Consider the following 72,089-nt stretch of genomic DNA (forward strand, 5'->3'; position numbering starts at 1 on the left):
CAGGCAGTCAAATGTATATAGGAGGGAGTGGAGGAGAGAGAGTATGGGGTAGGTGAGAAGGAAAGGATAAAAACAACAACAACAACAACAACAACACTACTTAGCTCTTATTAGCACTTTTCATCTTCAGAACTCAATGCATTTTACAAAGGAGGAAAATATCATTACACCCATTTTACAGATGGGGAAACTGAGGCACAGTGAGCTGAAGTGACTTGCCCAAGATCACCCAGCAGGCCAGTGGTCTCTTGAGTTCCAGTCTAGTGCTCTGGCCAGGAGGCCACAGTCTCCCCTATGTGAGACTGAGTGAATGGGTAGCTGAAGGTGGTAGTGGGAGACAATAAATGGATGTGGGGATAGAGAGCCCTTGGTGGAAAGCACAAGACGGAGGAGATAATGGAGAACAAGCCTAACTCCAACAAACCCTGGTTGTTGGCAGCTGGGAAATCAAACCTTGGACTTTGGGAGCTTAATGCATGAGCCTCCTACTTGAGCTAGGAGATGCAGCTCGCTTAGACAAGGCTGTAGCAGACTCATCAAGCTCTAGCTGGTTTAGTTGCCACTAAAGGGTGGCAGAGGGTGACAGAGTGCTACACCAAGCAGGCATGGATTATACAAGCAGACCTGAAAGTGATTAAGGGGAAAATATATTTTATAATAATTAATAATTAATAATAATAATAATGCAGAAAACTCAGGAGAAAGAAAAAAGAGCAAGAAATTAGGTAAGACTTGAAGAGAAACCACAGATGATGAGATGGGTCCCTACAATAGGTGCAGGTGGCCACAACACTATGGGACAACTAAGGTAATAGATGCATCAAGGTTCCCTATTTTGGTCTCTTTTCTTGGGTTCTCTAGGTCCTGTCTGCTGCCTGACCCTACGCTCTGCAACCTTCATGGCGTGTATCACGGGCTAAGTGGGGAGTGTTTTTTATGGGAGCTACTCATAAATATACAAGTAGCACATTAGTGTTAAGCATCTTTCTAAATCAGGTTTTAATCATTATTTTGCAATGGTTAGAAAACACGGGCAAGCTACCAAGAACAGTCCTTGATTGAATACAAGTTGAAAACTTTTTAGTACTTTTCCTTGTGAAATACTCACCATCACTCATTTAAAAACAAGCTCTGCTTCAACCCATGGAAGCCCAAATTGATATTTCAAAATAAGTTCTGAGGACAATAAAGCTGGCAACCTACAGTCTGCCTTACTGATATTCTATTAGGGAATAATAATCAGACTAATAGAAACTGGTCACATATTAGGCGCTTGATATTTTAGCAGGCAAAACACTGGCAACTGTGAACTTTAGGAATAGATGGTTATATTTACAATGGCTGCCTAAAGCAAAATAGGAAAAATACAGTAGCTGTTTTAGTTTACTAAAACAAAAGTTGACATCTGATGGTAAAACTCTGAATAGACACTGATAGACTGAAAATATGGGAAACTCAGGGGCATTTGTGCTATTGCATGTTCAAATCAGGTATTTTCACAAATAGCTGAATACTAAGATACCTGACTGGCTATTTGCATCTGCAAATATCCAAACTTTTATCCTGTAACTGCGCAGGTAATTTAGGCATGTACTTTTTTGTATGTGCAAGTCCCTGGGTTCTTGCTTGAGTCACTCAGAGACAGAAGAAAAGACGCATATAGGAGGCCTAAGTGGCTGCAGCACTGGCCTAGTACTCAGGAGACCTGGGTTCTAGGTCTAGCTCTGCTAGTGGTTTACTGGGGACTTGGGTAAGTCAATTTACCACCCCACACCTCAGTCTCCCCATCTGTAAAATGGGAATAATGATTGTTTTCACCTCCTATTTGTTAATAGTTTTTATTGTTACCCCAGAGTGAGCTGGCTAGGTCAGATAACAGGATGCTATGCCACAGGAGACTGCAGTAGACATGTTTCCTTCCCAGTGCTGGCAGACACACAGCCTCCTATCTCTTCACATGCCCTCTGTGGGTAGAAAGCCACATTAACCTTGGTCTGGCTGGTTCATTCTGGCTGCAGCTAGTTGGCTCGGGTGGCAGGGGCTGTGCTGGAAACCATGGCTGCTAGTTGCAGGTGAATGGTACAGTTGGTAAGTGCTGCTGCTGAGACTCTGCTCTTTGGTCCGGAGCAGCTAAATGGAAGAGTTTACTAGTTCTTAAAGCAAAGCAAGCTCAGTCGAAAGCAGGCACAAATGGGCTTGAGACTTTGCTGAGTAATTAACCACATTTGTGCGCAAATGTAGCTTCAGCACACACTTGGGTGGAAGTGCAAAAACCTTGCACTTCCTGCTGTATACTGCATGAGGACTTGTAGAATTAAGGTCTTCAACTGTAAGGAAGTCTCTGTACTACATGTTTTTTTAAACACACATTTTTTAAAAACATAGGGTCAATTCATTTGGGTTCCACAGCAACTTTGACATTAAGCGTGGCTGACATGGCAAATGGGGTGGTCAAGCCTATTCTCCCCCCCACACACACACACTGAATTGTAGGCTCAGGAATAAACTACGCAGAGCTGGGAGAAAGAGAAAGGAAGGTACCAGAAAGCTGAAGGAAGGAAGGCCTTCTTCCTTCGTTCTTTTATTAGTCTTCATTCATCCATCCTCGCTCAGCTAAGAATGGCTGCTCCCTGTCTTAGCCTGCTGCTCAGGCTGAAAGTACCTGTCAGCCCACTTGACTGCCTTTGCCCTCACTAGACAGGTAAACTCTCCACTCCTATGACTCAGCTACAGCAGATAGAGGTGAAGCAGGCACAAGGACCTTGTGCTCTAATGTCATTGAGGAAGGGAGCTGTTTTTACTGCAGCTTTTTATCTGCCTCCACCTCATTTGAGTCTCCCCCACCTACCCTTTCACTTGGATTTCTCCCTCCCACAACACCACTATCTTCACCCGCAGGGGGTTGCCCTACTTTATCTCCCGTTGGCCTGTCCTCTTGGTGGTGTTCACTGATCACTCAGAGCAAAGGAGTCTGACAACAGTCTGCTTTGTTCAGTGTCTGAGTTCTAACTGAGCAGCATGGCATGACGTGAGCCTTTGCATAACAATCAATTTCAACTAGCTCTCACCAGAGTCTCCTCAAAGGTACAGTTTCCCACACTCCTCACATTGCCACTATACTACTTGTCTGAAAGCAACTTGTTGGGCATGAGGGGGAAATAAAAGGAACATTTGGTAGTGAGGGGACTATAGGAGAAAGGGTGGATACAGAAAATAGAAGGCAAGACACTTTAATTTAAGACAGAGGAAAGTAAAACTGAGCAAGATATAAAAAAAGCATGAAAGAATGAACAGCACCTAAAAGGTGATACATACGGTAATTTTAATTTTTTTTAAATGAAATTGTCCTTCCAAAATGTTGTTTACATAAACAATTACGTATGTGTGTTCTGTTCATACACGCACAGGGTAGGATATGCTGCGTGCCAGTCACAGCTATTTTCCTGATCTCATGTCACATCCTTGTAAATGGACTAGCATTCTGACTTTTAGTAGATGTCACCTCCTTAAGTCACAAAAAGAGGGGTACAGCAGCTATCTAGATTTTCACCTCTTTCCTGATAGGTTGTGTATCGATATACCCATAAGCAGTTGGTTGTATATTTATTTACCTGTGGCTTGAGTATGTATTTTCTATTTCATGGCAGTACATCGGAAGTGTGATATTTGTCAGCCACTACAAGTTGTCAGTCATGTTCGCAGTTGATTGACCAGAAGAACAGCTACAAGAAATGAGAGAGACAAAGAAAAGGAAACTTATGAGATTTCCACTCAGAGATTTAGTTAGACTTTTCTGTAATCCTCATCTGACCACTTCCTTCCATCTGCAGGTTAGCTGGAAGTGACACACTAAAAACCTTTAACGGCTGTGTATAAACAAACAAGGATATTATTTCACACAATAGTTTAACAAAAATCTAATTTTAAGTGCCTGTCAGTTTCATTTTGGTTGTATTAACAGAAATGTTCATGTTGATATACAGATAGGACATACACTTTTAGGAGTAGCTTAAAAAGGCTTTGATTCTCCAGTTACTGCAATGGCATCCTGTGCAGATGCAAGAGTATATCCAGATGCATGTCACTGTAGGATCAGTGTCCATGTAAATCCTAATATGTGCCAGGAATCAGATTCTTCTGTCAAGGCATTTCCAGCTGTTAAGGAGCAAAGTCTATTTGTTTTTTTTAATTCAAAATGCTTAATTATATCACAGAAATATTGGGGCTGTGGTAAAATTTTACAAGGCCTGTGTCCATAACAGAAAAATTGATTTTCAGAAATACAGTATAAGATGGGTCTGCTTAGAACACACTATGATTTAAGACCATTTTTAAGAATAGGAGACCTCCTTCATTAAGAGGTTTTTTACTCAATAGGCTGACCTAGAAATGATCAATGAAGCAGAAACTTGGTTCTGACGAAGAAAAACCCTCTGGAATGACTCTTCATTGAGAAGGGATGGTGACCTCTCAAACCATTGTATGGTGTCAGTGCTTAGTTTGTAATGAAAGAGGTGCTGGGGCTCAAGCAATTTTTTAACTTCCATAACGGATGCAGCAAGCCCAGAGATGCTGGGGCTTGCTCCACCTGAATTGCCAAGCCTAGAGATGCCGGGACTTAGCCCTGGCAAGCCCTGGCACAAATTAAGCACTGTATAGAGTGGATTGTTAAGTTTTTATCTTAAATTACAATGTGGAAACTAATTACCATGTTTAGGTTTTTGGAGTCCTGAGGTGTCCTCTCGGGGACAAGGGCCTTCCCACACAAATCTGATTGTGGTATATGCTATTGCAGTAAAAAAAGCAGGGAAAGGCAACACAGTCTAGCTACCTCAGGAGCAGCTACGCTCATGTTACTTTCACAATATTTTTCATTTTTTCCCCCTTTTGTCTATCTGCCATTCCCCCATGGTACTTATCACACCCCTCTTCAGCCTCACAGCATCCATCCTCTTCCTCCGTCCCTCTCCCATTCTCTCTCCCCCCCCACCCCCGGCTCCATTTTACCCTCCTCTCTACAGTTCTCACCAGCTCCACCTGCTCCTGTCCCCCTCCATTCCAATCTCCCCTCTCTGCTCATCAGCACAAATCCAGATCTTACATCCAACCTTCCTCGCCTGTGGTGACATTTACCTCAACCGAGGCCCTTCTTCCATCCCCACCCTCTCCACCTCCCACACCCATCCCCACCACCACTTCTCCCTCTCTTGCACCTTCATTTATAACCATATGCCCACCCTCCTCCTTCCCCCATCCCAGCTTCCCTTCTGTTAGTGTCTCTGGAATGCCCAATATATCTCTAAAAAGATCATAACCACCTATAACTTCTTCATATCTCAATCTCAGCTCTCTCTCCCCCCCCCCCCTTTGTCTGACCCTGCCTCTACCTACCTGCTAATTACAGCTCCAATCCTATTTGGACAAAGCTTTCATTGCTTTTAAAGCTCCCCAAGCTTGAATACAGATATCAGGATTGATCATAATGTCTCAAGGAACTATTTGGAGACTAAAAGCTTCTACCACCTCTCAGAACAGGAAAGCTTAGAAAGAAAACTATTAACCTAAGATTACTGGAAATAAATAAGTCATTTGAATTTGAGAACAAATTCTGCTCCTAAAAGTTCACTGCATGCATGCGAACAAATGAGTGATGTTCTTTGTGACCAGTCTCATTCTCTTTATATTCAGAGTCATTGGGGAGGGGGAGCATTCCCTAAGCATCAGAAATAAACCAAAGTGAAACTGGTGTTCTATGAAAACGTATTGTTTGTGAACTACATTGCCTTACAAGGGGGAAAAAAAAAAATCAAAGCCTTAATAGAGATAGGCAGCAGTTGGTACCTGTATGCAGACTGGTAGGTAATTAAAGCATGTGCCTAACAACAGCCCTTGCAAAGTTCTTAACGAGACAATGTACATGTTACAAACATGATTAATCCCCTCGATAGTAAGGCAGCTTTAAAACTAGCAATGAAAGAAAAGAGCTTAAGGATAAAGGGAGTGAATTCCTAGTCAAAGCTAGTCTAGATTTCTTGATGGAAGAACTTCTCAGCAGAAGTGATTTCAAATCACAGAATTTGGATCCAGATTTTGAACACACCAAATTTCAAGAGTACCTGGCGTAGAGATTTTGGTTTGTCTCATTATAAAGATAGTGGTTGCTAGCAAAAATTAGATCTGATTGCCAGTTATTATTCAGAACCCCACAAAGTTTGGGGTATCCACAGTCATGGTTTTGGTGCAGGCTCAACTTTACTTCTCAGCTAAGAAATGAAAGATTGCCATGGACGCTAGGATAGCTACTTATCAAAGCTAGGTGCAGTTATTGTTTAAATAATTTCTTTTCTGTTTAAAACCTGCAGTTTTCATGGTTAAGTCACGACATTTTTGTGGTAGAATCTCCGTTACCTCAGCAAACCTATTTTCCTTCTAGCAGGGGAGCTGATTTTTTTTTTCCATATTTGTCCTCTCTCTTTCCTGCTGTACTCCAAGATCAGCTTCCTTCAGATGCTCAGATTGTGTGGGCTGTTGCTTTAGCGGACTCAGAAATTCTCTGACCCTGCACAAGACTCTCAGAATCTTCCATTTAATCTACTATGGTGTATTTACTTGCTTGCTTTCCCCACTCCTTGCTCCTGCACTCCCTTTCTACTTCCACCCATCTTGGACCTTCCAAGCCTCCAAATCTCTAGTTGTATCCCCTCCCCCATTTCCCTCTCTTTGATCATCTCTCCTTCTCCAACTTCATCCTTAGTGGTTTCTTCACTGTCTGCTCAACCTTTATTCTTTAACTTCAGTCTTGATTCTCATATACTCATCAGTCCTCTTATTATTAATTCTTTCTTCTTCTTCCCCACTTCCCTTGTCCTCTGCTAGACTTTGAGAATATAATTCAATCACTTAAGTAAATTATGTCCTTTTTTGATCTCTTCTGTCCTTTCCCTGTCCCTGCGCTGCTGACATGGTAACCAATTCCTCGACCTCTGGGGCAAACTCTCTGAAACAGACCACTGTCCTAAAATATCCCTGTCTGGCCTTGACCCTCATACTATTGCTTTCTCACTAGTCTTTTAAAAAAAAAAAAAAAAAAGGAAAATTAAAGTGGAGGTGGGGGACAGAAGCAGTTTGCTGTCTCCTCAATAATGATTAATCAGCCAGCAATCTCCTTGGTGGTTTTCAGTCTGAGTTGCTGTCTTCCATATGGCTAATCTCTTTCTCACTCAGAATGAAGGTAGAGCTAGGTGAATAACTGAGTAAAGCTGCAAATCTTCTTTCAGGTGAACACAAAATGACAATTTCAGTTTTTCCTCACTGAAATGTGTTGTTTGACTGAAACAAAATGTTTAAATTTCATTTTGGCTTTGGTTGTGTTTTTAATCCCCTTTTTTGTGGTTAAAAAATATAATTTGAAATTAAAAATTGAAATGTTCCATTTAGAAAATATTGAAATAAAGTGCTTTGATTTTTTGTAGACTTTTTCTTCCATTTTTTCCCCAGCCAGAACTATTGGCTGTATTTTCAACCCAAATTTGTGAACAGTTTCAGGCACCCACAGCTGTATTTTTTGATGAACAAACTATTAGCCAAAACCTTTTGCTTAGCTCTAGCTGAAGGGGGAGGGATAGCTCAGCTTTTGAGCATTAGCCTACTTAACTGAGGGTTGTGAGTTCAATCCTTGAGGGGGCAATTTGGAGTTTGGTCCTGCTTTAATCAGGGGGTTAGACTAGATGACCTCCTGAGGTCCCTTCTAACCTTAATAGTCTATGAATATTCCTTATTCCCTATGATTTCAGTGTAACCTTTCACATTAATGAAATATGTTGGCTCAGCTTCTATTAGTCAAAATGTTCTCTCTTCTTCTCTGGTTGTTATTCCTTCTCTGAACTATGAAGCTTCCTCTATGGAGTTCTCATTTCTTGGCCCTCTGTTCTTTATTATCTGCCTTTTCTCTTAGTCATTTTCACCTGGGCTTTTAAGTTTACCTACTACTTTAATACTGCTTATCACAGGATACACTTACCCCTAGGATGGCTCCTCCTGGCTGCTCCGGGGATTAGTTCCTTCCAGGTCTGACACCTGCTTCTGTCACTTGTTTGTGGGCCCTGCTACTTCTCTCTCAGTAGCTCAGCACTCTCTCTTTGTAGCTTGGACCTCTGGTCAGCTCACTGTATGTTTTCCCCTTGCAGGGGTTAATCAAAGTCTTTCCATCCAACATGGCAGTCTTCTCCCTCACTTCCCAGACTGTGCCACTTCCCCAGTGGCTAGTAGCCTCCCCCTACTCTGGGTTCCAGCTAAGGGACCCTCTAATCAGCAGCCGGTCATTTTCCTGAGGCTTTCCCTACTCTACCTCTCTCAGGCTTTTACTCTACCAGCCTTCTGAATAAACCTTTCCTTCAGAACCTGGATCACCTGGGGTTTATATTCTCCCCTGGGTTTCCTTGTCTAACAGCCAGAGCATGTCTACAAGCTCCCTCACTGCTGCCATTTTCTCCTGCCAACTTCCTGGCTTTAAACTAGCACTGCCTGTTCCTTCTCAGCTGTGCTCTATCATCAATCAGGGGGTTACTTAGGCCACCTAATTCCCCTCAGGTGTAGCCTATCTGCTTAATTGGCCACTCTCAGCCTCATTAACCCTTCCTAAGTAGGGTGACCATACATCCTGTTTTGTCAAAAGTGGGCATTTGTCAAAAAAGTGGGGCACGCACTCCTAGCGGGGCACAAATGAGCATGCATGGGAGGGGGACAAGGGGCAGCCAGCCCTGAGAGGGAGGGGGAACAGATTTCAGGGAAGCAACAACAGCCAGCCACGTGGGAGAGAGGCAGGGTTCGGGTGAGCAGTGATGCCAGTCATGCGGGGGAGAGGCTGGACTCGGACAAGAGCCCTGCACGTGGGGGAGGCAGGGCTTGGGCCAGTGACTCAGGTAGGGGGAAGGGGGACTCGGGGGGACTCGGGTGGGCAGGGGACAATTGGCTTGGGCTAGCCCCGCGTGGTGTCCCATTTTCCCTTTGTGAAATACGGTTACTCTATTCCTAGGCGAGTGTGAAGTGAACACCCCATCACACTGCTTTTATACCCTATGCCTGTCCTGACCAAATAAACTTATCTCCTTTGAAAACATATCTTTTTTGTCATGCCCATTCTGTACTGTATCTTTTAAAGTAATAAATAAAAGCTGAGAGGATAGATTTCTGCTCTGTAGCTGTGTCATTTAACTCTGGAAAGCGTTTTGGTCATACAGTTTGTATAACTAAAATGACACAAAGTCATATTGTATTGTTCATCTGTGACACCTTGTAGATTACAAGGTTTCATGCTGTGCCATGGAAAAGGATAAGAGCATTTCAGAAGCTCACATTTTCCACTGACAGCTCATTCTGAATTCAAATGAGCCAATGTAGTGGTGACAATTTTATTTTTAACATTGAATCCAAATTAATTTTTTTTTGTGGTAAAGGCAAAGCTTACACTAGCACTGAAGACCTATTGGTACATCCACTTCCTTCAGTTAGCACCCTGGTCGAACCACATCTACAGCTTCAGCATTTTTGTGGTTTTCTGAATTTGGCATATATCGGCATAGCTACAGCATGCATAGTGACAGCCTCTGTAACTCTGAAGATTTCATTAAAATGTACATAATTTGTTTTACAGACAGGAAACTGAAAATTCTCTGCAAGCAGATATGCTCTCATAAAACTAGATTTGCCAGTTGGGTACCAACTTGATTAGGAAGCAGGGCTGAGCTCCACCTCAGCAATGGCTGCACCTACACCTATGTACATTCCCTCACCATGCATAGAGTCTACAATTCTCCCTGGTTCTTGTGTTTCGCACAAGGAGCAATTCTAAAGCAATCCTCTGTTTCAGGTATGGATACATTGCCTGACTGAGATAAAATAAGAACTGATTGGATTCTTCACCCAGTCCTCAAAATAAGCAGAACTTATATCACTTTCAAAGTTAGTAAAAGTTTAGCTAATGTTCCCTCTCTGCCCTGCCTAAGGTATCTATCTATTCAGGTTCTTGTGTGGCTCCCATCGCCTTAGTATTGGATGTGGCATTGCTAGGGCCCTACCAAATTCACGGGCATGAAAAATGCGTCACACACCCTGAAATCTGGTCTTTTGTGTGCTTTTAACCTATACTATACAGCAGGTATCGGCAACCTTTCAGAAGTGGTGTGCCGAGGCTTCATTTATTTGCTCTAATTTAAGGTTTTGCATGCCAGTAATACATTTTAACGTTTTTAGAAGGTCTCTTTCTATAAGTCTATAATATATATAACTAAACTATTGTTGTATGTAAAGTAAATAATGTTTTAAAATGTTTAAGAAGCTTCATTTAAAATTAAATTAAAATGCAGAGCCCCTTGGACCTTTGGCCAGGACCTGGGCAGTGTGAGTGCCACTGAAAATCAGCTCGCGTGCCGCCTCCGGCATGCGTGCCATAGGTTGCCTATCCCTGCTATACAGATTTCATGGGGGGAGACCAGTGTTTCTCAAATTGGGGGTCCTGACCCAAAAGGGAGTTGCAGGGGGGTCACAAGGTTATTTTAGGGGATCACAGTATTGCCACCCTTACTTCTGTGCTGACTTCAGAGCTGGGCAGCGTACCATATCATGCTACCCTTACTTCTGCACTGCTGCTGGCAGTGGCTCTGTCTTCAGAGCTGGTCTCCCAGCCAGCAGCCACTGCTGTCCGATCACCCAGCTCTGAAGGCAGCGCCACCACCAGCAGCAGTGCAGAAGTAAAGTAGCAATACTGTAATGCCCCCTACAATAACCTTTCAACCCCTCTTCCCACAACTCCTTTTTGGGTCAGGTCCTCTACAATTACAACACCATGAAATTTCAGATTTAAATCACTGAAATCACGAAATTTACCATTTAAAAAATACCATGACTTTGAAATTGACCAATATGGACCGTGAATTTGGTAAGGCCCTAGGCATTGCATAGAATGTGGAGGGAGGGGGAGGAAGAGAGATTACAATATAGTCATAGTTCTGTCCGTACTCACTCCCCATGTTTTCCAGTCATTCTTACTCCTTTCTCCATCTCACCTGCTCTTGTATCCTCTGTGCTGGGCCTTAACTGGCCAGGATATAAAAGAGTGTTCTCTGGTGAGAAAAACAGGAAAGGGATGAGCTGCTAAGAAATATGGAGACAGAAAGATGGAAAATAGAGCGGCTGCTGAATTTGTGTGTTGTGTTTGGTGAATAAATTATTGCAAATTAGTTTGAAGAGAACAATATGATGCTCTTGGCATTCTAATCTCATGCAGGAATTATGCACTATTATTTCTTTTCCTACCTAAATACCTAGATTCATTTTTCTCTAGGGCTGAGTTGTCACATTGCTATCCAGCCTAAGTAAGGAGCAGCACATAGTGACTCAGAGATTCACAATTTGTCCTCAGCTTTCCCCTTATTCCAGGGGCGGAGGAGGGGAAGTAAGCTGCATCAGTCTTCTTTCTAAGGGTACATCTACACTACAGGGGGGAGTCGATTTAAGATACGCAAATTCAGCTACGTGAATAGCGTAGCTGAATTCGACGTATCGCAGCCGACTTACCCCGCTGTGAGGACGGCGGCAAAATCGACTTCTGCGGCTTTCTGTCGGTGGCGCTTACTCCCACCTCCGCTGGTGGAGTAAGAACGCCGATTCGGGGATCGATTGTCGCGTCCCGACGGGACGCGATAAATCGATCCCCGAGAGGTCGATTTCTACCCGCCGATTCAGGCGGGTAGTGTAGACCTAGCCTAATAGAGCTAACTTCCCCTTCCACAATGGTTCAGTTGTACTGGCTGGCACATTGGGGATGGGGCACAGAGCTCCATGTATTTCTTGCCCACCTGTGCTGCTCTCTTCCCTACACACAAAATAGCCATGAGGGTAACCTGTGCAAGGAAGTAACACATTATGGACACCTTTGAATTAGAGAATCATTAAATAGCACTTGCTTACTGCAATGCTATGACAGATTGTTGTCAATGACTTCCCACTATACACAGAGAGGTACATATTTCAAATAACTATGAGCAAGAAGTAGACGACACTGGAGCAGTCTAGACATGAAAGGAGCAGCTGTAGGAATGACCTTTTTTGTGAAAACTCAGGCATAATTGGGTTTTAAAACAGATGTCTGATAGGATCACGTCACCACCAAGATGTAGTGAATGAGTGACACTGATCAGAGTATATAATTTTGGTAGATGTATCATAGTGTGTAATTTTGGTATTTTTACACTTCTATTCATGAATTCTAGACCCCATGACAGATAAATGACAGATAAATGGCTAAAAAGGCTTGCAAGCAAGACATCTTATTGCTCTTTCATTTGGATACAGTGAAATTGTTCCATTAGAACTCCACTAACATACAGCATTTACTTGGCATTAGTAGGGAAAAAAAGTTTTCTTCTTTGCTTAGGTTTCTTTTTGCCCAACCTCAGCGGTTATTTTTGCACAATCATATCTTGATTTTGTCATTCCCAGCTTGAGTCTGTTTTATGAGATATGGACAAATGTTCTTGCCATAAACAGGCCATGTGACACTCTGTATAATTCTTATCTATATCTCTCCAAGAGTCTTAGTGAACTACTTTGAAGCTATCCCCTACGCTGCAGAGCTCCCAAACCTGAAATTAAACAACCAGCTTTCTTTTGGTTTGGAGGTTCTTCTCCACCACTCTACTGTTCCTGTGGGCTCTGTTGGCATGAACAGGCAGAGTGTTTAGCTATATGCCGTCGGAGAGCAGGAGTTGAGTATATTTCACTAGTCTGCTTGCTCACAAGAGCAGAGCAGACATGTTTGTTGAAGTTGTATTATTATTGTGCACTTAATTTTTTTAAGGAGGAATCTGTGCTGATGGGTTAGCCAGCTGAGAAGCTGGGATGCTGACAATACTGTAGCCCTTGTTTTAAAGGATTGGTAGGTTTTTCAGAATTAGGACACTTAAAAATGCACCAAAGCATGAACCTGACAACTTCAGATATTGGCAATATTATACCAAATCCATCATTCCAAAACCTAGTCAAATTGGCTCCTAACTGAAAGTCATGGCTATAAATTAGCCTGCATAAAAAAGATTTGGTGGTCTTAGTCTGTTAGGGGTGCCCACGTCACAAAAACTGTCATCTCAATTAGTATCAACCAGAACAGTTGGATGGTATTGCCAATATGGAGGCGGACCAGAATATCATACAAGAGTATCTGGATGACCTTGAAAACTGGAGTAATAGAAATGGGATGAAATTTAAAAGTGCAAGATTAGGGACTAACAACAATAATTTTTGCTATAAACCTGGCACTTAGTTGGAAGTGACAGAGGAGGAGAAAGACCTGGGTATATTGGTTGATCATAGGATGACTATGAACTGCCAATGTGATGTGGTTGTGAAAAAGATTAATGCACTCCTAGGATGCATTAGGCAAGGTATTTCCAGTAGAGATAGGGAAGTATCAGTACCATTATACAAGGCACTAGTGAGACCTCATCTGGGATACTGCATGAAGTTCTGGTCTCCCATGTTTAAGAAAGATGACTTCAAACTGGAACAGGTGCAGAGAAGAGCTACTAGGATGATCAGAAGAATAGAAACCTAACTTATGAGAGGAAACTCAAAGAGCTTGGCTTGTTTAGCTTAACCAAACAAAAGCTGAGGGGAGATATGATTGCTCTCTAAAAATACATCAGAAGGATAAATAACAAGGAGAGAGAGGAGTTGTTTAAGTTAAGTGCCAATGCTGACATAAGAACAAATGGATATAAACTAGCCATCAACAAATTTAAGCTTGATATTGGATGAAGTTTCTAACCATCAGAGGAGTAAAGTTCTAGAACAGCCTTCCAAGAGGAGCAGTGGGGGTAAAAAAACCTAACTTGATTCATGACTGAGCTTGATGAGTTTTGGGTATGATGAGACTGCCTACAAGGGCATGTAGCCAATCTGTGATTGCTAGTAGCAAATATCCCCAATGGCCAGTGATGGGGCAGTAGATGCAGAGAGCTCTAAGTTACTGCAGAGAATTCAGTCTAGCTGTTGGGTATTGCCAAAATGATCAGGGTCTAACTAATCACCATATTTGGGGTCAGGAAGGACTTTTGCCATGGGTCAGATTGGCAGAGACCCTGAGTGATTTTCACCTTCCTCTCCAGCATGGGGCATGTGTCACTTGCAGATTTAAACTACTGTAAATGGAGGATTCTCTGTAATTTGAAGTCTTTAAATCATGATTTGAGACTTCAATAACTCAGCCAGAGGTTTTGGGTTTATTATAGGAGTGGGTGGGTGAAGTTCTGTGGCCTGCAATGTGTCAGACTAGATGATGGTCCCATCTGGCTTTAAAGTCTATGAGTTGTTAATACAAACTTATCCTCTCAGACTCATCCCATGAGGAATTTTTTCCAGTGATAGGTACAGACCCACTGCTGGGCAAGCTCTCACTACCACTGCCTGTCCTACAGTCCTTACTCAGGCCTAAAACCATAAACGTCAAGGAGAGTTTTGTCTAAATATCAACTTCAGGAATGGGGTCAAATAAGAAATGATGGTGTACAACCACAATTTAATAAAAATGCTCAGCAATGTGACTGTAAAGATGAGGGGGAGAGGCTGTACTGCATTAGAACTGACAACCTAGCTAGAGGACAATGGTGGCTTTAAGTCACACTGTGCCCTCCCAGTTTGGAGCTGTAGATGGAGTTGGTGAATTTCCTGGTGTATTAGAGCATCAGAGGCTGCCCCACAGCTTGGAATAGCACAGAATCTCCATAGTGCTCAGTGTACGGGGGTTCCCTTGACATGCTGTCTCATGCCTCCAGCCTCATCCTAGCATGCCTCCTGCTCCAGGGCCTCAATGCAGGCAGTGTAGAGATGCGTTTGGAAGCCCTAAGCAGGGCCTGCACCAGAGAAGTTCTTTGCCATCTGGCTGCAGTGTTTTTATGGCCCAGGGCAGTGTACAGGGGTCACTCAAAGTAAAGGGGATCTCTCTCTAGATCAGGAGTCGGCAACTTTTCAGAAGTGGTGTGCCGAGTCTTCATTTATTCACTCTAATTTAAGGTTTCGCGTGCCAGTAATACATTTTAACATTTTTAGAAGGTCTCTTTCTATAAGTCTATAATATATAACTAAACTATTGTTGTATGTAAAGTAAATAAGGTTTTTAAAATGTTTAAGAAGCTTCATGTAAAATTAAATTAAAATACAGAGCCCCCCAGACCAGTGGCCAGGACCTAGGCAGTGTGAGTGCCACTGAAAATCAGCTCGCGTGCCGCCTTCGGCACACGTGCCATAGGTTGCCTACCCCTGAACTAGAAACTTAATTCTATAATTCAAATCTATTCTGTATCTTTTTCTTGCCATTGGACAATCACAGCTGAGTATATTCACATATGCACATCAAGCTTTCTGTTGCCAGAAGACATTCATGAATCTGACCCACACTGTGTGTTATGAATATTGAAATAAACATTCTCAAAAAACCAGAAAATACAGAACCAAGAAATGTTTGAAATGCACTTACTTTTTAACCCTTGTCGGAGTTCCTTCTTAAGAAAACATGGAATATACATTATAGAATGAATGTATGCTGTTTCTTTTGACGGATTAGAAACATGCTCTCATTTATTTAAAAATGAATGATGTGGCACTCTTGATTTACCATGAGACACAAAAGAGATATTGAAATGTGATAGTTTTACTAACTCTGCAGTGCTCTGGTGTTTTAGAGGCAAGTAAGAACTCAAGGTCCTTGCCCCACAGACTTTACATTATAAACGCTAGATAGTGACTTGGGGTAAAATTTCCCTCTGGACTATACACCCCTTCTTCCACCCCTTGAATCTAGGTGTGCAATAGTGAATGGGTGAAGCGTGTCCACTTGTCCCTGGAGCAGGTGGGCAGGGAGTTGCAGGGAGTGGCTGGAGGCTTGGCTCTGCCACAATGCACTGGCTAGCACAGCTGTGCCGGAATGGTGGGTGTCATAGGTATAGGCCAGCAGCAAATTACTACTTCCTCATCAGAGCAAGGGGGAAGCGGGAGGAAATTATGAGTGACTCATAGGGGCATATCTGTGGCACAATGCTTCCTAGGGCTACTCTTGGGGCTATTCTTCCTCATTTCCCCTTGCTCATAGCTATGCCTCAAGCCACAATCTCAGCCTTGGAGGAATCCTGTTGATCTAACTCAGGGGTCGGCAACCTTTCAGAAGTGGTGTGCCGAGTCTTCATTTATTCACTCTAATTTAAGGTTTCGCATGCCAGTAATACATCTGAATTTTTTTAGAAGGTCTCTTTCTATAAGTCTATAATATATAACTAAACTATTGTATGTAAAGTAAATAAGGTTTTTAAATGTTTAAGAAGCTTCATTTAAAATTAAATTAAAATACAGAGCCCCCCCAGACCGGTGGCCAGGACCTGGGCAGTGTGAGTGTCACTGAAAATCAGCTCGTGTGCTGCCTTTGGCACGTGTGCCATAGGTTGCCTACCCCGATCTAACTTCTTACCGCACCTGGATGGTTCTTGGAGGTCTCACATCTGTGTAATGACCAGGTCTAAATCTGCTTCACTTACAATATAGCTAAAGGAGACATTGTTGAAAATGCAATCTGCTCATTCGGTTACGATGGAGGGCTCCATCCTCATCTCAGACACTATACCTGTGTGCTCAGCAATATCGAACTGTTCCAGACGTTCACAAAACCGTGGCTAAACATACATACAGTGAGTTATTTCAACCCAAGGAGCCCTTTCTTTCTACCATGCTTCATCTCATCCACACCACTAATCAAAATTAAATTCAGAGAGAAATATTTATTCAGGAAAAGAAATGTGAGGCAGTGATGACGTGCTGCCACCGAGCACCACCACCAATGTGTGTGTGTGGAGGGGGGGAGGAAGGAAATAACTTTCTCTTACTTATGTTGCACAGGACTTGAACCTAGTTGGGAATCTCTGAAGGAGCATGCCGCTAGAGCTACTATTAAACACCTCTTCACGTCAGCAGCAGGATAAAATCCTGTAATATTCCTGAAATGAATGGCATGCCTCCCTAAAGCAGCACCACAAGAAACACTTCGTTAAGTTACAGATCACATGCCCACTGCTGACTTTCCTCAGAACCCATTATTTGCCAGTGTTTGAGCAAAGCTCTGCTTTCAGATCTGCATAGTGGGTCTGGACTCCAGTATTCTTCTCATCTTTCATCTTCTTCACTGACATCAATCTCTGAAGGGAACATAGGGAAAGCAGCATTCCAGAGCTGATGTGGTATTTGTTATGGAGGTCTGAAAGCAGATTTTGCTGCAGAGGCCTGTCCCTGACGCAGCATGCTTCCCATGGTGGTGCAGCTTGCCACGGCGCATACAGGGCCTGGTCAAGACAGCACAAAACACATGGACCTCAATACAGCCAGTAGGAGTTGAGACAGTTGGTCACAGAGCCACCTTCTCAGTAAATTAGTGTAATCAGACATATGATTGCGGAAATTCCCATCAGAGTATGTGAAATGAAAAGGTGTTTTTTCCCCCCATTGAGACAGCATCTGTACATCCACTTGCTCCAGCTATATTACATCTGGTTCATCTGCTGACTGTAGCCCCAAAACCCCAGACTGAGCCTGATGAAGAATTTAAATGGTGGAATCACATACTAATTTTTCTGCTTTGTTTCAAGCACTAAACTCTGCTCTCTGGCACATCTGGTGTAAATCTGGAGTAATTTCCACTGAAATTGGCCGAGATTACCTGGTCCACTAAGGCCATTTCCAGTGGAATTCCAGTGTGAAGGAGAATCGCTGCTGGCATAGAGCTGTGCTGCCTCCCATGCAAGACACCCTTCCCACACCAGCATAAGCGGGAAAAGCAGGAGGGCTGAGGGAAAGGTGTGGGCATGAGCTCTGCATAGGGACCTTACACCAGCAGGCTAAGTTAAAGTAGGACACTTCTTGCTCTTGTGCTCGGGCTGGGAGGACTGCATCTGAGAGCCACAGCTCCCTGTATCCTCCCCTTGTCACTACATTGGCACGCATCTTGGAAAGAGTGGTTATCCAAGGCCATTGACTTCAATAGGGGTAACTCCCAATTTAAACTGGGGGAGCTGAGAACAGAATTTGGCTGGAAGTGAATTCAGTGCACTTGAAAGGTAACCAGACTGAAATCCTAAGGTACTGAATCTTCTCTCAATAGAAGATGTCCAACATTCTCTTATCAATGCCTATTGATGAAATTCTGTATCAAAAGAACATGTGTACTCCTTGATTGCAGATGGCTTCTAGCAAAAAAGCAAGTCAAATTTGTCTCACACTATCCCACTGTTGTGTGTTAACTCTTTCTAAGAAGAACTTCAGTGCGGCAAGAAGCTATTGTAATTTCCACGCTTATTTGATAGTCAGCCTCTCGGCAGGCACAGGTGCTGGAACTAGGGGTGCTGCTGCACCCCCTGGCTTGAAGTGGTTTCCATTATATACAAGGTTTACAGTTTGGTTAAATGGCTCCCAGCACCCTCACTATACAAATTGTTCCTGCACCCCTGCCTGCAGGGAGAGCCAACCAATTCCAGTTCTGTTGGTGTTTTGTGACAATCATCCACTAGGAACTGGAGGAAGAGAAACTCATTTCATACAGGCCTGAACGGTCTTGTGATAGCGTGGCAGAGACTTTCACCCACTGCCAGTCTAAACAAATAAATTAACATCTGCAATTACTAATCCTCTGAGCCCTGAAATTCCCCTTCACCCACTCCTCACTACTTCCCATCCACAAGACTCCTTTTTTTCCATAGTGTTAGGCTGCTTTTGACAGTTGGGCAGTGGTGAGTCTGCAGCTGGCATGTTCAAGAGGGCATGAAGGGAAAGGAAAAGAGAAGTGAACCTGATAAAGTGAACGTTAACAGACTGGAGGATGACTTTGCATAAAAAAGCATTGCTCCCTCAAAGCACAGTACCATGTACTATGATATACTCCTACACAAAGAGAAGTACACTGTGTATTTAAAATAAAATGATGGCTATGTACCAGTCCATTGTCTGATCCGACCACATACTTTATCAAGAGTCAGTCCCTGTTATTTTCTTTTGTCTACCTTTTGATGTGTCTTTGTTGCACTCCACGCCACCTCAACTTTAGTGAAGCCAGTTATATGAGGGCAGTCATGCCAAAGAATTTTGCTGTACACAGATATCGCAAAGTGGAGCAAGGGTGGCATTCTGGCCCCATTGGAGCCAATGGCAAAAGTCTATTGATTTCAATGGGGCCAGGATTTCACCCCATAACAATGTTGTGATTCCCTGACATTATCAATGTGTCCAAAGGACCCACCGATCTTCTTAGCCTGTCAATGGAAGTACCACAATGCATACCACAATGCATACCACAATGCATAGTACTTCTATTGACATCAACTTCTGTTAGAAGGCATTTATAGTGATATCACTGTAAGATGTATAATTGTTTTAGCTTCTTCTCCCCCAAAGGCATTTTAAACTAATATAGAGGAGTGCTTTAATACAGCTATTTTAAATTATTATTTATAATTTCCATAGCATCATAGCTGAGTATAGTGCAATTTTTAAATCATGTGAAATATAATCACAAATGTAAAATCCCCAACATTATTACTTATGTAGTATATATATTTCTTGCACTACCTTCTTGGATACATTTTCATTCCTTAAGTCATATTGGCACCAGCAAAAAGAAGTTTTAAAAACATTTCTTCACTTTTGTTAACAGACATATGTGATTAGTAATATTAGCTAACAGGGCCGGCTCCAGGGTTTTGGCCGCCCCAAGCGGCGGGGAAAAAAAAAAAAAGCCACGATTGCGATCGGCGGCAGCTCCACCATGCAGCTTTCTTCTTCGGCGGCAATTCGGCGGCAGATCCTTCCCTCCGAGAGGGACCAAGGGACCTGCCGCCGAAGAGCCCAACGTGCCGCCCCTTCCCTTTGGCCGCCCCAACCCTTGCTTGCTGAGCTGGTGCCTGGAGCCGGCCCTGTTAGCTAATATGCATGAATAGACATCTGGACCATAGTCAGTACCTGACATAGAATCTTTGGCCCCAAGGCTTTTTTCAGAATGCGGATTTGAACTATACTTATACAGATTATTAGCAAACTACAGCACTGTCTAGTATTTTCTTTCAAATGCAGCATAAAGTATAGTGAGATTTTGATTAGAATAAAAAACAAACATAAATGTGCAGTATTTGTCCATTGACTGTAAGGCGGTAATGAAAATATTCCTTGATATTGCTGAGAAAGGCCTATCATAGATTTCTACTCTGATTCAAAGGTACAGGGAAAGTGCATTGTACTTTTTTGACAGTGCAGCCAAAGCACAGTACACCACTAAATCCATGTTCACTGATGCATATGCTTAATTTATATAGAGTAATCCCATTGCCTTGAATTGGAATATTCTGTGAGCTGCTTCTGCAACGTTCCACCAGCTCTATAGGACAATACAGGGCAATAAAATCTAGTAAAGCACTTAAGCATATGCTTAACTTTCAATTAATCCAAATTAACTATGACATTTCTTTAACAAAATACCCTGAAATCTGCAGACTATGTCTATATCAAGCAAAACAAAATGATAGATTGCTCTTCCAAAATTCAGAGTTTATTATTCTTTTTGTGGAAATGAAAATGTAATTATAATTGCAATTCTTAGTAAGACTGGCGTGAAACAGAATTCTTGTAATGAGCTCATCCTTAACTCAGATCATGTTTACACAAAAGGAAGATTTTAGTTCCCATTCGTTAAGCACATAGGAAAAAAAGTGGCCTACATTTTCAATTACCCGACTGTGTTATCAGTCTTATCCTGATCCACTGAAGTCAATAGTAAAATTCCCTTTGCCCTCAATGGTGCTGAATTAGGTTTCATCTTCTCTTCCCCTCATGCTTTAGATTTTGCATCCTCATAGAATGTCGATTACTGGTTGAAGGCTGATATAACTCAAGTCCATATTATTATTAAGAAGGAAGATATCATGCCTGAACAGATTTGGAAACACGCCAAAACCTATTAGATTTTCTGGGTAGGGTACTTGTAAAAGCACCTGTTACATGAGCACCTCAATCTTTAATGTATTTATCCTCACAACATCCTTGTGAGATAAGGAATTGCTATTATTCCTGTTTTATATAAGGGGAACTGAGGCCTAGAGAGGCTAACTAGCTTGACTATAGGCCACCCAGGAAGTCTGTAGTAGAACAGGGAATTGAATCCAGCTCTCCCAAATGCTGGGTTAGTACCATACCCATTGGGTCATGCTGCCTCACCTTGCCACTTTATTAATATGCCAACTTTACATAGTATACTGAGACTAAAGTATGCGACTACTAAGTGCTGGATTCTGCACTCACATTGCATAGTACTTACTCACATGAGTCGTTCCATTGACATCAGTAAGTAAATAAGTGCTACCCACTCAGAGTAGGGTAGTGGAACAAGGCCCTTAGATTGTACTATGAAATTCAGGAAATGCAAGATTCCCAACCTTAACTGTCACCTTTTTATTGATTATTGCTATTTTTAAGCACAGGGGCTGAATGAGATAAAAGAAAACCACAATTCTACTCTAAAGAGTTTCCAATTTAAAGCTTGCACATTTAGGGGCCTGATTATGCATTTATACTAGTTTTTGCACACGTGAATCTTCATTAGCTCCGGTGGAGAAATTCTTGATTTATACAGGTGTGAGAGGAGAAGCAGACAGGCCCATATATTTGAAAAGGGTTATTCTGTCTAGGATCATACAACCCTGATTGAAATAACACTATTTAGCAAATAACTTCATACCAAGGAAATAAGCTGCATTGTGTTCTTACATTGTGTTTGTAAAACTGTAAACATGGTATACAGGATTGTAGGCTTCCATGTTAAAACTACACATTCTTTTATAACACTCTATGAACAAATACAACATTTTGTGTTATTGCATATATACGTGTTATGATTAGATGATAAAAAACCCTACTGTGCAAAAGTGTCTCTGGAAACCTGGGACCAGATCTTCAGTTGGTGTCAATCAATATGGCTCCAAGGAAGCCAAGGAAGCTGTCAGTTTGCACCAGCTGAGGCTCTGGTCCCTTAACTCTACATTTTCTGATTTTAGTGAGCATAACATTTCAATCTTAACAGTGCATCAGTAACATTTTTGCATTTAATAGAAATACACTGTGCTGAGACTCACTTTTACTTAGGTCATTTATTATAAAACAAGCTATGTACAAAGAATTAAGGGCTAGATTTTCACAGGCTTTTGGACGGATGAATTGGTGGGAGCAGGAGGCATAAATAGTTTTCCCCTCACTTCTTAGGAGCTCCACATAAGGGCCCGGAAAGACCCCAGTCCCTATACTCAGGGAAGCACAAAGACTGCCTGCCTCCGTGACTCCTTCCTGCTGTGCACCCTAAAGGCCACAAATCCTCTAAAGGAAGCAGGCTGGGGCAGGAAGAGGAAGGGCCATGGCATGTTTCTTCTGAATGCTGGAGAGCTGGGAGAGGGATTATGCCTCCCCCAGTTCCTCATATGCTGATGCAGATTTGTGCCTAAATGGTGGAATGTGGCCCATAGATAACTATATTAAAGTAAGGCGAGCTTTTTTCCACAACCAAAAAGTAACAGGCAATGAATAAAGATTTGTAGCAGCCAGCACCAATGAATATCTGCTTATTACTATGACTAGATTCAAGAACACTCCAAAATGTGCCATTTAAAAAGAAGTTTACACTATTGAGAGTGCCAGTGGATCTCTTTGAATTTCAATCCATTTTAATTTCTCTGGTGATTCAGCCATATTAGTTCCTTTTGTGAGATCTTCTTGAATGGCTATTAAGTGAGAGTGCTTTCATTTCTTCTCCCCATCTGAAAATGATACAAAGAAAAACAGGAAACAGTAAAAATTCACATGAATTAAGAATAAAATGGTTAACACACCCCACTGTAGTGTATAATATAGTCAAATAAAAAATAAGGACCATAAACCAGGGTTCAGAAGTGAAGCTGAGTCCCACAGGTCATGGTATTGCATGGTTCTAACGCTGTAGCAAATGGCTTTGATTGAGTCTTGTTTGGAGATTGAGGGTTTTTTTTCAAAATGATACTTTTGGAGTGTGAAACTATATTGGTTGAAACTGAAGAAAATGTTGGCATGGATTCCTGTGAAGCACACAGCTCTAGTATGTAGGCTCACAGAGTGAGAGTAAAGCCGCAAGTAGATTGTATATGCCCAATCATAAAGAGTACTCTCCTAAACCCTCCATTTTAGTGGCCATTTAAAAGAACAGAACAAAACCAAGGATACTCTACCTGAGCTTGGTTCTTTTGTTTCAATGGTATTTAAGGGAATAGTTGCTTCTATTGAGTTCAAGTCAAATGAGCTTTTCTATACAGAAAATAGAAATATGTTAACATCACTGCTGTACACATTCAAGCTGTAGAAACCAAATGGAAATATTATTATAATAAATAATAATAAAAGATCTGTTGGTCTTATTTTTAATCTCTGCAATCTATTTTCCTCATACTGATCAGTTTCAGTCATATCATTGCATGTTAAAATTGTTCACGCTTTAACATTTCAGTAAGCATTAATTTATTTTTTAATATTAAGGTTACAGATAAATGGCTTGAAATATTAATGTGCCAACATATTATTAACTTTCCATGCGTCTTGCCTATAGTCCTCAGTCAATTATAGAGCACAATCGAAACTGGATAGGCTATGTTCACTTAGGGTCAGTGACATTTTCAGATGGACTGTCCTTTGCTGGTGCAGAACCCCCTGGTGACAGAAAAGTATCTCAGAAAGGGATAGCATTGCAAACTGGGGACCAGCATTACTCCAGAAGAGGCTGGCATTGGCCAGGACTGGAGTATAATCAAGGTATCAGGAAAATATGTATATCCTAAAAGGATTAAGGATGTCATCCACTGGCAGACTCTCACAGGGAGATCAAGCAGTGGGTGAAACCCCATTAAACGATCACTGCAAATCTGAGAGATCACTGAAGAAATTAAAAAATAAGAATAATATAATAACAAAACTATAAGAATAATAAATATAAAAAAGTTTACACTTACTCTTGACTTTTTCCACCTACAGCAACAAACAATGATGACAATAATAAGGAGTATCCCAAAGAAAATGCTGAGTCCTATCTCTGAATAAGCAAACACATAGCATCAGTTACTGTGAATCATCAAGAAAGGGAACAAACAAATACATCCTTTGGCAGGATATAATGACACAAGAGAGAACACTTATATAATACAGTGAAATCTCAATCTTCAAAAATGAAAGTGCAAAATTAAAAAAAAAATCTTGATGAGCACAGAAAGTAGCAAATCAGCTTAGGACAACTAACCCCTAATCTCCTCTAAGTGTCTGTTGAACTTCATGAAGGACAGCACTAAGTTTAGAAACATTTTCCCAAACAATAGGTCTATGTTTTATATGAAGACACTCACAGAGCTCCAAACTTTTTGACCTGCCTTGGAAAATGTTTGGAATACAAATGATTTGATTCAAAAACTTGGGTTTTGTTGTTTTTGCCATCTTCTGCAGCATGGGCATGGACCACTTGCAGATTTAAACTAGTGTAAATGATGGAGTCTCTGTAACTTTAAATCTTTAAATCATGATTTGAGGACTTCAATAACTCAGTCAGAGGTTAGGGGTTTATTACAGGAGTGGGTGGATGAGGTTCTGTGGCCTGCAATGTGCAGTGTGTCAGACTAGATGATCATAATGGTCCCTTCTGGCCTTAAAGTCTGTGAGTCTATGATTAATTCCTTGAGCAGTAAGGTATCACAGTGATACGGGAAGCTTGAAAATTTTACCTTTGGATTTGGTTCAGATAAGCAGCCTGTATTCAGGTGTTAGTACTATGATTATCTGAACTTCTTGGGCTGTTAGTCAAATAAGAACAGGCTATTTCAGTATTTATACCTGCTACTGTATTTTCCACTCCATGCATCTGATGAAGTGGGTTCTAGCTCACGAAAGCTTATGTCCAAATAAATATGTTAGTCTATAAGGTGCCACAAGGGCTCCTTGTTGTTTTTGCTAAAACAAAACAGGATTTCTGCCAATCTGACCTAAGGAAAAATTTCTTCCGGACCCCAGATATGCTGGTCAGTTGGACCCTGAGCATTTTGGCAAGACCCAGCGGCCAGACACCTAGGAAAGAATTCTCTGAAGTAACTCAGAGCCCTCCCAATGTAGTGCCTCGTCATCAGGCGTTGGGGCTATTTGCTGCTAGCAGTCACAGATAGGCTACATGCCAGTGTAGGCAGTCTTATCACTGGAACCCTCTACAAATTTATCAAACTCAGTCTTGAAGCCAGTTAGGTTTTTTGCCCCCAGTGCTCCCCTTGGAAGGCTGTTCCAGAACTTCACTCCTCTGATAGTTAGAAACCTTCATCTAATATCAAACCTAAACTTGTTGATGGCCAGTTTATATCCATTTATTTTTGTGTCAACATTGGCCCTTAACTTAAATAACTCCTCTCCCTCCCTGGTATTTATCCCTCTTGTGAAATGCTGGGAGTTGAGGGTGCTTAGTACCACCTCATGTGATCTGACCCCCCAAAATCCATCACAATAGATGTGTCTTTAAAAGCCAAAAATTCAGGTCATGTAATGAAATGGTATAATTTTGACTGAGTGTTTGTCTTTTCAACAAGAAGTCTAGCCAAATCAATAAATTCCTGAATGTAACCATTTACAGAAGGTTTACAATACAAGGCAGAGATTCCCAGCTGTTGGACCACAGGGAGCTGGCTAGTCACATATTGTTGGCTCCTCTTCCTCACTTCAGCCTGATAAGACAACTACAATATGTAAAACCCTTGTTTATTTCTGTATCAGCAACTGCTGTAGTAGCCACAGAGATGTTATGTAATTGTGGGGGGGAGAGGTTCCATGAAACAATTCCTTTGTTAAAAGGTGGTCCACACTATGAAAAAAACTCAAGAACCTTTGCTTAAGGCATCTGAGTACCGTAAAACCTCAGCAAAAAGTTCTCTTTAAGGAGTTAAATGAAAAAACATCATATAGCGGGGGGAAAACACACTAATAACTATTGCTAGTCACAAAACCAAAAAGTACGTTTGTAAAGTAATTGTAAAGTTTTCCTTTGTTTTGTCTCTCCTAGCCACTCACCACACTCTCCCATTCTTAACCCCAGTCTTGGTTTACAAGGAGTAACATTATCATTGGAATTAAGGTACTTAGTGAGAAAAAAAGATATTGAAAAAACAATGAGGAGTCATTGTGGCACCTTAGAGACTAACACATTTATTTCCACTCTGAAAGATATTGAAGTTATTATTAAAATAAAAATAAATCAATAGTACTTCAGTGGATACTAACTACTAATAGCACAATGCATTATTATTAGTCAGATGAATATACAACAATAATATTAAGGTTTGCGCTTAAAAAGTCCTTTAAAATTTCCTTTATAGATGCAGTTCTTTTCAGGCCATTGTGGGCATGCAATATAATATCTGGTCTTCAAAACTAGCAATGGTAAAATAAACCCAGCAATGAGAAAGAAAGGGGTGGCCCATTGGAAAGTGGAGATATACATATTAAAGTTGTTGACATACCTAGTTCAGATGTTTGCTGTTCTTTATCTATGGGAAAAAAAACAAAAAAAAACCAACAAATTTAATTTGGAGGGGGAAATAGGCTTTTTGGAGGCAGGGGCCTAGCCTTCTTTTGCGCTCATACAGCATCTAGCATGATGTGGGCACTACCAGAAACAAATAATAATATGCAACTTCTTATTTGTCACAGTTAGTAATTTTCCTTCCAGCTATTAATTACTGCATGCTTATATTCACTCTGACCATTTTGCTTGTATGCTGCATCCCATTTCCCCCTCCCTACATCTCTCTTTTGTCTAGACTGTAAGCTCTTTGGGGCAGGAACTGTTTCTTCTTACATGTTCATACAGCACTTAGTGCAATGAGGCCCCAATCCTGACAGTAGCCTTAAGCTCCACTGTAATACAAATAACTATTAATAACAATCTGTTACTAATGAGGTAAGGTGGATCCTGACAGTGTGGGTTGAGTTGGAGAGGACCATGAGGGTGCAGCCTGATGTCACTTCTCCTTCCTGACTTTCTTCTGGTTACTCCACTCTCTGGCTCAGGTGTGTGTTGCAGTGAGAAGCACAGAGCAGACAACTGGCATAGGGGAAGGAAATCCAGCAGCCATCTGCAGGGCAAGCAGAATAGCTCTAACAGCTGTTGGAGGAGAATAATACACCATAAAAAAACATCAAACTCTGGCCTTGTGGCCATGCCATGACAAGAGCATAGCTCTCAAGTGTTGTGAAGCTCTGTGATTTTATGTAAATTGTTTTATGTAAAACTTCAATAAAAATTGTGGCATTAGTGCTTGTGAAAGGCATTGGTTTGACACCAGATTCCCCTTACAAGGTTACCCCTAAAGCACAGGGCCGTCTCTAGGCATCAGCGCTCCAAGCATGTGCTTGGGGTGGCACTTTCCAAGGGGCGGCACTCCGGCCCCCTTTTTTTTGTTTGTTTGTTTTTTTGCTTGGGGTGCAAAAAGCCGGGAGCCGGCCCTGAGTGGAGGTGAGCTGCGGCGGTGGGGAGCGCGGGGAGGGCCGCAGGAAGTAACCCAGGGGGGGCAGAGGAACCAACTCCCCCCCCAGCTCACCTCTGCTCCACCTCCTCGCCTGAGCGCGCCGCTGCAAAATCAGCTGTTTTGCGGCAAGCGTGGGAGGGAGGGGGGAGAAGTGGAGCGGCAGCAGCATGCTCAGGGGAGCAGGCGGAGTGGAGGTGAGCTGCGGCGGTAGGGGGTGTGGGGAGGGCCGCAGGAAGTAACCCTGGGGGGAGGCAGTAACCGCTTCCCCCCCCAGCTCACCTCCGCTCCACCTCCACCTCCTCCCTGAGCGCATCACCGCTCCGCTTCTCCCCCCTCCCTCCCAGGCAAGCCTGGGAGGGAGGGGTAGGAGGGGAAATGCAGCACGCCACGGGGAGGAGGCGGGGCCGGGGATTTGGGGAAGGGGTTGGAATGGGGCAGGGAAGGGGCAGAGTTGGGGCGGGGCCGGAGGGTGTGTGAAAATTTTTTTGTTTGGGGCAGCAAAAAACTTGGAGCCGGCCCTGCTAAAGCAGCAGGAACAGGTTTGGGGAGGCAGGACTTTATTTCTTACATCACTCAGAAGATGGGGGAGGACCTCAGAAGCAGCTTTGTGGAGAGCCAAGGATAACCAAGTGATCACAGTTCATGGGCAGGATGGAGTCTGTGGGTTATTGGAGTGAACCTGGCAGCGTAACTGCACAATGACATTAGCCCCATTCCCCCCTATTCTGGTCTCCCACTAGATCATTTCCCACACAGAAACTCCTACTCCTCCCTTAGCTCATGTCCCCTCTTAGCTCACTTCCTATCTCCTGTCCCCAGTGGTTTCTGCTCCCCATCATTCCTGCTCCCTCTCCACAGCTCCTGCTTTCTCTCCTTAGTTCCTCTCAGTAACCCATCTATTCCTCACAAATAGATCCAGCTGCTTTCCATAGCTCCTGTGTCTCCTCCATTAGCCCCTCACCTACCCTGACAGTTCGACACTGCTGCTTCTGCTGCTATCTCCTGCCTTCTGTGAGCCAGATGAAGGGCTAGACACAAGAGGCACAGGCTGAGGGCTCATTACTAAATTCCTGTGTTGGCTTAGATTCTACATTTTCATTTTTAAAATTGATGGTTGCACAGAGAAGCTTGAACATGTGACCAGAATATAATCAACACAGTGATGTCTGCCTGAATCTGCATAGAGGGAGGAGAAACTGCCAGAAAGCTGCCTGGCCTCACATCCACCATGAAAGCAGACCAAGTATGCTTTGGGAGTCAGTCTGATTAGGGACAGGCTTGGATGCCCCGCTAGACCTGTAGAACTGGCTTCTCCTTGGTGAGGTGTGAACATTCTGCTAGCTCTGCAGGATTGGCTCTCTTCAGTGAGGTGTGGGATTCTGTTTGGAATCCACTCCACTTCTGGCCTTTTGGCTCCATGGATAAATTTGGAGACAAATGCTGGTAATACCTCCAGTGACACCCATTCATGGCACCAAACAGACACGTCCCTCACATTAGGCTGAGCAGTCCTTGTCCCTCTCTTTGTTTGGTGACAAAACAAGTTAAAAGCTTAGTATTTAAATTATCAATACTGAGCATCTGAGCTAACCCACCGAAGAGATGAAAGAGGCAGTTCACAACGCTCAGAAATATTGCTTTAGGCTATCTGTACACTAAGGTAGATGTCTGTGCCTAGGTTATACTTGTTCATATTTCCGTCATATTTGCTTCCTCGGGTTGTGATAAGGGAGAAAGAGAGAATGCACACACACTAGAGCTGGTTGGGAATTTTTAGACAAATTTTTGTTGTTGAAGAATTCCTGAAATGCTGGAACAGAAACTGTTTGCAAAACAGGGTCTGTTTCAACAAATTTCCCTACTCCAAAAAATGGAGACAGAAAAAAAAATCAAAATTGTCAAAATGTTTCATGAAATGAAAATTTCTTGTCTTCCAGCTTCAAAATGTTTATTTTGAAATGTAAGATAATTAGAGTTTTAAAGAGGTAAAAAAAAGAGCAAAATGTAACATTTTGACTTTAACTGGAAAAAAGAATCAAATTTTTGGTTCATAACATTTTTAAGATTTCAACTTTTCATCCTGATTCAAAATGGCAAAAAGTTTTGAACTCTTGAACATACACATGGAATGGGAATACCATTTATAGTTCTCCCTCTCTCTCGCATACCTCCCCCTACCCCGCCCATCCATGTACCTGGCTTTTTCCTCCTGCATGCTGGCAGGATGGGGGTATTTTTCCCTAACTATTCTAAAATTAGAGAATTAAAACAATTTTAAAAATAGGACTGATTGAAAAGCCACTGAAAATGAGCAATTAAAAATTCTACTTCTTTAATGTTTAAATTTTGTTTTTTTTGGTGGGTTTTTTTAGAAATAGAAAAATGTCATACTAGTCTATGGCTGGTCAACCCCCCCAACTCCCTCCAAAAGAGTCAATAAAAATTTGTCTGAAATTTTCAGGGGGTTGTAATCAAAATATTAATATTTGAAAAATTTAGTCCAACAATGTTAAAATAATTTAACCAGTAATGTTAATTCAGTCTCAATGAGGTTTATAATACTGCAGTTACTTCCTTAAATCAAATCACTGAGGCATTATTAGCTCTTTGGCCAGCAAGTACACTCTGGCCAAAATTACCTTGATATAACAGCAGCTGCATCAGGCCGCAAAGGACTGCTTAGCTTAAACCTGGACTGAGCCCTGCATTTTCTGAAACTGGGGATAGCAAGATCTTTGCTGAATCTCTAAAACTGAAGTGCAGGCATTTTAACTCCATGGCACCTTCTTGGATGGTGATTTAAGCAGCAGGTCTTAACAGCAGTTAAGAAAAGGAGCCTTGTACCATCTCCATTGCACTAGCAAGGATGAATGGGCAAAGAAAATTCTGTCTAAGCAATGTGACTTTGAGGGAGAAATCTGCTTTGAGGGGGAAATCTGCAAGAGTCCATCACTGGAGGAGTGGCAAGGAGAGCAGAAAATAGTGCCGTAACAGGACTAGTATATGCACAATGAGGGGAGAACGGATTCAACATTGTAAGGAAATAATGAATTAAAAAAACAGACCTGGCCCAAAAGTCAGGTTGGTAGAGGTTGATCTGACTAACTTCTTGTCCTCCAAAGTTAGTTGTTTAGCAGTAGACTTGAAAAAGAACGTTGATTCTCTACTTATTTTCATTGTAGAACTTGAGAAGCTTTTTACTGATGGCAGCCCTGAAGTTGAGATTTTTTTATGTCCAAGCACTATGGTCATCGTCATGCCTAGGACGGTCGCCTCTGTGACAGGCGCCACCGTCTTCCCCGGTGTGTCTGCGAGGGTCGCCTCTGTGATGGTAGCCTCCGTGACGGGCGCCACCGTCTTCCCCAGCGTGTCTGGGACGGTCACCTTTATGACAGGCGCCACCGTCTCCCCCATCGTGTTTGGGACGGTCACCACTGTGACAGGCGCCACCGTCTCCCCCATCGTGTTTGGGATGGTCACCACTGTGACAGGCGCCACCGTCTCCCCCATCGTGTTTGGGACGGTCACCACCGTGACGGGCGCCACCGTCTCCCCCATCGTGTTTGGGACGGTCACCACCGTGACGGGCGCCACCGTCTCCCCCATCTTGTCTGGAATGGTCGTCTCTGTGACAGGCGCCATCGTCTTCTCCGGTGTGTCTGCGAGGGTCGCCTCTGTGATGGTAGCCTCCGTGACGGGCGCCACTGTCTTCCCTGGCGTATCTGGGACGGTCACCTTTATGACAGGCGCCACCGTCTCCCCCATCGTGTTTGGGACGGTCACCACCGTGACGGGCGCCACCGTCTCCCCCATCGTGTTTGGGATGGTCACCACTGTGACAGGCGCCACCGTCTCCCCCATCTTGTCTGGAATGGTCGTCTCTGTGACAGGCGCCATCGTCTTCTCCGGTGTGTCTGCGAGGGTCGCCTCTGTGATGGTAGCCTCCGTGACGGGCGCCACTGTCTTCCCTGGCGTATCTGGGACAGTCACCACCGTGACGGGCGCCACCGTCTCCCCCATCGTGTTTGGGACGGTCACCACCGTGACGGGCGCCACCGTATTCACCGTCACGTCTGGGACAATCGTCTCCTCCGCTGCCATCATGACCACTAAATCTTGTGGATACATAATATTAAAAGAAAAAAATTATTTATCACTGGTGGGGCTGGTAGCACTGCCTTTTATTAACTTTATCTGACACTTTCCTTATAAGACTCTGGTTTCAGCTGCTTATAACTTTGCCAAACTTTAATGATTAAGGCTGAGTTTTTTGGAAAGTTTCAGCTAAATTGGTTTACCCATTTAAACAACAATTTACCCCTGTGAAAAATATTCTTACATCCTTTTCTCCTAGATGGGCTAGCACCTCCATTCTTTGGTGCAAGGACTTGATATTTGGAATAGATTCACACTGGTTTTGGGGTTGTGCCTTTTGCCCTTCCTATGAAAATCTGCCTAAATCTGGCTGAGTTATAAACCTCTGACTAGAACCCAGGATTTCCTTACGTCATCATTCCATTGCTGTCTAACAAATAGCTGTAAAAACGACTGGCAAAGTGCGTGTCTGATCCCATCTAGTGGCTGGTTCACATAGAAGATAACAACCTATTACTGCTACCAGTTATTCCATTAGTTCATATGTTAGAGTTCTATGCTGTGGCCTAAAGGTTACAACCCTGCTAATGACAAATAGGAGGGTCAGTATTGTTCCACATGATAGTTTTGTTATTGTTGTTTGTTTGTTTGTTTGGGCTTTTAAGAGTACAGGAAACTACATACAAAAATCTATGTTAAAAGAATGTTAAAGGTGCAAAGTCAAGCTTGTAAAAGTTAGGAAATACCAGAAGTCAGGTTGCCTGTCTAACTTGAATTCATCTTCCTTGTGTGTAAGCAGCATGATACACACTGTAATCACACATTACTATTTCCACAAGACCCCCTGCCTCATTCAGTGTATGCACAAGGGGATTCCTCTTTATGAAGAACAGAAAAGGGATGAAAGAAGAGAGAAATTTACGTAAGTAGAAGGAAGGAAAAGTTAACCAGAGGGAAAACAAACATTGGACTACATTGAAATAGAGAGCCAGAGAGAGAACAAAAAACATAATGAGGGAAAAGAAGTAGAAAAAGAATGTCGTGGTAAGTTATTATATTTTGTTATTGAAATGGCAGTCAAATATAAAAGATATTGTATAGGAAGACAAGTAAAACAATGCATATATAATGTACATCAAATACAATGTTATCTATAGTGAGTAATGCGATGAGAAAGATTCACCTCACATCACTGCATGAAAAATTAAATCAATCTATGTTTGAAATAGTTAAATGTCTACCTGGGGTGAAATCCTGCCCCTAGTAAAGTCAACAGGAGTTTTGTCATTGATGATCTTCAACTGTCGCCATGTATTTTACTTATAAACATGAAAAAAACGTATTTGGTTAAACTCTCTTATTTAAAAGAGAACTGGATAAATTCATGGAGGTTAAGTCCATTAATGACTATTAGCCATGATGGGTAAGGAATGGTGTCCCTAGCCTCTGTTTGTCAGAGGGTGGAGATGGATGGCAGGAGAGAGATCACTTGATCATTACCTGTTAGGTTCATGCCCTCTGGGGCACCTGGCATTGGCCACTGTCGGCAGACAGGATACTGGGCTAGATGGACCTTTGGTCTGAACCAGTATGGCCATTCTTATGTTCTTATGTAATGTCTTCCTCCACCTTCTGCCACAACCAGCAGATCTGCATTGATATAGGCAGAAGCACAGGCTGGCCCCTTTTGAAGGCTGTAGCTGGAGCCCATCTGCCTTACTGTCTCCAAGAAGCATTGTGCCCCAGCACCGCTAGACCCAGCTATATGCTATGGTGCCAGCATGACTTAGGCACCTAAAGCGGCAGATCAGTGCCTAAATACCTTTGATCTGGACCTCTGGGCCTCAGATCCCCATCTCTAAACTGGGAAACTTTTTATCTTAGATACTATGGTAATAGGCAGCAGTATAAAAACTAAGTTCCTACCACGTAAAATCAATAGCCATAACAAAGCCCCGATAGATTTCATGGAGTCATTGACACTTCTCCCTTTTGGGGGTCAAAACTGCTTGGGACAGAATTTTTTATTTTGATTGGTAGGGATTAAGAGTACATAAGGAGATTGATGTTGTGAGCTTCTAGTCTTTAACTCGACCTGTTAACGTGTAAAAACAGTAAAAACTTGTGTCTTCCCTAGAATTTTATCTCTCAAGTTAGTGCGCTCAAGTTAAGAACACAGCTTTTTTCCTAATGAAAGCGCAGCCTTAATGCCTCCCCTGATGGTAAGCAAGCAGAGTGGAAGAGAAGGAGATGAGCCTGATTGGAATAGTGAAGAAGGGTGAGGAATGATGTGGGGGCTGAAAAGCAGGTTGCAGGGGCCAGAGGTGGGAAGAAGCAGAGGGGCAGGTGGTCAGGAGCTGATGAGGGTAGACAGGAGCAGAGGGAAGGGATCTGGAATGGCATATATGCACCGAGAGGTAGAGGGTCAGGACCAGGGGGGGTCAGATAGGAGCAGAGAGGGGAAGGGAGAAGGAGTTGGGAGGGGAGCAGATGATGAATCAGAGCTGTATAGTGAATGAAGCTGTTGTCTGTAAGACCCTGGCCTCTTGTTGCAGAATTGGGAAGGTGAATGAAGCGGGAGATTACCAGAAGAGAAAAGATGGTCTCATAGCTAAAGAAGCTGAATACCACCCTAGAGAATTGGATTCTATCCCTGTCTTCCTATGTGATGCTGGAGAAGTCATTTAAACTAATTTTTTCACAGGTGGTCACTAATAGTGTGTTCCTCATTTTCTGGGTGCCCAATGTGACTCAGGGGGTCTGATTTGCAGAAGTGCTGAGCACTTATGACTACAGCTGAAGTCAATGGGAGCTGTGCTTAGAACGTATAAAGTGCTATATAATGCTAAGTACTTTGAAAAATCAAGGCCTAGGTATCTCAAGCTGGGGACCCAAAATTAGTGGGTACTTGACAATTTTGGCCTTAATCACTCAGTTCCCCATGTGTAAAACAGGGGTATTAATCTCACAGGGGTGTTGTGAAAATAAATTCACACTGATACTATAATGATGAGTACCACAGAAAAGTCCCTATGGAAATTCATTTTGTGCTCAGTGCAGGCTCTGAATGGAGTGCATTTAAATAATGGCCACACATTCAATGAAGACGATGAAAAGAAATATTGAGTAACTTCTCATTCACTGAATGAGGTAGGGGGAAAAGGGTATGTTATCATGTAATTAAATTAAATTAAGGTTGCGCAGGTAACCTGAACTCTGGTATTTCCTAATTTTTGAGTGCTTGACATTATAATTTTAATGCTCCTTTAATATAGTTTTTTGGATGTAATTTAAAATATATTGATGTATATCACATATTGGCATAGCATTGAGTTTAAATATTGGGGAGAGCTTTGTTACATTTTAGCATGCTTCAGTCATGGCAATATCTCTGAATTATATGTGCAGTGCATTATTACAAACTAATGGAAAATTAAGCAATAAGACAAAACAGTGGCTGGTATCTAGCCATCATTGTGATGATATCACAACTTGATACTGCAAGTTATCTTAGTTCACTTCCACTTTTTGTACAGAATAAATTACATCTTTTTCCACTTTTATTGTAAACATTGCAAACATTGGAGCTATTGACAAGTATTGCCATGTTTGGGGAAATTCCGGGACCACAATCAGATTCCTGTTTTGGTGCATGTCACTTCTAAAGCTAAGTAAGTAATCAAAATATTTCTCACAAATTAATAATAGTTTACATTCATCTAGTACTTTTCATGTGGTGAGTTTCTTAAATACTGTAGTCATAAGTGCTATAGAAACCTCTGAGACAGGTACAGTAGATTAGCTAGAACTCAAAGACTTTAAAAAAGTTGGGCAAATATCATTACTCCATTTTATGATGGTGTAATTAATGGAGAAGGTCTATGTGCCATGCTTATCACTGTAGTAGTTGAGGGATTGATTTTTCTCTTATTTACACAAGTTTAAATCTCCATTGGAGTCAGTGGTATAAGGAAGTTGATAATCAGGCCCAGACAGAAAGTTTAAATGACTTGTCCAGGGCAACAAAGTCATTCAGTGACAGAAGTTCAGAACAGAACTCTGCCGTCAGTTACAGAATGAAATAACAAATATACATTTTAAAATAAAATCTTAGGTACATTTAGGTTTACTTCTCAATATTCTGACATCAAAATTACTACTAGAGTGTAGCCAAGGTGCTATTTCCATTAATAAGGCTAGGTAACATACTTTTCACCTCTACTGGGGAAAATGTGCAAGAAAACAACATGAAAGTGATTTCTAGAAGGAAAAATTCCCATTGGACAATACATTAGAATCTTTTTATGGTGCTGGTTTTTTTCATGAATCTTGTCAATTTCTCCATTTTAGTGTCACCCTCCCAAACCAGAAGCATTGACTCCAACATGGGAATCTGACTGACGGCAGTGATTCCAACTAATGCACTCAACTTCTGAGATAAAGTGACTGATGAAATATACATGTGCCACAGAAGACAGCTTAGTTTATTTCTCACCCATTTGGTGGAATAGAGAAAAATTATGTTAGTATATGTACAATATAATTAGGAAACATTGGTTAATGTACAATACCCCTTTCCCCAAATCTTTCTACACTTTCAAACATACGATTACATTCAGAACTGTTCTCCTTTGTCAATAAGTACTGTATAACTTTTTTCATGACAAACAAAACAAAAAAGCCTCAAACCCATTAATATGACTTTTTAATGGATACCAGTGTGATGGAAGGGAAGGAACTTTGTAAATTGCTGCAACATTATGTGGATGCATCTTAAAAATATTTAAGTCGTGATATTAAAAACAAAACAAACCATGCTTTATGGCAGTGAGTGAAGTCCCACACACGAATTATACATTCTGAAATGGCTTATGGGGCTAGGTTGTTGCAGCAAAGTTTCTTGGATAGACAATTAAGTAAAAAAAATAGCATCCTCTAGTGTACATGCTAATCAACTCCTATTGCCTTGCCTGAGATGTCTTCCCATTTAGAAAGTTCTTCCTGAGCTATTTCAGGATCCTCAGATATCACACTTATAACTCACAGAGTGGTGTGTCTATGAGATTGCAATAAGGGAAGGCAAGGACTCTACCTCCCTAGTTGAGATACCAGATAACAGTTGTGGATCTCCAGATTCAGAATATGCTACACCCATTTGCAGTCTGTTTATGTTGTTCAGTAGTTAGAGCAAAATATTGTTTTGTCAATGCTGCAAAGGAGGGTAAGAGTGTTGGCACACACATCTTGTTTCACAAGTATCTTGCTAGCCAGAACACAATTCCATGGGGTAGTCCTGAAGGAGGTGTAATTGGGTGCACCTACCTACTCCTTTGAAAAGGAACAGCATGAACTCTCAGCTAGCACGTGCTCCAGTGCAGTATGTGCACTAAAAAGGAGACCATATTCCCATGTGTTAGTCTGGTGCATCAGACGGACACCCTCCCCTCCTAGCACCTATCAGAGGGCTAAGTAGAGTTCCTGCAATACTACTGCATTTGTAGGTGAGGGACGAGGTGGAAAGTAAGCTCCCTTTCCACCTCATATGCACCGACACAGCAGATGGAAGGATCTTGCCCTATCAAATCAAGGAGGCAAAAACTTGATTAAAATTCAGGGGATAAAAGCTACTTAATTTTCAGTTGCACCAAATACAATCACGTTTCAAGCATTGCATTTAAAAATCTTTCATTAGACATGGCTTACGGCAGGACCACTGCCTCCCTCCTCCCCACACCAAATACTCCTTGCAAACTCCCAAAATAGCAAGTCCTAATAACACCAGTAGTAAGGATGTTGGAAAACTCATGAAAGCTCACAAAGGGAGAGACCATGTTTTTTCACAGCAAGAGACTACAACTCCCACTACTGTGATCAACAGCACTTTGGGATTTACAATTTAGTGGGGGGGACAAAGCTCTTGGAACATGAAGACAAGTGCTTCATATCTAAATGACGTGCACTTACTTATATATGCAGCAATAGTTCTAGTAATACAATATATTAATACATAGCAGTTAAACATCAGTATGTTATTGATATTTAACTCATATGTAATAGGGATCTAGGTATGTCTACATAAAATCAGGAGACAAGTTGAAGCAAAAGCGATTTGTAACTGGCAAGAAAAGAAGTAAAAAGAACAAAAATGTTCACTCACCTGACAATAATAGAATACAAGGAAGTATAGTTTTGCACATCTTCATTTCTAACCACAGAGAAAAACACCCAGAAAACAAACCAAAACTCCTCACTTTGTTCCCTCCAACCAGCAAGCTATGTGTGATTCTATACTCACAGGCAACAGACTAAACTCGCTATCTCTCTGCCCCTGTGGCTTCCTGAGGTTCTAATCAGCCAATAAGAAGCAGCCCAAGTAATAAATTATCTGCTGAAAATGGCTAACACATCATGCAGGATATGAAACTTTCAGAAGTCAATTTCATACACTGAATTTCAAAGTGAACTGTGCAAAGCATATGAGAGTTATAAAACTACCAACTGAATGGCAAAATCACATGTAAAAACAGGTTCTGAGCCGTGTAGTTATTTAGTAATGCTTAAATTATAAGGACCATATAATGATATTTAACACTTACCGAGTGATGTTCATCCATAGATCTCAAAGCACTTTATAATTATGGATATGTATCATTAGCCTCATTTTGAGGATGGGAAAACTGGGGCCCAAGGAGGTAAAATGTTCTGAAGATCATACAACAAGACAATTGCAGTGCCTTGCGCTAATCACTGGACCACAGTCCCTTCCAAAATATTCCGCATTTCATGAAAATAATTAATAGGTTCTTTTTTTAACTCTGTTATGATCTTGGCCTTCACAACGTCCTCTGGCAAGGAGTTCCACAGGTTGCATTGTGTGAAGAAATACTTCCTTTTATTTGTTTTAAACCTGCTGCCTATTAATTTCATTTGGTGACCCTTAGTTCTTGTGATATGAGAAGTAGTAAACACTTCCTTATCTACTTTCGCTACACAAGTCATAATTTTATAGACCTCAATCATATCTCCCCTTAGCTGTCTTTTTTCCAAGCTGAAAAGTCCCAGACTTATTAATCTCTCCTCATACAGAAGCCGTTCCATACCTCTAATAATTTTTGTTGCCATTTTCTGAACCTTTTCCAATTCCAATATATCTTTTTTGAGATGGGGCGACCACATCTGCACATAGCATTCAAGATGTGGGCATACCATGGATTTATATAGAGGCAACATGATATTTTTTGTCCTATTATCTATCCCTTTCTTAATTATTCCCAACATTCTGTTCGCTTTTTTGACTGCCGCTGCACATTGAGTGGATATTTTCAGAGAACTATCCACAATGACTCCAAGATCTCTTGGGGGAAAGGGTACAAAAAAGTATTCAATGCCATTAGGAACAACTACCAGTAAAAATGTGTGATGTAGGATTAGATGTTCCAAGAAATGTTCCTTCACGTCATTTCTGAAAATTGCACGTGAACTGTGCTGGAGACTCTTACTTGTGAGCTCCTGTTTTGGACTGATAAAGTGAGAGTGGATGAAACCAAACAGCAACAAAATGCAGAACAGAAAAGCAACTGTGTCTCAGTGATTATTTGGCGTCTCATAAAATGCTACCTCTACAGTATGTGATACTATTTAAGGGCCTCATCCTTCAAGTAATCATTACCACTTGCTAATTGGTAAAGTCCAGCCGAAGTCAGAACACGAACTAGGAGTCTCCTCCCACCAAGATTACTTTGCAGGATCTCATTCTTTACATGTACATTTTCATAAGAGATTCATGTATCAGAGTTACATGGAAAATCAGTGCAAAAATGCTAATGTTCATTAAATTTCTTACACATAAAACTTTCAAATATGTAAACTTCTATTGAGCAGTTACAAATCCTTATGTAAATAACTGGTCACAAGTGCAAGATGAATTAGAGGGTGTGTCTGACCTTGTATTCCTGGCATACTTAGGCCCCTATCCAGTAAAGCACTTGAGCATGTGCTTAACTTTAAGCACATAAGCAGTCCCATTGTAATCAACGTGGCTAATTATGGGTCAGACTGCAAGCCCCTTATTCCCACTCATAAGAAGTTAGCCACACAAGTAGCATCCATTGTCTTCACTGGGACTATTCATGAGAGTAAATGTTCACCGATGGGACTAACAGGGTCACAAATTGATCTGTGTGCCCAAAATTAAGCACATGCTTAAGTGATTTGTAGGATTTAGGGCCTTAGAGCTCCCGCTGATGTCATTGGGCATTTGTGATGGGCAGGGGATTCAGCAGGAGGAGGCTTGGTTTATAATAACCATAAAACTGGAAGCAAAACACATGACTGAAATGTGCACTTCATCCTGACACCCGTGTTGTCCCATGTAAAGAACACGTGACCCCCATACATGAGTGTATTGACTAAGCTAAAAGCAGGCACTGATCCTGAAAAGGAATCTGTGTGGAAGGACCCCTGTGTTCCTATGAATCTCTTTGCAGAAATGGGATAAATGAGGAGTTCAATAATGCATAAATCCACCTCATGTCTTTATTCCTATTCTTTCCTCACTAAGGAACCATGCCACTAAATAGTGGAAAGTGTCACCTTTGTCTGCATTGTTCCAGTGTGTAACTCTGGTTAACGAACAAACCTAGGTAAAATGAATCTGGGCAGGTCTGTGAATCCCAGCAGGCATTGTGATTCCAGTACTATCACATGATCAGAACTTTTCAATGGAGAACAAGCTTCTCTAGCATCCAAAATAACTATTGGTGTTCAACTGCTCTTTTTGTGTTGAGGTCATGTCTTTCAGGTCAGAACACCAGCTCTGCAGTGAGACATCCTGGCACATGTGTCTGTATTTTTTTAAATAAAACAGAGGACATTAGATAGTCATAACTCAACTACCTGCCTTCAGAGTCCTTGCATCTAGAGCATTATAAGTAATGATCTGCTTTTAAATAATAGTGGCAGATTTTTCAGACTAAGGAACCTAACGCTGGGAACAAAGTTTGAAAATTTCAGCCACAGTTTAGTATATTGAGGTTAAATTTTTAAGTGCTAACATAACATGAGACACAGATCTATTTAGTATTTTTAAAATACCATCACTGAAATTTTCTGTTTAGACATAAGACAACAGCTAAAATATGAATGTACAAATAACTAAGTACATAAATTAGAAACCACTTTCATTTTAGTTTATATTTTTTTTATGCTTGATTCTAGATAACTACTGTGAAGCCAGTACACAAGACCACTCTTTTTAGGTAACCTCCTGTCTTAAGAGGCAGCTCCAAAACATCTGCAGATATAATGGGATATGTTCTGCTCAGGTTTTATTAGAAGACTGCCACAAGCTATTTTTGTTTCCCGAGTGGTCACTTAAAAAGGTTTACTATAATTAAAATAAATGGCAATCAAATCATCCAGAAAATTTCCAGTATGCACTAAATCTATAGTTAATTAGTCTCCAACAGGTTAGTGTTTTTTAACTTTATTACAGCTTAACAATTTCCCTATTGTGAACTTAGAAAACATCCAAATATAAATGAAGAGAGAAAACATAGGAATAAAATATGTATCCAAACACAGGGGAATACAGAAAAAGTGCAGAAAGACACAAAGAAGTAGGCTGTTCACTGAAGTTTAAATATAATAGAATCTCCAGTTGTAATGCTATGAAAGCCCTGGTATCCACAAAGATCAAAACTGTTTGTTGAGATAGTCTCTAGTGTAAGATGTTCATGCCCACTGTTCCATAACAAAAATCTCTCCCAGCAATTGGACACCATGGCCATGAGCAGACATTAATGGACATATGCTCCCTGTTTTGAGCCAGATTCCTTGGTGAGTCTGATGGCCTGTATGAAATGAAACACTGATCCATATCACTGCATGGACTTTTTTGAGTCATTGCTTGTCACATCATCCCTCCAGGAACATTTGGGGGCAGAATGGAATGCTCAGCAGGGGCATAGACATCTCTTCTTGCAGAGGCTGAGGATCCATGAGGGAAAATAAAACCAGTTTTTGTGGATCTCAGCATGTTTTTCCCCTAAAATACCCCTACCACACAGACAGAACAGCAGTCTACCCTGGCACGCTGCCACTGTTTTTTCTTTCACCTGCTACCCACCATATGTTCTGGATAGTTTGTCAAGCTATGGTGTTATCTCTGCTCCGAGCTGCCCAAGAAAAAAAAACCCCTAGAGACTGTCTTATGAGTACACCTCCTATCCACTTAGCTAGCCACCTGGCTCCACGGTGCTCAGATTCCATGTAGGAGCCACAGAGGGGTGGGGCTGGTGCTTATGCCATGGGATGCTACTGTATAAACCTTCCTCCACATGTGCAGGGCCCTTCTGCATCTCCTTTCTTCCAAAGTAGTTTTTATTTTGTTTTGTTTACTCATAATTTTCATCCACTTTGGCACAATATATTTAAAAGGAATAGAACACTGCTGCATTTCTAGCACTCCTGTTTCAAGGAACACATACCCACATACACCTCTACCTCGATATAACGCTGTCCTTGGGAGCCAAAAAATCTTACCGCGTTATAGGTGAAATCGCGTAATATTGAACTTGCTTTGATCCACCGGAGTGCGCAGCCCCAACCCCCGGAGCACTGCTTTACCGTGTTATATCTGAATTCGTGTTATATCGGGTTGCGTTATATCGAGGTAGAGGTGTACATTATCTCATAGTGCAAAGTACCATAGACTCACATTGCAATGAGCAACACACACAATATCTGAGAGTCATTGGCCAGCAGTCTTCCTTCACGTTTGGCAGACTTCACACAGCTGTGAGAAACACACCATCCCACATCCCACAGTCAGCCACATTGAGTGCCCCCTTTGGGCATCTCCAGCCATTGGCTCCAGCCCCTACAACACTTGCTTTGGCAATCTTCCTCCGCTCCTTCAACCCACATGTCCCACAAACTGAAGTTTTCTTTGTTTGATCATCTTGATCATAGAATCATAGACTATCAGGGTTGGAAGGGACCTCGGGAGGTCATCTAGTCCAACCCCCTGCTCAAAGCAGGACCAATTCCCAACTAAATCATCCCAGCCAAGGCTTTGTCAAGCCTGACCTTAAAAACCTCTAAGGAAGGAGATTCCACCACTTCTCTAGGTAACCCATTCCAGTGCTTCACCACCCTCCTAGTGAAAAAGTTTCTCCTAATATCCAACCTAAACCTCCCCCACTGCAACTTGAGAACATTACTCCATGGTCTGTCATCTGATACCACTGAGAATAGTCTAGATCCATCCTCTTTGGAACCCCCTTTCAGGTAGTTGAAAGCAACTATCAAATCCCCCCTCATTCTTCTCTTCTGCAGACTAAACAATCCCAGTTCCCTCAGCCTCTCCTTATAAGTCATGTGCTCCAGCCCCCTAATCATTTTTGTTGCCCTCCGCTGGACACTTTCCAATTTTTCCACATCCTTCTTGTAGTGTGGGGCCCAAAACTGGACACAGTACTCCAGATGAGGCCTTACCAATGTCGAATAGAGGGGAATGATCACGTCCCTCGATCTGCTGGCAATGCCCCTACTTATACAGCCCAAAATGCCGTTAGCCTTCTTGGCAACAAGGGCACACTGTCAACGCATATCCAGCTTCTCGTCCACTGTAACCCCTAGGTCCTTTTCTGCAGAACTGCTGCCTAGCCATTCAGTCCCAAGTCTGTAGCAGTGCATGGGATTCTTCAGTCCTAAATGCAGGACTCTGCACTTGTCCTTGTTGAACCTCATCAGGTTTCTTTTGGCCCAATCCTCCAATTTGTCTAGGTCCCTATGTATCCTATCCCTACCCTCCAGCGTATTTACCACTCCTCCCAGTTTAGTGTCATCTGCAAACTTGCTGAGAGTGCATTCCACGCCATCCTCCAGATCATTAATGAAGATATTGAACAAAACCGGCCCCAGGACCGACCCTTGGGGCACTCTGCTTGATACCAGCTGCCAACTAGACATGGAGCCATTGATCACTACCCGTTGAGTCTGACGATCTAGCCAGCTTTCTATCCACCTTATAGTCCATTCATCCAGCTCATACTTCTTTAACTTGCTGGCAAGAATACTGTGGGAGACTGTATCAAAAGCTTTGCTTAAGTCAAAGAATAACACATTCACTGCTTTCTCCTCATCCACATACGCAGTTATCTCCTCATAGAAGGCAATTAGGTTAGTCAGGCATGACACCCTTGGTGAATCCATGCTGACTGTTCCTGATCACTTTCTTCTCCTCTAAGTGCTTCAGAATTGATTCCTTGAGGACCCACTCCATGATTTTTCCAGGGACTGAGATGAGGCTGACTGGCCTGTAGTTCCCTGGATCCTCCTTCTTCCTTTTTTAAAAGATGGGCACTACATTAGCCTTTTTCCAGTCATCCAGGACCTCCCCCGATCCCCCATGAGTTTTCAAAGATAATGGCCAATGGCTTTGCAATCACATCCACCAACTCCTTTAGCACCCTCGGATGCTGCGCATCTGGCCCATGGATTTGTGCTCGTCCAGCTTTTCTAAATAATTCTGAACCACTTCTTTCTCCACAGAGGGCTGGTCTCCTCCTCACCATGCTGTGCTGCCCAGTGCAGCAGTCTGGGAGCTGACCTTGTTCGTGAAGACAGAGGCAAAAAAACATTGAGTAAATTAGCTTTTTCCACATCCTCTGTCACTAGGTTGCCTCCCTCATTCAGTAAGGGGCCCACACTTTCCTTGACTTTCTTCTTGTTGCTAACATACCTGAAGAAACCCTTCTTGTTACTCTTAACATCTCTTGCTAGCTGCAACTCCAAGTGCGATTTGGCCTTCCTGATTTCACTCCTGCATGCCTGAGTAATATTTTTATACTCCTCCCTGGTCATTTGTCCAATCTTCCACTTCTTGAAAGCTTCTTTTTTGTGTTTAAGATCAGCAAGGATTTCGCTGTTAAGCCAAGCTGTTCGCCTTCTTTCTACACATCGGGATGGTTTGTTCCTGCAACCTCAATAAGGATTCTTTAAAATTTCTTTAAAATACAGCCAGCTCTCCTGGACTCCTTTGCCCTTCATGTTATTCTCCCAGGGGATCCCGCCCATCAGTTCCTCGAGGGAGTCAAAGTCAGGTGTCACTCCAATTATGCTGTAAATCTCTTCATTTGTCCTGCAGGAGATATAGCTAACATGCATTGCCTGCAGCATTTCAATTCAAAGGCAGAAAGCCTCTTAATGTCCTGTTTGCTTATCATCCATGTCTCCCATGCATACAGCAAGAGGCTAACAACAAAAGACAGCAGCAATTTCATTTTACACTACATGGTAATACCTTTGTTTCTCCAGATGCGGCTGAATGTCATGAAAGCAGCAGTCGCAAGTCCAATTCTATGTTGGATCTCTAACTGATGTTGAGAGTCCCTTGCAGTGATACTAGTCACGTATTTGAAGTGTACAATGCACACCAATGCCGCCTGAGATTTGGGTAGGGATATCTTTGCCTTTTCAACACACTTAGGCATTGGCTTTGACTTTTCATGTGATATCTTTAGACCTAACTCCTTTGCTTTCACCACTACTCTTTCGAGGAATTTTTTTCAAAGAGCCACCTGAGAAAAAATATTTTGGACTGAAGGGCTGAATCTTTGATATCAAATAAAATCTAACCTAAATGACATAGAACTGCACTCGTTTTGCTTTGCTTTTATGTTACAGGGATGGGGTTTCCCTTATTGTGGGATTTTGCACAGAATTATTCTAGGCTTCCTACTTTAATAATGACCATAGTGGCAGATCCTAGTGTAATATGATGTTCTCTGTCAGATAAAGGGCATGCATTGTTATGTGGATAGCTGTCCACTGGGAATTTGACTGAGAGTATAGTCCACCAGACTGTAACATCCGTACTGGACATTGAGGTGGGCTGGATTTGCCTATCTCACTTCCAATTTCCTCAGCCCTCCCATCTAAGACACTGTAAACAGTCCAGAAGTAAATGCAAATTGCCTAGATCAGTAGCTTTTAGATCACCTGACCTAAACTTAGTTTCGATTCAGAAGTAATTTTGGCCACAAGCCCAGATCCAGAGCCTGGGAACTGGAAGGAGGCTGGTTGCCCGAGGAATAGGTCAGCAAAGGCCCTGCTCTCCAGTAGTGTAAACCTGTGTCTATTGAAATCAATAGAAATTTTGCTATGGACTTCAGTGATGTCACTATTTCATCCTAGGAGTCCATCCCTGAAGCCTGAGCTGCCAGTGTAAGCCAGTCAAAGAAAAACACAAGGAGCCTAGGCCCTAGGACTCAGTCCCTGCTGTGTGGTTTGTTCCCAGTCCCTACAAGTAGACTTCTTTGCTCCTAAAACTTCATAGGTCTCATGTTGCCAGTACTAAAACATTTTTGGAATTGTTAAACATTATAGATGACAATTTCCTAACTCAAAAAAGTGTTGCAGCCAACACAGAGGAATTCTTTATTAGATCCTGTACTAACAGATAGAGAGGAACTGATCACTGAACTAAAAAATAATGGTAGCTTAGGTACAAATTATCTTGATCACATTTATAACGTGCAAGCAGAATAAAGTTCAGACCAGTAATATATATACCTGGTACTTTAATAGAACCAATTTCACAAAGCTGAAAACAATTATGAGCCAATCAGCTGGGAGAAAGAATTTAATCAGAAAAATGTGAACGATAATAGGTAATAACACCTTATTAGATGCCCCAAAAATCACAATCGAGGAAGAAGGCCACATTGGTTAAGGGGTGACTTGATTACAGTCCGTAAGTATCTACATGAGGAATAGCTAATAATGGGCTCTTCAATCTAGCAGAGAAAGGTATAACATGTTCCAATGGATGGAAGTTGAAGCTGGACAAATTCAGACTGGAAATAAGGAGTAAATTTTTTAACAGTGAGAGTAATTAACCACTGCAACAATTTGCCAAAGGTCCTGGTGGAGTTTCCATCACTCAAAACTTTTAAATCAAGTTTGGAACTTCTTCCAAAAGATCTGCTCTAGGAATTGTTTGGGGGAAGTTCTATAGCCTGCATTATGCAGGAGGTCTGACTAGGTGATCACAATAATCTCTTCTGGCCTTGGAATCTATGAATATATAAAATAATCTTGTTTGGGGAGAGTGGGGAGATGTGGTGCCACCAGGGTACCTTAGGTTGTGGGATCTGATATACTGATGAATGTTCAATGGTTGCTCTATGGACAATAGGATGTTATAAAGCACACACCAAATAGTTGAGTCCTCCTCCTCTCTAACTCTAAAGAAATATCTTCAGAAACTGGACCATAGTGAAGGGAAACCTGTACAATAAGTAATTGAATTTGTTTTTATTTAAAATTAATTTACTATTAATGAAACATGAGAGATTAATACTAGAACTCCTTTGCTTAGCAACAAAATCCTGAAAATACATGTGTCTATTTAACCTCAGAGCAGGTAGGTATCCCCATGGTGCTCCAAAAACCTGCCTCAAAGGTGACCTCTTGAAGGGACACTTCCAGCCCCCTTTAGCAAAATTTGTGGTTGCATTTTATGATAACTGAAAAATGATTGCCTGGCTCTGTAACAAAATTAGATTGTTCAGACAGATTTGTGAGCCCCTTTTGGACAGCATACAAAGGAAAAAACACACATACATTGCTGCACCTACATTACTGTTGTGATTTGGAGTTGGAGAATGACCTCTAGTGGCAGATCGGTAATGAGACATTTATTACTGAGAAAACTGTCAACCATTCAACTTTGAAACTGTACTGTATGTAGCTATGTAATTGCAAGGCAGATTTCTATGTACCACATCTTTAAGAGTAAAGTGAGCCCCTCACTCCCATCCTTGTCCACTGCCTCTGCACTAGAATAATCCCTGTGGGTCAGGTTATGATGACTGTTATTACACATTGAGTCATACAAACTGTGCTCTTTTGCACTCTTTACACGGGTTTTTTCCCCCCATAGTTGACTACAAAATTTCATGCATATCTACACTGAGTTTCCTCAGAATCATTCCGATAGAAGAGCAGGGTTTGCCCCCCCCGTGAAACTAGCAGTGGGATTTGGCTCCAGAAATAAACAGATCTTGGGACACCCACAAAAGTAACTACAGAGAAGCTGAGGCTTTCTGCACTGTTCCCTAAGCTTCCCTCTTCCCTTTTTGTGGGAGGGTGGGCAAACTTTTTGGCCCAAGAGCCACACTGGGGTTGCAAAACTGTATGGAGGACCGGGTAGGGAAGGCTGTGCCTGGCCCCCAGCCCCTATCTGCCCTCTCCCACTTCCCACCCCCTGACTTCCCCCCTCAGAACCCCTGATCCATCCAACCCCCCCCGCTCCTTGTCCCCTAACCGCCCCCTGGGACCTCCCCCATCCAAACCCCCTGCTCCCAGTCCCCTGATTGCCCTTACCCTGATCCACACCCCTGCCCCTGACAGGCCCCCCATGACCCCACGCCTATCCAACCCCCCTGTTCTCCGTCCCCTGACCCCTATCCACACCTCTGCCCCCTGACAGGCCCCCCAGGACTCCCATACTTATCCAACCTCCCCTGTTCCCCATCCCTGACCGCCCCCCCCAGAACCTCCACCCCATCCAACTGCCCCCCACTCCCTGTCCCCTGATTGCCCCCTGGAGCCCTCCGTCCCTTATCCGACCCCCTGGTCCTCTTACCATGCTGCTCAGAACAGCATGTTTGGCAGCCTTGCTGCCCTGTGAGAGCTACATACGCTGCCGCTCTGCTCGGCAGGAGCCCGCAGCTCTGCCGTCCAGAGTGCTGCCCGCGTGGCTGTGGGAGACAGGGACAGCAGGGGAGGGGCTGGGCGCTAGCCTCCCTGGCCGGGAGCTCAAAGCCATAGTTTGCCCACCTCTGATGTAGAGGGAGTTATGTTTAGTTTGACTAGCAACAACTCCTAGGTGGATTGTCACTTGGAAATCTACCCAGAACTGAGGGATCAGGAGGTGGAGAGAAGTGGTTCCTTGCCCTCTTTGCTGACCTTAAGTTGTGAAACGCATATTAAACAAAAGGGCCTTCAGGAGAGCTGGAGGCAAATAAAGGTCCCACTTCAGATTTGGGGACTGTTGCCATGTATTTTAACACCCTCTATTTTTTGTACCAGAGAATAACCCCACATGTAGCCCCATTTATTTTAGGTCTCTCTCTGTGCCATTGCTTTAACCAACATGCAAGGAAATGGAAAATGGTAAAGGGTGAACCAGAGAAGTTGCTGTCTATTTTATTTTAAAAAGAACTAGAATACTGAACAATAGTAAGTACAGTCACACCATTGTAAATCAGGAATGACACCACTGAAGTCAATGGAGTTTCATTCATGTGAAACTAGCATAAAAGAGAGAAGTATCAGGTCCCCAGAGTACTGCTCACAGCCGTGCCTGTAAATTAAATCATTTCTACATGAAGAGCATGAGGCTATTATATTAAGAAATTGTTTTAATGTATTCTGTTAAAGCATCACTCAAATTCTTCTAAAAATACTTTATTAATTTAAAACTCTGGGTCACGTCTCAGGTCTGGTGCTTTTCCTGCTGGGCTCTGCCTGACTTCTCTAGTCAAATTTCATGTTCATGAGATCTCTGGGTCAGTGTATCCCAGAACGCATTGTGAAGTAACAGATTCAGGAGATCTAAGGACAAGAGTTGATCAAGCAGAGATTGTCAGGTCCACTAAGACCCTAAGAGGGATTTCAGCAAAATTATTGGAGGAAGATTTTTGGGAAGAAGAAAGGAGTTTCAACAAATGGTTGCAAACCTAGCCAAGAGCTTAGATATGGTTCTTCTTTCAATTTGGAATGAGGATTGGACACATTTTTATTCCTTATGAGCCATATTAAGCATACATAAGAAGTTTCTGGTTTTCCAGGAAACACAGACTGTGCATGTTGCACTTTGAAGAGAAGGACAGAGCCCTAACTGGAGCAGTGTAAAACTCAGTCCTGTGGTTCACAATGGGTTTGAACCGTTTATGCTTTTTTGTTTGTTTGTTTGTTTGTTTGTTTGTTTCATTTAACTTGGGGTTATGCCTGATGAGTTTCACTTTGAATTTTGCATTCAAACTTACCCCAAACTCAAAGCCAAACTTAGCTGAAGCCAATGATTTGGTGTGGTTTCATATAGAAATCATTATTATTATTATTATTTATTTGTATTGCGGTAGTGCCCACTCAAGGATCTGTGCCCAATTGTTCTAGACACTGCTCACAAATGTAATGAAAAGACAGTCTCTGGCTCGCAGAGTTAATAAGTAATGTGAGACTGTCTAATTTCTCATGCCTGCCACCCAAAATGATAGATCCTTCTCAGCTGCCTACGGAAAGGGAAGATTTGAAAACAGGCCCAGATACAATCAAAACTAAGCCTGAAATATAGCTCAAGTTATTCAAAAGGTTTGCCAAGCTGGTTTCAGTAAAACAATTCCAAATTTTGTGTTCAAAACAAACCCCCAAACCTGGTGAAAGTTTTGGCTTATGTAACAAAAGTCTCACAGAGATCTTGCCCTAATGATTATCTTAAACTGGCCCAACTCATCTCAGTTCACAAAATGAATGTAGTAGTTTGAATTCAGTGCCAAGCCTAATTTGCAAAAGGAGGAATGTTTTTTTACATGTACCCATTTCATCCCCAAGCTGTGATATGGTTCAATCACTATTGACTCCAAGTTAAGGAGAGGCTGACAGCTAGCATGTCACTTATTTTAAGATATCTGTGGCTGTCAAATTCAAAACTCCAAAGAAAAACAAACAAAATACAGGATTTCAAAAACATGTGAAATCAGAGCTGTCATCTCTCTCAAGGATTTTCCATTGTGCCTGCTGTACTATTTTAAAGCTAAGATTTCCCAGATGTTTAGTAGAAATCTTTGAGGGATATTTTCTCATGACGACTGCAACACTCTTGGATTTAACCTTTTCCTAATGTATTTTAATTAATTTAAACTTTAGCGTTTATTCTGCAATCCCTGTTCTGTTACCATAAGAACATAAGAATGGCCATACTGGGTCAGACCAAAGGTCCATCTAGCCCAGTAGCCTGTCTTCTGACAGTGGCCAATGCCAGGTGCTCCAGAGGGAATGAACAGAACAGGTAATCAAGTGATCCATCCCCTGTCACCCATTCCCAGCTTCTGGCAAACAGAAGGTTACCATCACCAAGGTAACCATAATACAGTAAGTCTGGATGTCTTGGATAGGTTCTGAAAGCTTCTCGTTTCAAATTTGGGGACATACTCTTCTATTCAGAACAACAAAATATGGCAGAGAAAACTTGAAAACTGTGGAAGGGGTAGAACAGCATCTCTACTGAGTATTTCCCTCCTGCCTTTCAGAGGCCATGAAGACACCAGTGCTCTAACTTTGTCAGGGCTAGGCCTTTACTGCTTTGAGCCACGGTCGAGCAGAGGAGCAGCCACTCTCCATGGCATGCTACTTTAGATAAAAGGTGGTTTATTGAATGAAAATCCACTTGTAAGTTACTGCTGATGGGACTAACAGTAATTCTCACTTTGTGCCCCTCACAAGGAATGGGGGTTAGGGTGCCGATAAATAGGCAAAAACAATATGGCTCCCTTTTGAGCTGTGCGGTAATGGAAGGAGGCCAGTTAGCTGGTTGGGTGGGAAGATGCATCATAGGGATCCATGGGAATCTGTGGACCCACTTCTACTGCAAGTCAGCTTCCCTCACATCCCACACCCTACCCCTTCCATGTCCCCCTCCAAACCCTTAACTTAGGGGAGAATTAGGCAGAAGCTTCTCGAGTTCAAGGTTTTAACATTCTCTAGACTCCTTAGGAGGATAGCAGTTGGTTTCTGGGTCAGAAGTGCCAGAGAATGTACTGTTTTTCTGATGCCAAAGAACCACTAAAGATCACAATATTAAAAGACAGCAACAAGTCCAATCTCCCCAGAGACTTACTATAGTATGAGCCCAGCATGAATTGTATGTGATCTCGATGTAGCGGAGAAGCCTGATAGGGCAGAACATTCATGGATCAAGTAGGGCACCAAGCTATTTATCTTAACGTTTCTGAGCCTTGCAAATTGTTCTGGTTTGTGTTTGGGCTAAGATTCTAGCTGGTAATATTACTTTAAAATAAAACCAGTTCACTCATCCAATACTATATAGTCTCTTTATTAGACTATTGCAAATCACTTTATTTTGCCTCTCTTGCTAAACCCATAAGTAAACTGCAGACTGATTTAAATGCTGTGGCTAGATTGCTTACATTCACTGCCCATAATCACCATATTACATCAGAAATCAAGTCATATAATTGGCTTGGACTTACCTGACATATTGATTTTAACTTGGCATTTATGGTCTGCAAGGGTGCTAATGGATTGGGCTTGGTGTACATTGCTGGCAGATGGTTTCTTGTCGCCCTCTCTCCGCACTCCCTTGCTCTGACACATGCTAAGATGTTTTTCAGCGAGCTAAGAGCTGTTTGTTGTTTCATCAGTAACGGTAACATTAAAGTCCTTTGAAGCTAGGCCATTAGCCTCTTGGGGCACAAGTTTAAAAATGTTCTATTACTGTTTTTAAAACAGCAGTTTTGCCTCGTCTACACTGACTCAGCCAATTGTTTATCCCACATTGGCAGAAAGCATTTGCAGACCTCTGTTGTAATAAAGTAATTTCCTAGCAAAGATAAAACTTCCAATGTAGACAGGGCCATACCCACCAAAACTCAATGTGAAGCCACGTCAAAACCTTATGTTAACATTGTTTTTAATGTGGGTAGCTGACATTTGCCACATAATGATGATGGCTGTTTTCCTATAACCCTCTGAGAGGTTACTGTAGAATTAAAGCTCAGTTTGTATTTTTTTTTACACTCATACCACATCATACACTTATAGCTATTTTCAAAATAAAAGACAAACAATTATGGTACAGAAGATCTATAAAATATAGTTTATAGGGCCAGTTACTGTATGGACAGAAGAGGACTATTAGTGTAATTTTAAAATGGCTCATTTTTCTGCTAACTTAAAAAAATATGTGGCTAATTCACTAGCTTAATAATATAAGTGGGCAGATGTCACCACATTTTTTCAAAAGGATCTGAGAAGAGATATATTTGAACAATCCCATGTTCTTATGAAATGGAATATTTTTCCACTTTTATTTCGAACTTCTTCTATATGCTGCATTTCTTGTCTGCAATGATGAGATTAATTAATAAATTATTAGGGTAATGTTTAGTGCAGTTTTAATTGAAGATGGAATGGAATACAAAACCAGAAGGGCTCTGTTTCCTAGATCAAAGTTTAATACAGCTCAAAATAATAGCAATCTCATCAGAACAACTAGTTTCCATCATTTGGGAACAAAATCTTGCAAGATTTTTAGTACCAAATATCAAAATCCTAGTTGTAGTTTGGCCTTGAATTTGAATTCTAGCCTAAACCAAATATAGATCCAAACATCTTTCTCCTTGGGCTAACACAGTGTAAAATACTTTCATCTCCTACATCAATATAAAGTGTATATTTTCAGTATCTAGAATATATCTCATTCTTCATCTTATGCCACAGGATTTATTTTATCACTCCAGACTATGTCCCACTTCCTTCATCGTTACTTACAGATAAGTTTTAAATTCCAAATAGTAGAGCTGGTTGGAAAATGGTAAATATTGTCCACAAAATGATTGAAAAGAAACAAAAATAATAATTTTCACAGCTATCCCCTAGTTTTTCAACAAAAAACTAAACATCTATTTTATTCATTACTATTTATTTATTTGGCATTTTGGTAACATTTATAGTTTTGGGAAGGCTTTTGTCCCCCAAATTGAAACATTTTGAATGAATCAAATATTTCCTGCAAATTTGTTTTTAAAAGAACAAGGTTTTATTAGAAAAAAAAACTTGATAGAGAATTTTCAACCAGCTTTACTGAATGGTGGTTGGTTATTAACTAGTGACTGACTTTGGAAGTTTTGCAAATGCATTAACCCTTGTCTTGGGGAATTGTTTTCTTTCCTCTTTGTTCATTTCTTCCTTAAAAAGACAAAAACACAATCTTGGAAATTATGGGCCAAAAAACAGTGCACTCCCTAATACAGTGCAAAGGTTGCACAGTTAAAATCACAAAGTCAAAAAATAACAGTAAGGGCTGAAATCCTGACATCATTGACGTGAATGGCAAAACTCCTGTTGACTTTAATAGGAGTCATGATTTCCTTCAAGGTCCCAACAACTATATTAATTTAGCAGCATTCACCACATGTACCACTTTCTATCCCTCCTTCTTGTTAAAGAGAGTTAGTATACTTCTGTTGAGGTTGACAGATGTGTATTATGCATGACAGCTAAGTTAACATTGCAGTTGGAACCTTGGGCCAGATCCTCAACTTGTATAAGTTGTTGTAGCTTGGTTGTAATTAATAGAGCTCTGACATTTTACCCCAGCTGAGGATCTGGCCCCTTATCTTTGTCATTGCCTGGTTTTTTGTTATTTTAACTGTACAATTGTCAGATTGTCCATCTAGTGCAGAATCCTTTCTCCAAAGGTGGACAGCGGCAGATGCTTTCAAGGGAAGTGCCAGAAACAATTCAGCAGGCAGTTATGAGATGACCTTCACATACGGAAAGTTCATTGCTATTAATGTTTTACTGAAGTGGGGAGCCCCACTTTAAAGATGATTCCATGGATCACTTCATAAGGGGGTCCAGTAGAGTCATGTTGCTGAAGTGTTTGCAGGTTCCAGGGCCAGCATAGATGGCCCTTACCTCTAGTCATGTCAGAGAATCTGTGGGCTTTGGAGGTAGAATTGCAGTTTGATCCAATGAGGCACCCCCTATTTGATTAAACAATTTGGAAGGAAATCCATGAGGTGAGAGTATTCCTCTCTATGTCTCTATCCATAGGAAAGGTCAATCTGGTCCTATGTTAGGGACTATTATGTGGCTGGAGGTGTCATAATGCCTAAAATCTTGAGTTCTTGACCACTGGATATTTTTGTAACAGAAGAGACTTAACCTCTCCCCACTTTCCTGGCTAAATTCCAACTGGCTAACAACAATGTGCCCTACCTACATTTCCTCTGTAGTTTCAATTCCATCTTGAATTGTTGTGTATAGTGTTGCTATGCATTGATCCTGAAAGCATCTCTCTGCTACTGCAGAAGTGGCTCCCTTTCACTAGTAAGGGAAGTGATCCAGGTATGTAAAGCTTGGGAAGTGCTTTGGGATGCTTGGATGAAAGAGACAATATAAATGTGAGTACCATTATATGTAAACAAGTGTCACTGTATCTAATTTGTTTTCCGCTACATGCTTCAGGAGGATATGGCAACATTTTGAACTAGATTTTTTAGAAATCCATGATATTTTATTTTCATAAAAGATGACTTTATATTTTTCCAAATATATATCTTTTCTCTGCCCCATAAAAAAAAACAACCTCCTTACAATAGCAAACTAAAATAAGTAAACCAAAACACAAATATAATATATGTAGGCTGTAGTGTGAAATTACTGAAGTTCATGTAGTAGTTAATGTATTCTGCAAACCAAATATACATTTTCCTCTCACTATATTAGGATTTATGGTACTGTAATCAGAAAATATGTTACAATATAGACAAGGTGGGTGAGGTAATATCTTTTATTGGACCTACTTCTGTTGGTGAGAGAGAGAAGCTTTTGAGCTTACGCAGAGCTCTCTTTCCAGTCTGGAAAACCAACTCAGAGTGAACCTCACCCACCTTGTGTCTTTAATATCCTGGGACCAACAGGGATACAGCACTACGGCATGTTACTATATTTCATTTTGATGAGAAGAAAAACTCAGGAATTGAGACCTTGAATTAGTATTCTCTCCACTGAACACTAGAGGTCACCAAAACCACAGACACAGTTAAAGGGTTTGATGCTGATGCTTTTGAGCATTTCAGACAGATGCTTCAACCTCACTCCTGTGACTTTGATTTAGCTCTTACTGGAAGCCCTTTGGCTTCTCATTTTTAAGAAGAGTGAACCGCTTAGACTATTTCTTCCAAGCATTAAATGTCTAAAAGTATGGTTATGTAGCTAGTTGAAAGAGATGGGTGTTTCATGGAAATATGATTTATTTGTCCCTCAGATACTTGAGAGCTCCTTGGCTGATACCTGCTGTATTTGAGTTCTGAGTAATGTTGTTGAGACAGAACCACAGAACACCCAGCAGAAACACATGTCGTTTCAAATGAAACAGCATGGCCCATTTCAGGGAAGAAACAGTACTCCTTTACTGGTTCCATATGTGGTGTCTGAAGGGTTCAGCGAAGCAGAACATTCAAGAGCACCGATTGCATTTTTGATTAAGCAAAAACACTACCTTTTAATACATTCATGATTTTGAATTTCTAGAACCAGTGCTTATGACAAAATACCCTAGGGCCCATGAGTGTGGAAGAGCCAGGAAATGTTCAGATACCTCTATATCATACACCAGAAAACAAACACTCTTTAAAGAAATTATATTCATCCTTCAACTATAAAAGATGGAAATCGATTTGAAGAAAATGTTTTCTACCTACCACATTGATAGTTTAATATTAAACAAGTGATCCCTTTGTATGCAAAAATCAACCAACTGTATTTATGTAATACATGATAGTGATGCAACTCTAGAATAGGCTTTTTAGCAATGATTCATTTCATAGCAATATACAACTGGTGGAGTGTAATAAAAATACTATTGTACTTGTGACTAGGATCAGATGGTACTAGCTAACAAAAAATCCTCTCAGTAAGTTGCAAGTTACTCCTTCTTTAAGAAGCTACTCAGACCTTGCTTTGTCACAAAATTGACAGCCCTTGGACACTATAGCAATCCAAGATTGAAATTTTGGTACACCCATAAACCCTACAAATTCAAGCAAATAGCTATACCACATAGTTTTTATTCATGCTTGTTTTCATCATGTAGCCTTCATCTGACTTTGAACTTCATTTCACTTTGAGGTAGAGTACACACAGATTTTTTTTTTAAGTTATGCAAAGTTAAAAGTTAAATCAGACAGGGGAAATCTTACCCTTGAAAGAAATCAAAACAACTGGACACTGTAAGTTATATATTTTCACTACTTTGTTTAAAGTAGCCCATTGCTGTACTTAAAACACTTCACATCAGTGTGTTATTTATGCTGCTGTAAACATATAGAAAAGCATGAAAGTCACATTTTCCATTGCATTCAAGGAGACAAATTTAATACTACAGCTATTGGAAATCTGTTTTATGATTCATGTGAAAGGTGTAGTTAAATGCAATGCTAGCTGCAGTCTGTAACAGCATAAACACTGCAAGTACTAGACAGTTGTTAACTGAAAGAAAACATATTGGGCTAGATTCATTGGCATGCTCAGCCTTTTTTGCACCTCTCCACAAAGCATTTGGAGCATACTAATGAATCTGTCCCAGTATATTTAATAAATACATTCTAATACTGAGACAGTCCATGAATGAAGAGTATCAATTATATAAAGATAGATATAGTGTGACTAATGTGATCTAATATTAACAAGGGAGGAATCTCAGAAAAGCAGGGCCATCAGGGAACTGGTTACAATTCCTTGATTCTAAAGGGGCAGAGATCATACACTGAGCCTTGGAGCAGGTTGGAGCATCTTGGAGACTCCTTTAACTTCTCCCTGATAATCCCCCTTAGAGGCCGTGTGCCATCTGAGCATAACCAGAACGCAGCGTGCTGTGACTACATCACTTCCCTGTTCATACCCAAACTCAGCCTATCCCCTGGGCTGGGACAAAGTATGAGAGAGGGAGGTGAAGGGGCCAGCTCCACACCAGCTGAGAGCTCCCCAAGCTAGGGAATTCAGCTCTGCTTGCTTTCTGCCCCCGTCTGTGCCACTCAAGCAGTGCAAAGAAGCTGGAACACAAACCAGAATCTGGCCCCACATGCCGGCAGATCTACAAAGTGAGTCAGAGCCAGTTTCTTTTAAACAATTGTTATACTTTAGCTTAACCCCGCTGTCATCATTTAAAGCCCAGTATCTCTGCAGAACTAACAACTTGAAAGTCAGAATAACTCATTATGAATTAAGGACCTGATCCAAAGCCAATTGAAGACAATACAAGGCTTCAAGAGGCATTGGATCAGGCCCTAATTATTCCCCCTTGGTCTTTAGCGCCCAGTTTTGTTGATGTTCAGGGCATGCTGCAAAGCCCATCTCTTTTCTCAGGCTTTTGCAGATGGAGGGCTGAGCTGAGGGGTGGGATACGGGATTGTGAATGTGGAGTCAAGGGCATTGCATATTGGTTTCAGGGAAGGTGCTGACTTTTTTATTGTATTTGTTTATCGCAGTCTTACTATTTGGTGAATGTGTCTAGAGCTCTGGAAAAGCCTTGTGAGTGTATATATATAATTCTACAATAAAGAAGGTTTATTTCCTTCATATAGCCATCGTGTTGCTCTGGAACTAGGAGAAGTCAGTGGCAGATCCAACAAATGTAATATCTCATGCACATAACCATTTTGCTCATCTTTTTGCTCTTCAATTTCACTTTCATCATGTTGTAAAAGCATTTTGGATTTTTATGTTTAGGGGGGGAAAAAAAACTTTCAGTTAGAAAGATCTTACTCCTACAACTGAAAAATGTGGTTTCAGAGTAGCAGCCGTGTTAGTCTGTATCTGCAAAAAGAACAGGAGTACTTATGGCACCTTAAAGACTAACACATTTATTTGAGCATAAGCTTTCGTGGGCTACAGCCCACTTCTTCGGATGCATATAGAATGGAACATATATTGAGGATATATATATACACACATACAGAGAGCATGAACAGGTGGGAGTTGTCTTACCAACTCTAAGAGGCCAATTAAGTAAGAGAAAAAAACTTTTGAAGTGATAATCAAGATAGCCCAGTACAGACAGTTTGATAACAAGTATGAGAATACTTACAAGGGGAGATAGATTCAATGTCTGTAATGGCTCAGCCATTCCCAGTCCTTATTCAAGCCTAAGTTGATTGTATCTAGTTTGCATATCAATTCCAGCTCAGCAGTCTCTCGATGGAGTCTGTTTTTGAAGCTTTTCTGTTGTAAAATAGCCACCCGCAGGTCTGTCATTGAATGACCAGACAGGTTAAAGTGTTCTCCCACTGGTTTTTGAGTATTATGATTCTTGATGACAGATTTGTGTCCATTAATTCTTTTGCATAGAGACTGTCCGGTTTAGCCAATGTACATGGCAGAGGGGCATTGCTGGCATATGATGGCATATATCACATTAGTAGATGTGCAGGTGAATGAGCGCCTGATGGTATGGCTGATGTGATTAGGTCCTATGATGATGTCACTTGATTAGATATGTGGACAGAGTTGGCATCAGGCTTTGTTGCAAGGATAGGTTCCTGGGTCAGTGTTTTTGTTCAGTGATGTGTGGCTGCTGGTGAGTATTTGCTTCAGGTTGGGGCTTCTCTGTAAGCGAGGACAGGTCTGTCTCCCAAGATCTGTGAGAGTGAGGGATCATCTTTTAGGATAGTTGTAGATCTTTGATGATGCGCTGGAGAGGTTGGGGGCTGAAGGTGACAGCTAGTGGTGTTCTGTTATTTTCTTTGTTGGGCCTGTCTTGTAGGAGGTGACTTCTGGGTACTTGTCTGGCTCTGTCAATCTGTTTTTTCACTTCAGCAGGTGGGTATTGTAGTTTTAAGAATGCTTGATAGAGATTTTGTAGGTGCTTGTCTCTGTCTGAGGGATTGGAGCAAATGCAGTTGTATCTTAGAGCTTGGCTGTAGACAATGGATCATGTGGTGTGTCCTGGATGGAAGCTGGAGGCATGTAGGTAAGTATAGCAGTCAGTAGGTTTCCGGTATAGGGTGGTATTTATGTGACCATCGCTTATTAGCACAGTAGTGTCCAGGAAATGGACTGCTTGCGTGGATTGATTTAGGTTGAGGTTGATGGTGGGATGGAAATTATTGAAATCATGGTGGGATTCCTCAAGGGCTTCTTTTCCATGGGTCCAGATGATGAAGATGTCATCAATGTAGCGCAAGTAGAGTAGGGGCGTTAGGGAACGAGAGCTAAGGAAGCGTTGTTCTAAGTCAGCCATAAAAATGTTGGCATACGGTGGGGCCACGCGGGTACCCATAGCAGTGCCGCTGACTTGAAGGTATATATTGTCCCAAATGTGAAATAGTTGTGGGTGAGGACAAAGTCACAAAGTTCAGCCACCAGGTTAGCTGTGACATTATCGGGGATACTGTTCCTGATAGCTTGTAGTCCATCTTTGTGTGGAATATTGGTGTAGAGGGCTTCTATATCCATAGTGGCCAAGATGGTGTTTTCTGGAAGATCACCGATGGATTGTAGTTTCCTCAGGAAGTCAGTGGTGTCTCAAAGATAGCTGGGAGTGCTGGTAGCGTAGGGCCTGAGGAGAGAGTCCATGTAACCAGACAATCCTGATGTTAGGGTGCCAATGCCTTAGATGATGGGGCGTCCAGCATTTCCAGGTTTATGGATCTTGGGTAGCAAATAGAATACCCCTGGTCGGGGTTCTAGGCATGTGTCTGTACAGATTTGTTCCCGTGCTTTATCAGGGAGTTTTTTTAGCAGATGGTGTAGTTTCTTTAGGTAATCCTCAGTGGGATCAGAGGATAATGGCCTGTAGAATGTGGTGTTAGAGAGCTGTCTAGCAGCCTCTTGGTCATATTCCAATTTATTCATGATGACGACAGCACCTTCTTTGTCAGCCTTTTTGATTATGATGTCAGAGTTGTTTCTGAGGCTGTAGATGGCATTGTGTTCAGCATGGCTGAGGTTATGGGGCAAGTGATGTTGCTTTTCCACAATTTCAGCCTTTGCACGTTGACGGAAGCAATCTATGTAGAAGTCTAGTCTATTGTTTCGACCGTCCGGAGGAGTCCACACAGAATCCTTTTTTTTGTAGTGCTGGTAGGGGGGATTCTGTGGGTTAGTATGCTGTTTAGAGGTATGTTGGAAATATTCTTTGAGTCGGAGACGTCGAAAGTAGGATTCTAGGTCACCGCAGAACTGTATCATGTTCGTGGGTCTGGAGGGACAAAAGGAGAGGCCCCAAGATAGGACAGACTCTTCTGCTGGGCTAAGAGTATAGCTGGAAAGATTAACAATACTGTTGGTTGGGTTAAGTGGGGAGTTTACTCCAAGGAAGGCGGAATCCAGCATAGTCCGAAGTTTTGCATTGACTTTTGTGAATCCTTTTTTCTTCATGAAACCCAAGTGATTTTCAAGAGAAAAATCAGTTTTTAAAAAATTAACTGGCAAGATCCGCATCCCCACTCTAGCTGCTTTGCACTGGCCTGGCAGTGCAAAGCTGCCCTAAAGCAGGCTTCCTCAGCCACTTGAGATTCCTTGTGTGCTGTAGCAGTATGTATGTATGTATGTAACTTCCCACCCAGTCCCTGGCTCAGGATGTATGTTCAAGAAAAAGGGGACCTAGCCAAGGCACTCTATGCTTGGAAGTCCCTGGCTACTAGAATAACTTTTTGGGGACCCTGTTCAGCCTGCATAAGTCAGGACAACCCTGAGGCACTGGACCGTGCAGCTGGACCCCCAATTTGGGGGAAGGGGTCACAAAGGTGGCGTAAAGACCCCTCTGAACCTTTCTGATCAGGGTCTTCTGATCATGTACTGAGTGCAGCATGGCAGGTCCAGAGGATGTGGCCCCATGTTTTTTCCTACCAAGTCTTTGTTATGCCTGCAATGAAGATAACAATGAAAGATAACTTTGTGTTCTGATAGCAAGGCAAGGACATTCTCCCAGACCAGTGAACGGCTGCCCAGAGACAATGTAGCTGCTAGATTGCAATGGAAATCATTGTGCCACACGGAGAATATAGTGTATGTGCTGGGGGAAATGCACAAAATGTATGGCTACCCATTACATAAGAAAGTCTGGGTGCTATTTTTGTTTCACTGGTGATCATGGAACTGTTAGTAGACTTTATCCTAATTTAATGCATATTTCTGATCCAAAGTCCTTTTATGTGGCTCTGCATGGAAAAGGGCTGTGGTATTTGTCACAGAAAGTTGCAACTGATTAATTCTGCTTTTAGAATTTTGAATGTTTTATGAATTAGAATTGTTAATGAGACATAGTTGTAAGTGCAAACTCTTGGTCCAGACAGGAGCCACAGAATCACAGCGGAACAACTCTTTCACCCATTTCAAATTTTCATGTAGCAATGGAAACAACAGAACAACACGGGCAAAACCAGAAGACAGCATGAACATAATTAACCCCTGACATGCAGTGAAACATATCTCAGTCATTGTTCAGTTTTCTAGACAGTTATGCAGCCTCTCCAACAAAAGTAAACTTCTTGTGCTATGAAATCTTCGCAGGTCACATTTAAAAATGCCAGATGCTCTGCACATTCTGGTAGCAATCTGGATCTTGGGTTTGTTATATTTTCTTCCATGCTAAAATTATATTCAGAACATCCATGTGTCATGGGTAGTTTAGCAACTCAAAGGTTACACAGGCAAGATTAGGTCAGTGTGATTTTTCTTTCCTGTATTCAAAGGATAGAATATGATACCCGTAAGTGGTTCACTGAGGCAGCAGGACACCATTTCTGGTATGGATTGCTCAACCTGCATCTAGATTAACAAAGAAATTACCTGTGACACATTCCTTCTAAAGCTATCTGTGAAATCCCCAATCAAAGAAATTCTGCTATTGCCAGTATTTTGAAAAACTGAATACAGTAAGGAAGGGCTTGAGATACTATTGTGCCAGAACTCTTATGTCCTTTCTTTACACTCTAAATTCCCTGCTTAGCCAATCACTGTGATGTTTTTTTTCCAAGTCCTATGTAAGCTATGGATCTAAGCTGTAAACTTTGGATCCATTAACACGGCAAACATATGTCAATTTGCACATGCCTTGCAACCTTTCATCATTTCACCGATGGTCAATGATTTTCGGAGCCACACTGCTGCATATCCAGTGTGGTCCATTAAACCATTAAAACGCTCTGTGAAAAGTAAAGCTGCTTGAACAAGACGACATTCTGTAAACTTGTTTTCAACATTTATTTCCTGTTCCCTCCCCTCTCCAAAGTGCAAAATTTGAAAGTCAGAAATTGGAAATTTCATCAAATGTTGAAAATTTTTTACCATCTCTTATGAGAACAATTTCATGTTCCAGAAACCCTAGTGGCATTATGACGGGACTTGTGGAAACTGTTTCAAATTAGAGAAGGATCTTGTATAATTGCTGTATCTATAGCTGTGCCTGTTCATTAATATATATACAAAGCAGAATTGCATCTTTTTGTAATATACAGTATCGGTTCTTCTCTGGGTCAAATTTATTCAACGAACAATATAGTCATGACTCTGGGAGAACAACTAAAATGACCTGAAAGTTTTCTGGACGTGGTAATTGAATTCTGTACTTTCCACTTATTTTCCAGAAATTCCAACGATAAAATTAATGCAATGTGCAAAACAAAGGACATGTCTTAGGATCATAAGCAAAAAGCTTCTGTGTATGGCAATGCAATGGTTAGCACCAGCAGTAGCTATGAACAGCTGTAGAAAAAAGGCTTCCTCCTCACACACATACTTTGCTTCATTTATGTACCTACTGCATATATTTACTTTGATCTCTGTTTTTAGTCAAAGGATTTTACTCCTTTTTGCTATTATGTTGCAGCCTGAAATATATATTTGTTCTTTGCATTGCAAAAAGAATTACCAATTATTTTATTTTAATGACTAAAAATATCCACAGTTACATTATACAGGGTAAAAATGTACAGTGCTTCAGGGCATAAGACAATTACTAACTGCCTGGAGTTAGGAAGGAAAAAATCCAAAACAAAAACAAAAAACTTTGCCTATGAGCAGATTATTGTGTTAAATTAAGACAGAATAAGTCTTGGAATTGGAGGCAAAGGCAAGGGAAATCAAGGAGCACAGATAAATGAACAGATTAAACTCACAACAATTAGATCCTCCCCAAATAAAAATATCCCTTCTAACAAAAGTATTCAAAACCCCACACAGACGGGGTGCTGCAACAATGTATATAGTGGGGATGCTGAGAACCATTAAACTAAACTGTAAACCCTGTATATAATGGAAACCACTTCAAGCCAGGGGGTGCGCCAGTACCCCTAGCGCCCCTAGTTCCAGCACCTATGCTCAGAGATTTAAAACAAGCACAAGTCTAGAGCTTACCTGCAGGTTTCAGGTGAGTGGAGTATACACATTGCCCCATATCTGGAGCTCTTTAGGTATGACCAAAAATTAAATACAGTTACAGGTACATAAAAGTCACAGGCCTGACAATTGCTTGTGTGCAATGTGATGCCTATACAAACTTTCAGCTCTGCGTGAACACTCACCAGGCACCTACTGTCACTGAGCCAGACTTTCCTCAGCCTGGAGACCTTTCCTAACTAAGAAGGTGCAGAGAGCTAACAATGGATGAAGAACTGGCTGTGTCATCTTGCTATGAAGCAGGCAGACTTCTCACTGAGCAGAGTAGGTTCTGGATGTCTCAAACCCTGGCCTTTCCTTGGCCTCCAGAGCAATGGAAGCCTAACTAGTGAGGGACTTCTGCTAGATACGGACTCTGCAAGCTTTATCCCTTTGCAGGTGATTGCTAGACTGGGAGAATTGGCTTCTCTCTATATCTGATACTTTCAATAGCCAAGGCATTTCATGGGGCGTGGGGACAGTCACCCCTTATGATCTGGGTAGCTTCTGGACAGTGGGGTATCTCTGGCTGAAAGATAATATGAAATTCTCTCCCATACTGAGCAGAGAGCAACTCAGGAGCTACACTTCTTTCTGTGGCTGGAAGCTGATACCCAGCATCAACTCCCTTCCCCCATGTCTATCCACCATGTTTAGTGGAGATCTTTGGGCAGGTTTCAGCTATATGTAGGCTGTCGGGGTTCAACTTCTGCAGTTGGTTGCCCTAGCATGTCAGTCAGGCCTCTGGTCTGGTAACTCCTCTCCCTTTTCTGTTTCAGCCCCCACAGCTGGGTTGCATCTCAAACACAGGTTACACAGGTAGTTCCAGTTCCTCAGCTTTTGCCTCTGTGCTGCTCATTGTCTGTGTGAGCTGCTGGAAGCTGTGTCTCTCTAGCCCTCAATAGGTCCAGGGGGGTACATAAAGAATCTACAACTGGATCATAATTAACAATTCTGCTGATGTAAGAGCCAGACTTGACTTTCACTCATCCTCTCCCAGTTGTGTTGGTTTCATAGGGCTAATCTGATTAAAAAATAGTAAAACTTTATATTAGTCATTATTGCAAGCAGTTGTGATTGTGAATGAATGCAGATAGCAGATTGGTTCAGCAAGAAGCTGCCACTTTTATACAGTCACTCTTGTTGGGCTCAGTAACTCAATGTATTAGCACCCTACCTTTTCACCTCTGGAAACATGTCTAAGGACACAAGTGATGGTGAATTTGATGGATTTGTTTTATTCTGTCTTTGTATGCACCACAAACCCACCACATAATTTAATACCACTTGAGTTTCTAGTTTAGGAGAAGCCCCAGGGTGGAATAGCAAGGGGGCGAGAGATTAGAACTGAGATAGGGTCAGAGGTATTCGAAGAAATAATGCAGTAGCACCCGCATTCTGCTGGAATAAGCAGTAGTAATAGATATCTTTGTGAGAACAATACCTTATATTGTGTTCTCTCTCTAGATTGTAAGCTTCTCAGGCCAGGGAGGATGATTTCTTAGACACACTATAAAGGATACACACACAGAGTATACATAACATTTCCCTTTCCCTTCTGGATGCTCAAAGCAGAATAATGAGACAATCCCACCGGACCTTCCTCCAAGGCCCTTCTGCCCAAAAAGTATTTAAAGAAGAAAACAATACATCATTTTCACATGTGTTCTCCACCTCCCAAGCAGCCTGACACTTGGTTCCTGGAGCCTCAATGTTCATGACACAACTGTTCTGAGCATCAGTTAGGCCACTGAAGCATCAGTAAGCTCAAGGGTCTCATGTGGCCCCTAGCCTAATACAGAAGCTACTCTAGCTATAGGCAGCCTGGGCAGCTGCCTAGAGTAGCATATTTCTGAGGACAGCAGATTGGTGGCTGCAAGGGATGAGGCCGGCAGGGCTGCCTGGAGAAAGAGTTGACCAGCCAGGGCTCCGAGGCGCAGGAAATGGCCCACACCTGGGCTGCTGGGCAGTGGTAGTGCTCCCTCCCCCTCCTCAAACACTCTCCACTCCCAGCACAAGTTAGATCATGGGCATGGCCAGGGCTTGGAGGCCGAGCAGCTCAGGGCTGCACCAGGTGGCACCGTGAGCACTGCCAAGGCTTTGTACACGAGCGCAGTGACCCATCTGGCTCTATGTTGACTTCCAGCCCACCCCAGCCACCCCACACCCAGCCCCTGTGGGCCCTGCTGCCTAAGAAGCCCCCAGCCCCTGCCACTGCTGCTTCAACTTGACTGTTTCTGGTTTCAGGAGGTTCCTTGCTTGCCTGACATATTGTCCCTGAAGGGGTTAATTGAGTTGCTCAGACTGCCAGTGCTGAGTTGGAACTCTGAGGGAATGTGTATAAGCTTGTGAGGGCTGAAGCACTGGTTTGGAGGTGTAAGGCAGCCAGGCTGCAGAGCCCCAAGTCCCAGGGAAGGATGGCAGACATGAAGTTTGCACCTGGAGTATGCCTTAGGGTATGTCTACACTGCAATTAAAAATGCACTGCTGGCCCGTGTCAGCTGACATGGGCAAAGGAACTGTTTAAGTGCAGTGTAGACATTTGGGCTTGGGCTGTGACCCTGTGAGGCGGGGCAGTTCCAGAGCTGGGGCTGCAGCCCAAGCCCTAACGTCTACACTGCAATTAAACAGCCTCGAAAGCCTGAGTCAGCTGGCGCAGGCCAGCCATGGATGTCTAATTGCAATCTAGATATACCCTTGGAGGCCCAGAGTGAGGAACAGTGACCTGGCTCTGGAACTTTCTCTAAAAAAGTAAGTGGAACAACAAGCCATATAAGGATTGGTTGGAGAAAAAGCCTGTCAGCAAAGCATAAGCTCTCACTCAATAATCCTCCACTTGTGTAGAATATAGCATGCAAGAATACTGCAGTGATAAGCAGTAAACGACATGCTACCATTTCAGGAAGTCTTGAAGCTTCATGTTTTTTGTTGTTCTCTGCCAAGTCATGATTTCTTCTTTCATTCACACAGTTCTGTTTCGGGAGAATCTCTAAACAGAAGGTTAGCTCACCTTGTCTAGAGAGAAAGAAAGGGGAGTTTGTTGGTGACTGCATAGTTGGGATGAGTCTATATTGCAGGAACTACTGTGTCTGACATCAGTTGTCAATCACTGGTGACCCCATTGGCCCAAACACGGTTGAACAACGTTCACAGGACAAAAAGTCAAATAGTGGTTAGTACCAGATGTAAAAAGCACTAGTGGTCCCTGTTAGAATGAGGGATGAGCACGCCTCTTGCAATGGGTGTTGAAATGGTGAATGCTGCCCATTGGTGAGCCCCCTGTTTGCAACTATCTATTTTAGATTTTTATTCCATGCCTATCACTGTGGTATCTAAGTACAAACACTGCCTTCAGCTGTCAATTGCAGCTGCCCCTCTCCAGGTCAATAACAGAGTTTCTGTATTGTTGATACTGCCAGACAGCTCTCTATATAGCCAGATGCCACAAATTTGTTTGTAAGTGAATTTAGTGCTGTTTGAAAGGTGCCTCTGTTTACCCACAGAAAAGATACAGCATGGGCAGTAGAAGTGCATGCTTCCTCGGTTTTCCTCACCCCTGATCTGGAGCAACCATCTTCAGATTTCCAGTCATCATACCAAACTGGACTATGATTCAGCAAATCAATGGGATTCAAGCCCATGCTTAAAGTAGAGTTAAAGGCATAGGTATTTCCAAACCTCTGAGAAGCTGCTTATCTCTGGTCTCTTTCTCCTCCACCTCATCAAAACATTAATAGTTGATATTGTTTAGTGTGATATACAGCAAATTACATCTCTTAACCTTGATGTGTGTGCTAGCAGACTGATGGACTGGTGTAAAGAAAGTTTAGCAATGCAGAATGTCAATGAACTATCCTTTGGAAATGATAATGAGGCATAAACTATAACACAGTCAGACATAAACAAACACAGTCAGATCTCCAGTGTTTTTCAAGGGTCCATCCACCATTGGCAGAAGAGAGGGAATTTATGCATAGGGGCCTGATCCTGAAAGTTCTCCACATGCAGAATTCTCATTGACTTCAATAGGAGTTCTGAACAAAGAGGAGTTTGGGCAATTAAAACTTTAATAATTAATGTCCTAAAACCCCACAATGTTATTAATTTTATCTATTACTTCATGAAGAAACTCTATTAATATCATAACAAATATTGCATATCCGTTAACTGCAAAAACCAACCCATCTAAAATGGCTCAAAACAAACCTGACATTTGCCAGTAACTGGTTTCCATGGTGAACAAAAAGTTATTTAGTAATTCTGAAAATTATACCAACATGAGCCTCAATGCTTTCAATTATTAAGATTAACTAAGCCAATAAGCATCTATATTGTTTTAAAAAAAATCAACATGAATTTCATTTTATCAGAATGAGAACTGCATAGGATTTACTTATCCTAAGTTTGTCATTTTAAAATGTAGCTTTTACTGGGCTAAACCTGGACTAGAGTCCTATTAAAATGTCTCAGTCTTTGCAGTGATTTGGTGAAATGGATACGATTCCTTCCAGAGGTGAATGTGCTCTTGCCAGATCATTCAAATCTTTGCATCTTTAAACTATACTTTTCCACTGTGCTATGGTGAACTGCACTTTTAGCTTATCATAATCTGGACCTAATTAAGAGAGAGGGTTTAGACACTGTGACTTTTCTGTCTTAGCCAGACTGTCGAGGTTCGTTCAGATACCTTGGTATGTACCCATTACTATTTTTCTTAGTAGCCAAATGCCTCTCTTTTCTCCTGGGAAGAGTACTCAGTCAGCCGTGGAGACTGAGATTATGCCTTTAATACCACCATCAAAATGGCATAAAGGAGGCATTTTTGATGAGACAGCAATATATATTAGTTTAGTACAGTAGGTATTCACTTCTGAAGCCTTTTAATATGTTTCTAACTCATCCTCCATATCAATAAAATAAAAACCACACAGGAAAATATCTTTTTTCTTATTAGACTGCTAAAAATCCCCAAATTTAGTGATATCTGTTTCCAATTTGTCTTTATGGAATAGAGGCCAAATAGTTGCTTTTCTTCCTACATTCAGAACTCAGCCAAACTGTAGTTTAACCTGGGTGCACCCACACACATTCACCAGTGTGTGCCTTTTAGTCATGATTCTACTCAATACATTTGATTAGGTTGTACAGCATTCCAAACCAGCAGCCCACAAGGCAGGTTCAACCAATACCTTTGCTTTAGTTGCGGTTCTCAGCAGGCCACCATGACGCTTGTTTGTATTTTTAAACCTGGGTTAAATTGTGGCATAACCACAAACCATTGTATGCTATTAACAGTGGGGTTACGATGAATGACTGATAAACAAAATCTTAGCACACTGAGCCTCCTTCTCCCAGTAGTAAACATATGTTGTTAATAAAATGGTTCTAACAGGCTAGGAAATTGGAAGCTTTTTCTTGATTGACAAGACTATAATTTCTAAGTGGGCTAAACAAACAGCATAAAAGTTTTTGTTTTACTTTGTTAGAACGTTTAAATAAAACACAAAAGTATATGTTACAGATTCAAATACTTCAATGAATCTTTCTTCCCCAGTCTTGTAGCCTAGTGTAATATTTCTACCTCAATATTCACTGTATGTTGTGCTGAACATAGAGGACTAAAAACAAAAGGGGGGCAAAATGTGCTTCCTCTTTCATTCTTCTAAAGGTACAAAATGGAAGGACAGATCCATGGCATGTGTCCCACTCTTGCTCCACCACATTATCATTGGCACAGCTTGGCAGAGTAGCAAGCTGATAAGAAAAGGTACCAGCATGCATGTTGCATGGGACATGACACAGACACCCTGAACTACTGCATGCTAATATAATTCGGTTGTCAGCTGCTCAAAGCATGGTTTCCTGGGTTGGCCTGGGTAGTATGCAGTGGGATGGAAAAGACAGGTTTGCTCATATATGGATACTGTAGTTTGAATTCTTGAATAAGTCTATCTGTGGAGAACAAAAAACAAAATCGCCCAACAGTGTCTCATTCTACCACCCATTTTTATATTAGGAACACACAAACTCCAAATTCAGCATAACAACTTTTATGCCACAATATCCTATCACAACTTTCATCGCAACATTCAAGGCTACTGAACTTGACCTGTGACATTCTGATCTAATCTGGTGATGCCAGACTGGTTTAGTAGGTTTATATTCTGAACTGTTCCCCCAATCCTAATTACCATTGTACTGGAACGGAGGGAGCCGCCAACCAGTAACTTGTGATAGGCCAATGTGTTCTGATTACAAACTAATTGGTGTGCTCACACAGGAGCCATGGAGTTCTCCTACACAATTTCTTGTGGCCTGACCACCTACACAGTGGAGCCTTGGTTGTTACACTGCATAGAGGGGCTTCGGTGCCCATAAGGGAGGAAATGAGGAGATAGGTTTGTCTTTCAGGCCAGGAGTACTTAAGTCAGCAAAAGAAATTACATGCTCAGCAGCACACTCATCATCTTCTTGTCTCAATCCCTTATCAGACCATGCCTTGCTCACTGACTCTGTGTAGAGACCAAGAGTGAAACATGGCTTTGGATAGATGGGAGGGGGGAGGGGGAGATGAGGTGAAATGCTTGATAAAAAGATCATGTGCCAATCAGACAGGCTCACAGCATAACCCTCTTAAACTGGAGCCAGGTAGGGGGAAAAAAGATGTTTCAAATGTTTCCCTTTTAGGCTGAAGAAGTTAAGGACAGACCCTGGGCTCCTGGCCTGCTGCCACTCTGCTACATCATCCCTTCTTGAAGATACAGCCAGGGAAGGACTAGATTTTGTAGCCAGGATGCTATGAAAAGTTGAAGCTTGGGATCTGCAGTTCCTTGGGCTTTTTGTGAAGCTGGATCTCTCAGCTCCATGACACTGCTGCATGATGTATCCCATTCCCAATATGTGCATACCCTATCATCGGCTCTGAAAAACAGCTAGGGTGGTCACTGCTGCCTCTAGCAACAATGATTTATGATACAAAATACTTTGCTCTGATTGCCTACAAGGGATACTTGCACTGTACAGGCCATGTAGAGTGCCCCTCATTCCTCCTATTTTGACAGAGGAAAACATCTACATTACAGTGACTTGAGTGAGGAGAGGCATACATGCAACTATAGAGGAAAAGTATGCAATTCCTCTGCATATCATCCCCTTCCAGCTTCCACCCTCCTCAGCAAGAATTGTGCCATTTAGTTCTCCTATCTTTCGAGCTATGGCCTGGAGCACAATAGCCCTGGAAAACCTCTAAATACAGCATAGACTAAGATAAAACTGGAAATTTTAAAGTATGTACTAATTTGGATTATAAATCCAGGCTGTATCCCTTCAGCTGTCTGATCTCAGTGTATTCTTGTCAATGTAAGTAGAACAAATGCTCAATTGTCCATGAAATTTGTGAACCAAACAAGTTCAGCTCCTCTTAAAGAGAAGAAACAAAGATGAAATTGATGTTAATTTGAGAAAGCAGCTGTAGTAGCAGAAGCAGCAACTTCTGACTCCATCTGTACATGTATTTCCCCACACTCTGAGCCATCTTGTGTTCACTGTTACCCTTGTGTAAAGTCAGTGGAGTTACTTCACATGTACATAAATGTAACGGAGAGTAGGATCTGGCACTGTACAGCCATTTTTTTTCTCTTCCACTATTATGTATACTAGTAGGAATAAAGCTGCTGCTTAAGTCAAAGAGCTGAACAGATATGTCAGGGGTTTAAACTGTAGTCACAAAGATTAACAAAATACTATATTACTACATTTGTCAGAATAAAATTGCTTCACTTATACCTTTTTTTAAAAGTGGTTACTAGAAATTGATCTGTAGATATGTTAGACACATATGGATGATATTGTTGCTGTAGAAAAATATTTTCACGAGATTTCTGCTTTCATCTTACAGAATCAGGCTGTGGAAGTAGGAGAGAGATCTAGGCCCCCTCACAGGTCAGAGTGCATGTGAGACCCATCCTCAGCAGAAGAACTGAGTCACTGGCATTCAAAAGACTGTGGTGTGTTGTCCTCCTCCCAGGGAGTGGCCCTGCTGAGCTGCATGAATTGTGATAGTTTGGGCTTGGAAAGGGTTTCGCCAGCCCCCTTTGTTTTCCTTTACACCTTTAGAGTTTGGCTTCACATCTCTCAACTTTTACAGACTATATGGGGGCA

At 41.8% G+C, this 72,089-nt stretch overlaps 1 protein-coding gene and 1 long non-coding RNA gene across 7 annotated transcripts; both read right to left on the bottom strand.

Moving 5' to 3' along the window:
- Positions 1-3,595: 3,595 nt before the first annotated feature.
- On the bottom strand, positions 3,596-8,159 carry LOC122173712 (uncharacterized). The gene is made up of 2 exons (XR_006174424.2): positions 8,021-8,159; positions 3,596-3,722 (listed from the first exon to the last, which is right to left on the bottom strand). It is a non-coding gene; the product is annotated as an uncharacterized LOC122173712 (long non-coding RNA).
- A 12,445-nt stretch (positions 8,160-20,604) lies between these two features.
- LOC101946261 (mucin-2-like) lies at positions 20,605-38,686 on the bottom strand. Of its 6 annotated transcripts, XM_065597764.1 has the most exons (8): positions 37,891-38,040; positions 37,056-37,308; positions 31,422-31,753; positions 30,704-31,373; positions 26,631-26,657; positions 24,099-24,178; positions 23,325-23,400; positions 20,605-22,880 (listed from the first exon to the last, which is right to left on the bottom strand). In XM_065597764.1, the coding sequence occupies exons 2-8, from the start codon at positions 37,078-37,080 to the stop codon at positions 22,864-22,866; spliced, it is 1,227 nt and encodes a 408-aa protein (XP_065453836.1). In that variant the 5' UTR covers positions 37,081-37,308; positions 37,891-38,040; the 3' UTR covers positions 20,605-22,863. The 6 variants fall into 6 exon arrangements, with proteins under 6 accessions (XP_065453836.1, XP_065453837.1, XP_065453835.1 ...); XM_065597765.1 differs by lacking the exons at positions 37,056-37,308; positions 37,891-38,040 and adding an exon at positions 38,330-38,686; XM_065597763.1 differs by lacking the exon at positions 37,056-37,308 and having other exon boundaries at positions 37,891-38,178.
- Positions 38,687-72,089: the final 33,403 nt, after the last annotated feature.

The sequence above is a fragment of the Chrysemys picta genome, chromosome 5 (assembly GCF_011386835.1).
Source record: "Chrysemys picta bellii isolate R12L10 chromosome 5, ASM1138683v2, whole genome shotgun sequence".
Classification (NCBI taxonomy): domain Eukaryota; kingdom Metazoa; phylum Chordata; order Testudines; family Emydidae; genus Chrysemys; species Chrysemys picta.

What these genes read in the sequence shown, in the direction of transcription:
- LOC101946261 (XM_008166117.4), bottom strand. Translation starts at nt 37,936, where the DNA reads ATGAAGATGTGCAAAACTATACTTCCTTGTATTCTATTATTGTCAG. An exon ending in TTGTATTCTATTATTGTCAG is followed by an intron (nt 31,754 to 37,890) that starts GTGAGTGAACAT and finishes TGTATCCACAAG; the next exon opens with ATTTAGTGGTCATGATGGCA. An exon ending in CAACCTGACTTTTGGGCCAG is followed by an intron (nt 26,658 to 30,703) that starts GTCTGTTTTTTT and finishes TTTTTCCCATAG; the next exon opens with ATAAAGAACAGCAAACATCT.